This window comes from Mauremys mutica, chromosome 5 (assembly GCF_020497125.1).
Source record: "Mauremys mutica isolate MM-2020 ecotype Southern chromosome 5, ASM2049712v1, whole genome shotgun sequence".
Taxonomy (NCBI): Eukaryota; Metazoa; Chordata; order Testudines; family Geoemydidae; genus Mauremys; species Mauremys mutica.
Genome location: NC_059076.1, coordinates 139387738 through 139459826, shown reverse-complemented (window position 1 = coordinate 139459826; position 72089 = coordinate 139387738). Strand labels below are relative to the sequence as shown.

Here is a 72089-nt window from a genome sequence, read left to right as displayed (position 1 = left end):
TTGTGATGATACTTATACAAAAAAGAAACCCACTCACACTTTCATAAATACAGAAGTGTGCTGGTGTCGCGACTGCCAACTTCTGACTCAACAGTTACACAGGCATATTTCTGGGAATGGAGGATTTTTTTTCCCCAGTAAATTAAGTGTCTGAAAGAGTTTACCTGAAAACACTGAGCAAGTCTTAACACTCAGCTCTGTGCCCTGTGCTCACTTGACTTTTCTCTTCACTTCACACACTGCTCATCGCACTGTCTGTTCCTTCCTTTGTGGATGTTAGTTCCTGGAAAGAACGTAAATTCTCCTCTCTACCACAATCGTTTAAAAAAAATACCAAAACAACACAACATTTAGATGGATGAAAACAGGGAGATTTCAGATACCCTGAGAGAAGTTCCCGGAAGACCAGGACATGGTGTATATAAATAAAGGACTGTCTCAGGAAAATTGAGACTCATAGATTTTAAGGCCAGAAGGGATTATTACAGTCATCTTATCTGACCTCCTGAACACAGCCCAGAGAACCTCTTTAAGGGTTTTTCTACACCAAACATTTAGTTTGCAGCAAGCTGGGATGTGAATCTGCCCCACGCTAACTATCCATGTAGACCCTGGCTTCCATGCATTAACTGTTCCCTAGTGTGCTTTGATCTACCCCACTTTGAAACAGGACTAGATCAAAGTGCACTGGGGAATTGTTAGTGAGCATCAGCAGGGTCCACACAGACAGTGCACGGCAGGCTAGTGCGGGCAGATTCATACCCCAACTTGCTGCAAACTAAATGTTGGTGTAGACAAGCCCCAAGTCATTTCTGCACTAAGCCCTCACTTTCTCTTTAAGCTATAGTATATCTTTTAGAAAGACATCCAGTCTTGAGTGTATAGATTTAAAGTGAAGGGGAATCCCCTTGTTCCTAGGAGAGTCATTCCAGTTACCCTCATCGTTAAAAAAACTGCACCTTATTTCCACTCTGAATTTGTCTAGTTTCATCATCCAGCCACTGGAACTTGTTATACACCTCTGCCTCGATAGAACGCTGTCCTCAGGAGCCAAAAAATAATACCGCGTTATAGATGAAACCGTGTTATATTGAACTTGCTTTGATCGACCAGAGTGCGCAGCTCCCCCCCACCCCCCGGAGCACTGCTTTACCGCGTTATATCCAAATTCGTGTTATATCGGGTGGCGTTATATCGAGGAAGCGGTGTACCTTCATCTGCTAGATTAAGGACCCTCTACTATCAGAAGTGGTTTCCACATATATGTACTTGTAGACCAGTGGCTCTCAATCTTTCCAGACTATTGTACTCCTTTCAGGAGTCCGATTTGTCTTGTGTACCCCCAAGTTTCAACTCATTTAAAACCTAGTTGCTTACAAAAGCAGACATAAAAATACGAACGTGTCATAGAACACTATCTCTGAAAAATTGCAGCCTTTTCTATTTTTACCATAGAATTATAAAATAAATTGGCATATAAATATTCTACTTACATTTCAATGTATAATATATAGAGCAGTGTAAACAAGTCATTGTCTGTATGAAATTTTAGTTTGTACTGACTTCGCTAGTGCTTTTTATGTAGCCTGTTGTAAAACTAGGCAAATATCTACATGAGTTGATGTACTCCCTGGAATAGCTCTGCCACTCTGTATACCCTCAGGGGCACACGTACCCTGGTTGAGATTCACTGTTGCAGACCACAATCAAATCACCCCTTAACCGTCTCTTGAATAAATTAAATAGACTGAGCTTAAGCCTCTCTCTATAAAGTGGGTTTTCCAGAGTAGCTCTTTTCCGAACCACTTCCAATTTTTTTCCACATCCTTTTGGACGTGTGGACATCAGAACTGAACAGAGTGTTCTAATAAAGTCTGATTAATGTCCTGTACAGGAAGCAATACCACCTCCTACTCCTATTTGATTTACCCCAGCTTATGCATCCAGGGATCATGTTTGCCCCCTTAGCAATGGCATGGCACTGGGAGTATGTTCAATTGCAAGTTATCTGTTATTAGCCCTAAGACCTTTTCACATTGACTGTATTCCAGGATATTGTCTCATTTTGTAAGCATGAACAACCTTCTCTGTTCGTAGAGGTAGGACCTTGGATTTGGCAGTATTAAAGTGTACATTGTTCAAATGAGCCCACCTGACCAAGCCATCAGGATCAGTCTGTACAAGTGTATGCCGACAGCGTTATTTACCACTCCACCAATTTACATGTCATTTGCAAATTTTACCAAAAGTGACTTTAGATTTCCTTCCAGCTCATGGACAGAGATGCGGAATAGCGCTGGATCAAGAAGAGCTCCCTGTGAGACTTTACCCAATGATCACTCTAGCTGCTGGAAATGTTTCTGAATTGTCTCAACAGGGAGATGTATAGCGTCCATGCCGGGGAAGTAGTGCCTTGCAAATATGGAAAGGAAGAAGTAGACATCTCTACACCACCATCCATGCAGAGACCTCTATTATGAATATTTATATCACCCTAGCGCCCAGAGGCTTTGAATCAGGACTGCAGCCCCATTGGGCTCAGCATGCTATGAGCACTCCCTGTCCTGAATATCTTACCTCCATCTTAGGGCACATAGAAGCTAGAGGCAGAAGAGATCTGTTGAAAACATCTTGCTTATTTCCAAGTTCAAATAGGCAGGCCCATCTTTGCTAGGATGAGGACAAAATGTCAGACAAAGTAAATGCTTCACATGGTTTTTACAAAATCCACATCCTGAATGAAAGGGGCCAAAATGCTGAAATCAGAGTAAGGATGTTAGGGCTTGGCTACACTTACAAGTTGCAGCGCTGGGAGTTACAGCGCTGGTCATGCAGCTGTGTAGGGCCAGCGCTGGAGTGTGGCCACACTGACAGCTACCAGCGCTGCAGTGTGGCCACACTTGCAGCATTTCCAGCGCTGTATTGAGAGGTGCATTGTGGGCAGCTATCCCACAGAGCACCTCGTCCCATTTTGGCGCTGAGTATTGTGGGAAGGGGACGGAAGGGTGCGGGTCATTCCGCTTCCTGTGCCAACGCCCCGTGGTGCATCGCTTCACATCCCAGCATTCACAGTCTTTCCGGCCACGTTTGGCGTCATTGTGAGTCTCTTTCTGTTTTTTACTCTCTGTCTGTGAATCGCGATTTCTGTGGGAAATGGAGCCCGAGCTGCTGAGGACTGTGATGATGAGTGTCGTCAGCACAACACGTTTGGCAGTGGAGCTATTCCTTCAGCTCCAAAGTGACAGTGAGGAGTCCGACGATGATATCGATGATATCGAGTCGCCTGCCGCGTGTGACACTACAGTGCTTGTGGCATTCACGGAAATGCTCAGCACCGTTGAACGCCGCTTTTGGGCTCGGAAAACAAGCACTGAGTGTGGGATCACATTGTCATGGAAGTCCGGGATGACGAGCAGTGGCTGCAGAACTTTCGTATGAGAAAAGCCACTTTCATGGGACTGTGTGCTGAGCTCGCCCCCACCCTGCGGCACAAGGACACAAGATTGAGAGCTGCCCTGACGGTGGAAAGCGGGTGGCTATTGCAATCTGGAAGCTGGCAACTCCAGACAGCTACCGGTCGGTCGGGAACCAGTTTGGAGTGGGAAAGTCAACCGTTGGAATCGTGTTGATGCAAGTTTGCAGGGCAATTAATCGCATCCTGCTAAGAAGGACCGTGACTCTGGGGAACATGCAGGACATTGTGGATGGCTTTGCACAAATGGGTTTCCCTAACTGTGGAGGGGCGACAGATGGGACGCATATTCCTATTCTGGCACCCCCCCACCTAGCATCAGAGTACGTTAATCGTAAGGGGTATTTCTCTATGGTTCTCCAGGCGCTTGTGGATCACCGTGGGCGTTTCATTGACATTTACACAGGCTGGCCTGGAAAGGTGCATGATGCACGCATCTTTCGGAACAGTGGCCTGTTCAGGAAGATGCAGGCAGGGACTTATTTCCCAGACAGGAAGATCACAGTAGGGGACGTCGAAATGCCCATTGTGATCCTTGGAGACCCCGCTTACCCGTTACTGCCTTGGCTCATGAAACCCTATACAGGGACGCTTGACAGGAGCAAGGACCGGTTCAACTACAGGCTGAGCCGGTGCCGAATGACTGTGGAGTGTGCTTTTGGGCGTTTAAAAGCCCGCTGGCCGTCCTTGTATGGGAAGCTAGACTTGGGGGAAAGCAGCATCCCCACGGTTATATCCGCATGCTGTACCCTCCATAATATTTGTGAAGGGAAGGGTGAAACATTCAGTCAGGCATGGACCACTGAGGTTCAAGTCCTGGAGGCTGAATTTGCACAGCCAGAGAGCAGGGCTATTAGAGAAGCCCAGCACAGGGCTACAAGGATTAGGGATGCCTTGAGGGAAGAATTTGAGGCTGAAAGCCAACAGTAATGTTTGCTGCCTTGCATGGGAGTGAAGTGCAGTGGTTACACTGTTAGGATTCTATTATCCCTAACATGATTTCCAGTGACTGTTTCTTTACTGGGATAAGGTATCTTTCACTATGCAATAATAAAGACTGTTTTCAAAGCCAAGATTTATTTTATTGAATAGAAAAATACTTCATTGACAGACACACAACATTTCAGGAACCTAGGGCAGGGGGGTGGGTGGGTGAACTGTACAGTCACAAGTTTGCATATGTCCTGTCTGCAGTGCTGTGCAATGGCTGCTGCACTTCAGGGTGCATATACTGCATGGTGATGGGGGTTGAGTGCAGAGGGTAAGGGTCGTAGTTCTCAGGGCTGGTTGGTGAACGTACAGGTGTTGGAGGCAGCTGGTGGTGGTAAGAACCTGGATGCTGGGGAAGGGGGTTTGGAGCTAACATTGGGGCAGAAGAGAATAAAATTTGGGATGGGGGGGCTGTGGGGCAGCACGGGACTGCTCTGCCTGCATAGCTACGAGTGCCTGGAGAAAGTCCGCTTGGCGCGCCAGGATGCCTAGCAGCTGGTCTGTGCTTTTCCTCTTTGCCACAGCGTTTCTCCGCCAATGTCTCTGGCGGATCCTGCTGTCCCTCTGGCGGATCCTGCTTTCCCTTTCTCTCCACTCCTGCAGCTGTTTACTCTCTCGAGCAGAGTGATCAATAACTGTTTTCAGCATGTCTTCCCTGGTTTTTCGAGGCTTTTTCCTCAGATTCTGTAGTCTCTGTGCTGTGGTAGATCTGGGCAGTCCAGCAGTCAAGGTCACTTCTTGAAGGCAAAAATGGCAACATTTAACAGGGTAGCATTGTTAATTATCTCATCCAAACAGTAATTCCCACACACTGAAGGAGTTTTCAGTGTTCACTTTAGCATTCTTTTCCCATACCAAATAAGACCACACATAACACAACAGGAGACAGGAAATGGTGAGTAAGGGGTACTGAGATTGCTTCAGGGCTGTGCAGGGGTTTCTGTGCATTGGGGACAGCAAACAGCTACAGGGGGGATCTGCACTAAACAGTCTCCCAACATTTTCCACAGGAGTTACTCCTGGAAGATATCCCCCTGCTGCGGGTCACTAGGGAAGAGCGGGAAGGTCTTCTACAGCAATGCGGATTCCGCCCTGGCCCCTATGCAGCTTGCCTGTGTGCAGCAATGGTCCCCCCACCCCTCACGGCACAGTGGCGCAGACGCGTTAGCCTGACTGGGACAAGGACCACAGTGGCTCTCCCTATAAACCTGCGCAGGCACATTGCCCACGCTCTGGCTGAAACTTTTGAGGAGATTACTGCAGCCGATTACCGCGACGTGATAGACCACATCAATGGGCTATTCCACATCTAGGCATGCATGTATGCAGCCCTAACCCCCCTTCCTCTCCCGAAACATTTCCACCCTGAAAATAAAAGACGCTTACCGGTAACTCGCTCCTCTGTTTGTCCTTCAGCAACTGCTGGCTGCTGCGATTGGCTTCCTTCCTCCTGGCTTGAGAAGAGCTCCTGGCTGCATGCCTCCTGGGACTCTGGGGTGTCTTCCCCCATCCCAGTAGCTTCACTCACGGTTTCCACCCCCCCGCCTCCTCCTCCTCCTCCTCCTCCTCCTCTTCCTCCTCCTGCTGCTCCTGTCCCCCACCCTGCTCAGAAGTGTCCATCGTGGTCCTCGGATTGGCAGTGGGGTCACCCCCAAGTATCGCGTCCATCTCCCTGTAAAAACGGCAGGTCGTGGGGGCAGCGCCGGATCGGCGGTTCCCCTCGCGGGCTTTGTAATAGGCACTCCGCAGCTCCTTTACTTTAACCCTGCATTGCAGTGTGTCCCGATCATGGCCCCTATCCAGCATGGACCTTGATACCTGCTCAAAGATATCATAATTCCTACGGCTGGAGCGCAGCTGGGACTGCACAGCTTCCTCCCCCCAAACACTAATGAGGTCCAGCAACTCGCCATTGCTCCATGCTGGGGCTCGTTTGCCGCGTGGAAGCATGGTCACCTGGAAAGATTCACTGATTGCACTCCACACCTGTCTGCAGCAAACAGGAAGGGGGTTTTTAAAATTCCCGGGGCACTTAAAGGGCGGGTCACCTGAGGCCAGAGCAGTAGAGTGCATACTGATGAGCAGAGTGGCTGAACAGGAATTCTGGGATATCTCCTTATTCCCTGGAGGCCAATTAAAGCGCTGGTGTGTGTCCACACCTGATGAGCAGCGCTGGATCACCAGCGCTGCATTCCTTATACCCCAACCCGAACGGGTGCACAGCCAGCGCTGCAGCCAGGGAGTTGCAGCGCTGGATGTGCCTTGCAAGTGTGGACGGAGAATAATTGCAGCGCTGGAAAGCCTCCACCAGCGCTGCAACTTGCAAGTGTAGCCAAGCCCTTAGTTGGCCCTTATGTAGGCAAAGCTCCCATTGGGCTTCTGGATTTAATCCCAGCAATGCTCTATAGGGATCCTGCAGTTGAAACGTGTCATGGTCAGAGCGGGGAACCCGGGAGTCAGGACTCCTGAGTTCCAAGTGTAGTTCGACAGAGTAAAATGGAGATGGGAGATCAACGCTACCTTCCAGAGATACGGTTGAATTAGTGTGAGTAAAGCGCTTGTGGAATTACTGTCTGCAAACTGCTAAAGTACAGCCGCCGTGCAACTCATCACGCACCACACAACCCATGCTCAGCTGCCCGGTGTATGCTAGAATCTCAAAGGTCTGAGTCCAGAGAAGGGTTAATTGTTTCACTACTTATCTGTAACAGCCGATCACATCCTTTTTCGCAGTTCCAGACTAATCGATGAATGAAATAATGCCAAAGCATGTTGGCTCAGAGAGCTCCCTCTTGGAGTGTATTTCAGTGGCTACATCTTCCCAACAGCAGACGAGCTACCCTTTTCTCTCATTCCTGCCACTCAGACAGCTTAAGGGCGGGGAAAAATAAGTGCGCTTCTAGATTTCAGCTGCAATCTGTCACATAATGCTGCCTTCGCTGCCCCACAAGGTAAATGACCTTTCTGAGTCTCTAATGGGGCCAGCCGGCTGACTCCCAACATTTAATCCTGTGTGCAATCTTGTCAGGAACAAGATGATTAAGGCTCTTGTGATAAGGGCAGACAAAGCTCAAGAAAGTCTTTACAAATCCCTTGAAGTTTATGGTTTGCCTTAGGCAGGTAGTGATCCTATAGCGGGTGGGGAGGCGGGGGAGAGGGGGGATTTCCAAAGCTGTTAACATAACATTGACAGTACAATGCTTGACAAGGAAAAGGATTAATGCTAACAGTTCCTTAACAAATTGGTACAAGTTCCCTTGTTCCAGGGCAGGGCTGTGTGCATTTGGATGAGTGCTGTTGTCTGGATAAATATATTTACCTCTTGATATGGGGTGCTGACTGGGAGATTGGTAAAAGGAAATAAAAGGTGTCACAGTTTTAATTACCCAAATCTTCCAGGGGGGGTGGGTGGGAATTTTCCTTGTCACTTGCTCCGTTTAGAACTTCAAAATAGAACAACAACAACAGAGGGTTTATTTTAATCACAAAACAATAGGGAGTCGTTTTCTTTTCCAGTCTTATTTGCATGGTGAGACGTCCATAAAAACGTAGTGTTGTTCTTTGGCATCATCGGAAAGCCAAAATGTTGCTCCGGCTTTATGTTATGCACTTGCATTACAGTAACACCTAGAGGAAGCAACTGCCACCACAGCCCCATAGGCACTGACTCCGGGGGTGCTTTGGGGCTCAAGCGTCCACGGAAAAAAAAGGGGGGATGCTCAGCACTCACCAGCCCCAGCTGTTCGGCAGGGCCGCAAATCAGCTGTTTGGCAGCTGGCAGGAGGCACTCAGGGAAGGGCGGAGAGCAGCGAGCAGTGGGCAGGCAGCAAGCTTCAAGGGAGGGACAGAGTGGGGGCAGGAAGAGGTGGCGAAAGGGCGGGGCCTCATGGGAAAGGGCGGAGCAGGGGCGGGGCCTTGGGGCAGAGAGGGGTGGAGCACCCCCTGGAAAAAATAAAAGTCAGCTCCTGTGCAGAACCCTGTTGTGCCAGGTATTGTACACACAGAGTAAGACACTTTAAAAGAGATGTGGCTTGGTCTACACTACAGACTTATGTGGGTATAACTACATCACTCAGGGGTATCCCTGTTATACCGACCTAACCCCCAGTGTAGACAGTGCTATGTAGATAGGACAGCTTCTCCTGCCTCTCAGGGAGGTAGAGTATCTGCCTATGTAGCATCTTCACTGGCTAACCTAATTGCCTTCTATGAGGAGATAACTGGGTCTGTGGATGAGGGGAAAGCAGTGGACGTGTTATTCCTTGACTTTAGCAAAGCTTTTGATACAGTCTCCCACAGTATTCTTGCCAGCAAGTTAAAGAAGTATGGGCTGGATGAATGGACTATAAGGTGGATAGAAAGCTGGCTAGATCATCAAGCTCAACGGGTAGTGATCAATGGCTCCATGTCTAGTTGGCAGCTGGTTTCAAGCAGAATGCCCCAAGAGTTGGTCCTGGGGCCAGTTTTGTTCAATGATCTGGAGGCAGGGGCGGCTCTAGGAATTTGGCCACCCCAAGCAGGGCGGCACGCCGTGGGGGGCACGCTGCTGGTCACTGGTCCTGCGGCTCCGGGGGACCTCTTGCAGACGTGCCTGCGGAGGGTGCGCTGGTCCCGTGGCTCCGGTGGAGCATCCGCAGGCATGCCTGCAGGAGGTCCACCCGAGCCGCGGGACCAGTGAACCCTCCGCAGTCATGCCTGTGGGAGGTCCGCTGGTCCCGCGGCTCCGGTGGACCTCCCGCAGGCATGACTGCGGAAGGTCCGCCGGAGCTGCCTGCCGCCCTGCCAGCAAAATGCCGCCCCAAGGACGCGCTTGGCGCGCTGGGGTCTGGAGCCGGCCCTGTCTGGAGGACGGCGTGGACTGCACCCTCAGCAAGTTTGCAGATGACACTAAACTTGGAGGAGTGGTAGATACGCTGGAGGGTAGGGATAGGATACAGAGGAACCTAGACAAATTAGAGGACTGGGCCAAAAGAAACCTGATGAGGTTCAACAAGGACAAGTGAAGAGTCCTGCACTTAGGACGGAAGAATCCCATTCACTGTTACAGACTAGGGACCGAATGGCTAGGCAGCAGTTCTGCAGAAAAGGACCTAGGGGTTACAGTGGACAAGAAGCTGGATATGAGTCAACAGTGTGTCCTTGTTGCCAAGAAGGCTAACGGCATTTTGGGCTGTATAAGTAGGGGCATTGCCAGCAGATCGAGGGATGTGATCATTCCCCTCTATTCGATATCGGTGAGGCCTCATCTGGATTACTGTGTCCAGTTTTGGGCCCCACACTACAAGAAGGATGTGGAAAAATTGGAAAGAGTCCAGTGGAGGGCAACAAAAATGATTAGGGGGCTGGAGCACATGACTTATGAGGAGATGCTGAGGGAACTGGGATAGTTTAGTCTGCAGAAAAGAAGAATGAGGGGGGATTTGATAGCTGCTTTCAACTACCTGAAAGGGGGTTCCAAAGAGGATGGCTCTAGACTGTTCTCAGTGGTGGCAGATGACAGAACAAGGAGTAATGGTCTCAAGTTGCTGTGGGGGAGGTTTAGGTTGGATATTAGGAAAAACTTTTTCACTCAGAGTGGTGAAGCACTGGAATGGGTTACCTCGGGAGGTGGTGGAATCTCCTTCCTTAGAGGTTTTTAAGGTCAGGCTTGACAAAGCCCTGGCTGGGATGATTTAGTTGGGTTTGGTCCTGCTTTGAGCAGGGGGTTGGACTAGATGACCTCCTGAGGTCCCTTCCAACCCTGATATTCTATGATTCTATGAGTAGCACTGGAGGTGTAAACAAGCCTACAGTGAGGCTGGCTGGAAAATGGTTCAGTATTTTCTGTGAAAAATTGAGAAATATTTTTTTTTTATTTTCACCAAAACCAAAAAAATTGAAATTCAATTCAACCTGAAATAAGTTCAAGGTTTTGGGGAGGGGAGTGGGCCCATGCCCCTATTTTTCCACTACTAGAAGAGAATCGGGAGAAACAATATTTTTCGATCTGAATCAAAACAGAGCTCTTTTCATTTTGATGAAAGTCCGGGGAAAAATACAAAAATTCACAGAAAGTTCATATTGATCCAAAGTAATTTTGATTTAAAACACACACACACACACACACACACACACACACACACACACACACCCTTTTTGACCATCTTTACTCACCATCTAAAATAGACAAGACAGACAAATGATAGGAGAGGAAATCATAAAAGTTTAGGGTTGGAAGAGACCTCAGGAGGTCATCTAGTCCAACCCCCTGCTCAAAGCAGGACCAACACCCACTAAATTGCCCAAGGTCACAAATTGCCCAAGGTCAAACAGCAGGTCAGTGCTGGAGCCAGGTCCAGAACTCAGGTCTGCCAAGTCCCATTCCCTACCAGCATGCTTTCAAAAGGGACCACTGTCAAACCAGATTCAAAGCCAGCTGGGATAAGGTTAATGCTCTATTCCATTATTCAGCCACCACTTAGGAAGTCCATCCAAGCTTTAAGACTTCCGTTTGTGGGTCAGAACAGGACAGGAGACACAAAAGATTAAACCAACACAAACAAACAAAAAACTCAGTGGCCAGCTGCTCTCAAGGGTCTGCTGGGAACTGATCTTTTAGTTCTGCTTTACAAGTTACACATGGAGCATTGTTTACACTCTGTTACTGGTTTATGCTCTTCCAGAAAGGAGAAATTCTTCCAGTAGATTTTGATTGCTTTCCTGTATGCCTGCTTGAGTGTCTGGTTTGCTCATTGTGCCCAGAGGTTCCCAGAACAGAGGTTGTTCTTTTGTTGAGGACAAAGAAAAAGTTGGACTTTTCTGCTTTGGATTGGTCCATGGTACTAGACTGTGAATCCATACAGTAAGTGCGTAACCACAGCAGCCAATCATATGGCCAACTCTGAGAGCAAAACAGCTGAGCATATACAATCAGATTCGCTACATGGAAAAGTCCTACAGCATTTAATGGAGAATTACACCTTGTCTATAGAATTTTTATCAGTGCTTGCCTTATGGCATTGCCTAAATTCCCCCAACCAAAATCAGGACCCCTGATCTTACAATAAGAGACAGTCCCTGCCCCAAAAACACACACAGTCTAAATCACCAAGACTGGAAGGTTGGGAGACAGTATTATCTCCATGTTACAGATGGAGAGCAGAGGCAGAAGGTATGTCTACACAGGGATAAAATCTGGCCTGGATCAGTTGGCTTGAGATCACGGGGCTGAAAAACTGTTGTGTAGACGTTCAGGCTTGGGGAAGGTCTCGGAGCTTGGGCTCCAACCTGAGCCTGAATGTCTGCCCAGCAATTTTTAGCCCCACAGCCCAAGCCCACGTGAGCTCGAGTCAGCTGATCTAGCCAGCCACAGTCATGCTGCAGGGCTTTTATGTAGACATACCCAGAGAGATCCACTGATTTGCCCACTGTTCAGACACTGAGTCCATGGCAGAGCTGGGAACTGAACTCAGCTGTCCCGAAACTCTGTTCATGTAGTAGTTTATGCCAGGGATCTTCTCATCAAATTGGTTTAAAGTATCCATAGAAAGGATCTTGCGCTGTTAAATTCTTGGGTTTTTTACAGTAAGTTCCATAGAACCTTCCTGAGTTTCTATCAACCCCTATCATCCGAATCCCTATTATATCCTCAGGGCTTTCCTCTCAGTGCCATGCATGGCCACTTGCTATGAAACATGGCTCCCCACTTCATCTTTCACTGATGCAACAGAACCAGCCACCTCAAGAGTGAAAGTGTCTCCTGGCGGACAGGCTCAGGACACAGGAGATATCAAAAGGACCATGACAGGCAGCATCTTCGGAGCAAAATGCCCATTCTGGTTCTTTGAGCGAGCCTTTCCATCGTACCAACAAGGACAAAAATGTACACACAAAACCCTCAAACACGAAGGTTTGGAAAACCTGTAGAGAATTTGAACACTCACTTCCTATGACTTGTAAATGGGAAGTGTGTGTCCAACTCTCTTAAGCTACTCTGGAAAAAAATAATCTCCAGCTAGAGTGGCTGCAGACTTGAAGGAAGAGAGCAAGGGATATTGTGAGAAACTCCAGAAGGGACTGACCTACAGTAAGTACATGGGCAGCGTGATGGCAGACAAAATTTGCCGCTGGCAATTGCAAGAGAGCTCACATCGAAAGGAAACACCTGAAACATCTGAGTTCCAAGTTAACTGTGAAAAGAAAGACCTGGGTAACACCGTGGACAGCACAATGGGAATCTCTGCTTGATGCGCTGGAATAAGGGAAACCCACCTGCCATAAACAGAGCACTAAGATGGGATGGGAGAATACGATCATGCTAGCGTAGTAATCAGTGGCATACCCTAACCTGGAATACTATGTTCAATCTAGTCACCCCTTCTTTAAAAGGATATAGTAGCAATAGGGAAGGTCCAGAGTCAGGTGACGGAAGTTGTTGGGCTGAAGAGATTAAAATGACTGAATTGGTTTAGAGAAGAGGGAATTATGATTCATTATTTTGTATACGTATGTTATACACAAGCTAACCCCTCTCTCCATATACAAACAAGGGAATATTCAATAAAAATTGAAAGGCAACAAGTTTATAGTTGATAAAAAGAGTTTTTAAAATCAGCACATTGTTAACCTGTGGAAGTCACTGCCACAAGGCAGCATTTCAGAGCACGAGACAACTGGACATTTGTATGGATAATAAGAACACTCACAGGTACATTGGATAGGATAATTTACCCCCTAAACGATACAGAAGTTTCAGAACATAAGTCTAGAAAATTCTGTGATGGGCAGATTGTTCCATAATAGGCTTTTATGGTGTTTCTTGCATCTTCCCCAGCTACGTCCAATATTATGCACGCCTGGAGATTGGAGACCTGGAGTAGATGGACCACAAGGCTGATCCACTATGGCAATTTTTGTATTCTATTTAAAGATAAACATCTAGCCATTTCTGAGGTGCTGGCACCGTATAATGACATTAAATAAACTGGCCCTTTCCAGCTCTGACCCTCCCTCCTTATCTACTTTTGTCTCTTACCATGTTGACCCATTCCTCTCTGCTCTGCCAGTGATGCTAGTCTTGTCTGCTTCTGCCGCAATCATCTTCCCTCTCCCTGCTGAGTCCTCTGAATGGAACAGCCTCCTTGAACTGACCCACAGGCCACCTACCCTATTCTCTTTCAGACCCCTCAAGACCCACTTCTGTGATGCAAACAAAGGGAACAAGGGAGAGGGGTAGCTAATGTGACTATTGGATTACAAGTGCAGAGTTTCTATATAAATATGTACATTATATATTAAAATTACATATAAAAGCTGCAGTAAGAGAACATTACGGTTGCAAAGTCAAGCACTGAAAAGTCAGGAAGTGGAAGAAATAAGACTGTCTGGGCAACCTTAGCATGATAGAGGGAAGACGGCAGAGAAAGATTAATGGTCTTGAAGTCCGTGAAAGTGAAGGGTGAGAATCTCACTTGCTGGGGAGAGGGATCCCAAGTTTTAATAATGATTTTAAAGACACAACGTGGATGTATGTGTGTGCCAGGTCTGTTTTTTATTTATTCCTCCCCCTCTCCTTTGGAAATGCATCAGAGAGCACTAACAGCCCAGAAGGAAAAATTAGTCTGATCAATGGACCATCAAGAGGAATAATTCATCTAGATACAAAAATTAAATAGGAGAAGCCGCTAATCAGCTGCTGTCTGTGCAAAGAGGAGGCTGGGAAAGTAATTTAAAAAAACCCTTTGGAGAGGACTCCATGGCAGAGTGCAAAGTACAAATACAGATGGCCAGAAATTAGCAGAGTATGTCTGCATCCCCAGGAACAGGTGGGATTAGTTAGATTCCTCCTCTCCCTTGCAGTCCCTCTCAAGAGTTTACCTTCTGCTTGGCAGGCCTGTGAGCTGGAAAAACAAAATTCCCTTCAAGCTGGTAGAGCTGTCTCCATCTAAGACACGTTGCACTGGCTACAGCCCCACTTGGTTTTCAGCAGCAGCACAAAATGCCCCCGGGACTGGCAGAGTGGGGCCAAAACGGGAAGTTCTGTGCAGGCCTCATGTATCAGGACAACCTACAGAAGTCAGCTTTGAGGTGCTGAGCATCTCCCGTTTGCACGTAACTCAGCACGCTGTTGATTTTTGCTTTGAACTCAGACTCTCAAAGCAGGAGCCACAACTTTTGCCTGATTTTTGAGTTGAAATGGAGTGAAACCACTCTTGCATCCTGTGCTGGCTTCAAATTCTCCCAGATTCACCTGACACCTTCTTATTAGTACCAACATTAGAGCTTGATGAGTTCAGCAGCTACCCAAACCAGGTACCGAGTGAACAGACTAAGTCACGGGGATTTGTCTATACTAGACTTGCAGCAACAGGAGCTCTAGCTTAGATCTCCCTAGCTTTTTATGATGTCATGATTATCAGGCTATCAAATCATATGCTGCTGCCAGTGTTTTAACCACCACGTCTCCAAACAGGATTAAAATGATATTGTGGCTGGATACCAACAGGCCAGTCTACACTAGTGCAGCCAATGTTACAACTGCATCACTGGGAGTAATAGCAGAAATTTGAAGGGGAAGGTAAGTGTTCGTACACCACCTAGGACTACGATTGTCCTGGTCCAGGATTGCAGCTTCTAAGCACTACAATATGTCGTAGGAGTATAGACGAGGCTTTGGAGCACAAACAAAACATTGCCACTCCAAGAAAGTTGGGGTCTGCAGCTTCCATTCAGTTTGGGAAACTCTAGCTGACTGAAGCCCAGGGCTGAGCAAACTCGTCCCTCCTAGGACGGAATACATTACAGAGCTGGAATGCCTCCAATTACACTAACCCTAACAACATTAGCTACTCAAATATCTGAAAAAGGATAAATTGCGCACATGGTTTTCAGCCCATGGGTTATGACTATAGTGGGGTTGCCAGGAATTGAGGGGGGTGGGGGGGTTAAGAGCAAGGGCACAGCCTGCTCCAATTCTTCACATGACTTTGGGCAAATTCTTCTGCCCCCATTTTGAAAACACTGGCATAAAGTTAGCCAAGTTAGGCACCCAAATAAGCGACCTGAGTTTCAGAAGGGCTCAGCTCCCAAAGAAGTCACGCTGTTTATTTAAAGCGTTTATAAAAGTCAAAGAGCTTTACAGGCATTCTGAATAAACCTCACCCCCCTTCTCAACTCATCAGGGTCTGACTTCCTGTGATCTTGGGATGTCGTCAATCCACTAGTTCCACCAAGTCCTTCCTGGAAGATCTTACACAAGAACTGATTTCCAGTGTTAAAAACAAGCCCAAAAATTATATATTTCATGTCTTTGCCATACATCATAAAGAGAAAAAAGGCCCAAGCTCATATTTTCCCCTTTTGCAGCTCAACTTTAGGTGTTCCTGCAACAGAACTGTACATTCTGGCAGCTTACGGCTCTCCGATACCAGTGATTGGGGTGATTCAAGAACGTATGCAGAAAAGAATTATCATGTCCTATTACAGTGGTTCTCAACCAGGGTTTTGTGCTATATTCATGATCCTTTCCCAAGTCCTTCCACTTGAGGCCCACACCTTCTCACCTTTAGCACTCCTGCATCTCTGTCATGTCACACAGTATCAAGAGTGGCCCCGGGGCGGCTCCAGGCACCAGCACGCCAAGCGCGTGCCTGGGGGGGCAAGCCACGGGGGGCGCTCTGCTGGTCACCGTGAGGGCGGCAGCCAGCTTGCCTTCAGCAGCATGCCTGCGGAGGGTCCGCTGGTCTCGCGGCTTTGGCGGACCTCCTGCAGGCGCGCCGCCGAATCCGCGGGACTGGGGACCTCCAACAGGCAAGCCGCTGAAGGCAGCCTGCCTGCCATGCTTGGGGCAGCAAAATACCTAGAGCCACCGCTGAGTGGCCCCATGGGTTCCAGTCATCTTTGGTGCTATTGGATGACTCCTATTTACTTACCTAGATCTGGTTCTCTTTGGGCAAGTCCCTTTCTGAACATTACAGTTCATTACTGCCATAATATAGCACCACAAACATACTCACAAGGTTCTCACACCAGACATCCCATGATGCACCCTAGCCAGAGACTCCCATGGTGCACTCCTCCCGTCAAGGGAAGAAAGTGGTGCATCACAGGAGATGCCCAGCCACAGAGCCCTGCCCATAAAAAAGAATGGAAGCATAATGCACCCAAACTACTACTCCCATAAGGCACTGTGGTGACATTTTTAATCTAAATATTTCAGCTTTTGGCTGAGGAGTCAAACTTTTTAAGGACAGTTTAGCAAAAAATAAAAAATAAAAAAAATAAAATAAAATAAAATAAAAAAGAGAGAGAGAGAGAGGGAGAGAGACCTATTCTCTGACCATATCTAATTCTCAGCTTTATGGATGGTCCCAAAATACAGCCTCTCAAAAGATTGTTCTAGAACAGGGGGTTCTCAAACTTCATTGCACTGCGACCCCCTTCTGACAACAAAAACTACTTCATGACCCCAGGATGGGGGACTGAAGCCTGAACCCACCTGAGCTCCACTCCCTGCGGGGTGGGCCAAAGCCGAAGCCTAGGGGCAAGGGCCTATAACGTGGGCTCCACCGCCCAGGGCTGAAGTCCTTGGGCTTTGGCATCAGCTCCAGCTCTGGGCAGTGCGGCTTGGGGCCTGGGCCTCGGGCTTTGGAAAATGGAGCTCAGGCTTTGGCCCCTGACCCCAGAAAATCTAAGCCAGCCCTGGTGACCCCCATTAAAATGGGGTTGTGACCCGCTTTGGGGTCCCAACTCACAGTTTGAGAACCGCGGTTCTAGAAGTTCTTAGGTAGAGAGCGGCTTTTTTCATCGATATCAAATTTCCATCGGAAACTTATGATTTTGATACATATTTGGGGTTTTCATTAAAAGTTTGGTTCGGGTTTTTGATTTTTTAATGAAAACCCCAAAACTTTGACTTTCAAAAAATGTACTGTGGGAAGGAAAACCGCTTTTCAAACCAGCTTTAGCCCCCAACACTCAGGGCTGGGGGAGGTCCAGAGAGAATATTTGCACACAGGGCTGTCATTTTTCCTTAGGGGATCTTGCAGGAAAGCCATCTGATCTGGAGAGTGTGCTACTCTTTAAAACAAAGGAGCGTTAAAAGAAGAGCAAGTGGCTAAATAGAGATCTCAGAGGGACTGGGGAGGTTCTGGAAATACAGCACTTCAGACCGAAGAAATCCCACTTGTTTCATATTGTGTGGCATCATTTCTTTAACGGGAAAAAGAGGAGAAAGCCTCTGTCAAGAGACTGGGGCCTCCCAGTGTTACCCCATAGAAATAGAGTAAAACAGTAGGTTGGGTGATAGCAAGGTCACGGTTACAATGTGAGACCCTATTAAAAATCTAGAGGATTTCCAAAGACGCATGCACCACCGACCTACAACTGCTAATATAGCCTACGGAGAGCTGAAGTCCAGCTGTTCGTACTCTCAGCAGGCGCAAGTCACGGGGAAGATTAGTATGAGTCAGTCTGATCCTCCTTCTAAATCTGCATCTCTATTGAAGCAAAAAGGGGAACTTTTCAAGCATGGTGAAGAGGAGGAAAATCTCTCCTTCACAGCTTAGGGCAGAATTGTTCAACCCTTGTTCACACTGAGGGCTTATTCACACAGATGGTTATACTGAAGTGATCAGATCTCGGCGCTCTCTCGGGTATTGCACAAGGAATACAATACAGGGACCCAATCCAGAGTCCACTGCCAGCAATAGAAACACTGCCCGTGGGATCAGGCCTCAGTGCCTACATGGACAGAGAGTGGAACCTCAACAGAGACTCAGGAACAACTAGTGTCATTTCCCAGAGGTGCTGACTTTCTGATTTCCCGGGGGGTGCTCGACCCCCATTCTGCCCCAGGCTCTGCCCCTACTCCACTCCTTCCCCAAGGCTCCACCGCACACCCCTTCCCCCGAGTGCACTCTGCCCTTTCGCTGCCTTTTTCTGCCCCCTTCCGCCCCCCAGCCCCTCCTGCCCTCCGTTGAACAGCTGATCCTTGGCGGGCAGGAGGCACTGGGGGGCAGGAAGGAGCTGATTGGTGGGGTCCACCGGTGGATGCTGAGCACCCATGGAGTCGGCGCCTATGTCATTTCCCAGAGCCCAGATGAGGAGCAAGAGGGAACAAAAATTAATCCCAAGTAGCAGAGGCTGAAGCAAGTGTTGGGGAGAGCAACCTGTCTTTTACGATACAAGTCTTGAATGGGTATATATGATGCCTCGATGCTATGCTAATGGGTGCCTTGACAGTTTGATGGCATGGGATGAATTTGGGTCCAACCCAGCTGTACCTCTGCCGAAGCCCATGGACTCACAGCCAGGAGGACCTTGGCCCATACAATAGATGCAGAGGGAGCGTAACCCCATGCCACAGACAATAAGAACAAGTTTTACCGTCCCCTTAACTTGAGGTCTCCCATACTTGTCTGCTGTATTCACGGTCCTTTCTGACGCTGTTTCAGGAGGCGGACGGGCTGAATTCTGATGGACAACTTGCAGCGTTCAGATCCGAGGCTGGATGCTCGGCCCTGCTCCAGCACCGCAGACAGCAGTGGACTAGGGGAGTGTCCCCAACACAGGAAGAGCGGAGGGCCAGCATAAGTGATCCCATGCACTTCTTCAGCCCACTCGCTAACCACAGCCTGGGGCCGCACTCAGCACTAGAGGCCTGGGGGCCGCTGTAGATTAAAGCAGCCCTCTAGGCCTCCCCCACCTTCTCTCAGGGGCCATTTCAGGCTCCTCAGCACCCATGAATCTGAAGGTTTGCTCCCGCACCAACCACTCCTGGGCTGTCTCCTCTCAGGAGAGGCAGCACAGAATCTAGCCCTCGAGATGGAGTAGGCCCCTCAGGTGTAGCCCACACCAGGCTGCCAAGAGGATTCCCCTGGGTGCTTTGTCCAGTTCAGTTAAATGACTCACGTGGCTGGACTTACCAGCTGCCTTAGGAGCAGAGCTGCTGGGAAATTTTTCAATGAAGTGTCTGTTGGAAAATGCCAGTCTCAGGGAAGCTTGCTCTGGTCCAGGGTGAAATGTCTGCCTAGACACCCAAACTGGCTAGCCCTGGGCTACTAGCTATTCTGGGGTAGGGTGCCTCATTTTTTCCCATGAAAAAATTCATGTGGTCTCACGTTTGTCCCAACAGAACAAACAGATTCTGAAACCTGGAAGGTTGGGGTTTCTTTTTCCTTTTTTAGAAATAAGAGGTTTGTTCCAGTCCAAGTTGGGAAACTGACCTAGAGAACCAGTAGATAAGAAAGATCTAACAAGGGATCCGATGTGCAGACTAAGTTTACCTCGACTTTCATCCCATTATTTTTAGTTACATCACCCTTACCACTCCCCTTAAATGTTTCCTCCCTGTCCTGGGTGTTGACACTGTAATGAACTGGCCAGTGTGTGTGTGTGTGTGTGTATGCACATGCCCATACCATCCCCCTCTACCGGGTGGAATTGGAAGGGCTCAGCTGTGTTGCATGGGCCTTACACAGCCCATAAAGATGCTCCTGTAACTCATATACTGGGGAACCTGTGATCTGGGAAGACATGGATCTAGGATCTACCCCCAGGAGCACCATGGGTTCCAATGGTCACTGGCTCAAGAATAGCAACAATTCAAGCTGGTAAAAATCTTTTAAACCAAAAGGAATGGTTGTTTTCATTGGAAAAAATGTTACATTCAAAAACAAACTTGTGATCCTTTGTTAACAGAGTTTTCCATTCCCTCCAGTGAAACCTGAAACCAAGATTCCACTTGTTTCTTCTCCACTTTTAGGGAGGAGAAGACAGCAACAAATGAAAACTCTAAAAGTTTTCAAAACCAGGAGTTTTGATCAAAGTTTCACAAAACCTTTTGAATCCCTTCCCCCTCACCTGGCAATTTTCTCCAAAACCTGCCGAACAATGACCACTTTTGGAGACAACCGGTGTCCTTACATGGCTGAAATTGTCTTCAAATGCTTCTCACTCAGATGGCTATCAGCAGCCACAGCTGCAGAGGAAAGAGCCATGAAGGCATCACTCACAGATTCTGGGAAATTTTACACTACTCCTCAGACCACGCAATAAAGGCTACTCACCTTACTTTGAACTTCTCATCTGTGGTGCAACTGAAGAAAGAAAAAAACATCAGACTTGGCTGGGGTAGACTGGTGCGTCAACCTGTAGAAGATGCATGACATATTCCCCCACCCCACTCTAAATGGAAGTTTATTTCCCTCTGCCAAGGTGACTCCCAGACCTCAAGAGCTACAAGCGTGTACGTGTGTGCTACGTGAAAGGCAGGAGAGCATCGCCCGATGGAAAGCTCACTGGATGAGTCAGTTTAACAGACATTTGTTAGACTGGATATTACAGCAGGCAGGCTCTCGCCTCTGTTGTGAGGCTGCGCCTTAGCGACCAAAACTAAGGTAAGTACACAAGGGGAAACAGCTGCCAACGGGGGCATAACCCACTGATCAGTTCTTAACCACTTTTTCTGCACTGCGTGTATGCCATGCTCAAAGGGGGTTGCTCCCCGTTCTCACAGACGTGACCCCACTATGATCACAGAAATGAGATAGAAGAGTGCTGTTAAGGACATCAAGCCCATCCCCACTTGCCAGTTTTAAATGACCCCAAGTAACAGAGCTTCCAGCATATCCCTTGGGGAGACGGCTCCCCAGTCTAAGAGTCTGGCAGAAGCAGCTTGCTGATATTCACCACAGATTTTCCCCTTTGCTCCCTTTCAGCCCCTTACTCCTAGTTATGTCATCATCAGTAGTATTACAATAGTCCCTAGATGCCCAAACCAAGGTCTCTTTCAATAGAACCTTTCCTTGACTCACGACCACACTGAGCAGTAGTCCAGGCCTTGACAATCTTATAGACAAGACAAACAGAGGATGTGAGGAGAAAGCGGCACAGAGAGGTGAAGTGACTTGACCAAGGTGACAAAGCAAGACAATGGCAGAAGCAGGAATAGAATCCGGGTCTTCCTAGTCCCTTGCCATATCAACTAGCCCACATGGGCTCCACACATGATATGATGAGTGACAAAGTTCCTCCTCTACCTTGGTGGGTCCTGAGCTTATTGGCAGATTTTCTCACCTCAGAGATCTTCCTCTCTGGTGGAACCCACAGCCTGGGTCAACTCCTCCTGTGTCTGACCAGGAGTTGGGAGGTTTGGGGGGAACCCGGGCCAGCCCTCTACTCCGGGTTCCAGCCCAGGGCCCTGTGGACTGCAGCTGTTTATAGTGCCTCCTGAAACAGCTGCATGACAGCTACCACTCCCTGGGCTACTTCCCCATGGCCTCCTCCCAACACCTTCTTTATCCTCACCACAGGACCTTCCTCCTGGTGTCTGATAACGCTTGTACTCCTCAGTCCTCCAGCAGCTCACCCTCTCACTCTCAGCTCCTTGCGCCTCTTGCTCCCAGCTCCTCACACACACACCACAAACTGAAGTGAGCTCCTTTTTAAACCCAGGTGCCCTGATTAGCCTGCCTTGATTGGCTGCAGGTGATCTAATCAGCCTGTCTGCCTTAATTGATTCTAGCAGGTTCCTAATTACTCTAGTGCAGCCCCTGCTCTGGTCACTCAGGGATCAGAAAACTGCTCATCCAGTGACCAGTATATTTGCCCTCGACCAGACTCCTGTACCCCACTGGTCTGGGTCTGTCACAGATGATACAGGAAGATACCCCTCTCACTCCAGGCAGCTGCCTCATTCACTACAAGCCATGCATCCTGTGTGCAGAGGGACCAGTACCACCCTCAGTTACACCAATGTAAGTTTGAAGAAACTTTTAGATTTACACTGTTACAACTGCAAAATAGAAGCCGTTCCAGAAGGAGTCACAGGTCTGCCAGAACCTGCGCAATGAGTAAGAGATATCCGGTGGAAATAATGGTGTTTATGTAATTAGCAGCAAAGAGTCCTGTGGCATCTTATAGACTAACAGATGTATTGGAGCATGAGCTTTTGTGAGTGAATACATGCATGACATGCATCCAACAAAGTGGGTATTCACCCACGAAAGCTCATGCTACAATACGTCCATTAGACTATAAGGTGCCACAGGACTCTTTGCTGCTTTTACAGATCCAGACTAATATGGCTACCCCTCTAATTACTTTATGTAATTAGAGACTGTATTGTAATGATAAATCAACAGGGGGCAGAGTTAAGGTTACAAATGCAACCCCATGTTTGACAGCTCCTTCCTTTTGAGTTTTATCTTTGTAATCTTAATGTTCTCAAAGGTGTTTTATAACTGAATGTAAGAATGTCTTCAGATCACTTAACTAGCTATCTGCAATATATTTAGCCAGCATCAATATCTCCATGGCCAATGAACACTTCAAGGGCTGGCATGTGATGAATTGGAGAAATCTGTCTATGCACAGTTTATTAATTCTGCTTGATACTGGGGTCTCTATACATCTGTCAGATGGCAGACTTGAATGTGGGACTTGTCATCCTTCCTTATTGTCTTTTTACCTCCATGTTGGAGTGAAATCCCAAGAGGTGGCAACACAGGGCTAACAATGGAAAGTCACTAAACCTTGGTGGTCTTCTATTCACATGGAAGCACCCTTAGACAGAGTTGGCTAGTGTCCAGAAGAACCAGGTGGTATAGTAACTAAGCAACTGATCACCTGATGGGGGGAATTTTGATCACCTGATGAGACCATTTGGGGGGAGGGGCCACTTGACAAAGGGTACTGGAGATTATTTTTAAAAAGGGGGGGGAGATTAACCAGCCATTTTGAGAGCAAGAGAGAAGAGACCAGAAGCAGAGAGCAGGTTCAGGGAGTGAGAGGAGACTCCAGGTTCCAGAGGAGACGCCATCTCTAGCAAAGAAGGGGGAAGAGAAACAACCTGGACGCCTTAGGAGAATCTGACCAAATCCTACAGAACACTCAAGAGTGGTGAGGAGACCAAGGAAGGGGGTGGTGCACAGATGTTTTATTTATTTTAAACCACAGATCTGTGTCTGTCACGGGCTAGATAAAGAAAAGAGTAATTGTGCCAGAACCTGTGTGTTGTGTGCTTCAACTCCCACATCTCCCTGAAGAGACAAAATGTAAACCCAGAGTGCCTGCAAGGCTGAAGATCTGGGAAAAGGTGCATCAAAGCAACAAGGGTGTCAGTACCAGGACTGGGGGACCACACAGTCCCACTTCTATGAAGGGGATAACAGTCTATGCCCAGGAAGTGTGCCAGAGGCCAAACCAGAGCCTATCACAGTGTCCTAGAAGTGTCAGGCTAGAAGGGACCTTGAGAAGTCATCTAGTCCAGCCCCCCGCACGGAGGTAGGACCAAGTAAACTTAGGCCATCCCTGGCAGGAGTTTGTCCAACCTGTTCTTAAAGGCCATTGATACTTTGAGTACAGTCTTTCAATCAGTTGTGCACCCACCTTACAGTAATTTCATCTAGAACCCATCTGCCCAGTTTGCTTAGGCCAAAAGAATCTTACAAACACACAGATTCAACATGGTGGGACCCAAACACAACACAATGGTGAGAGTCCAGCAGAGGGAGCTAGACTATGGCTATGACATGAGAGGATGGAATTTTGTCAAGCATCAAGAAAAACTGAACTAAATATCAACTTGACAAGCTTTGGATTTTAAAAATTCCTGTATGTAGAAGGTAGTTGGGGCAACCTCTTTAGTTCTTCAGCACTGCCTCCACCACTTCAAATTCTAAATACATGAAGCAATGCCGGAGAGAAGGCAAATGTCTACACATCAGAGCTTAACACAAAGAAATGAGGGTAGCTAATAATGATATTATAAAGGGGCCTTTTGCTCCCATACCCTTGGAGACTGGCCCTTCAGAAGTGGGGCCAGCCCAAGATCTGTGCCCCTTATAAGCCTCAATTTTACACAGGGTTAAGTTTCACCCTCTGAAAATAAGAATTTTTTTGTAAAATACAAAGTTACCAGTGTTGCTTTGAACCAAGTATAAAAAAAAAAAAATCCAGACTCAGACAAGAGAGATTTAAAGATTAACCAATGTTAAGAGCCCAGAGCTGACGCACAAGAGGAGCTGGAATTCCTGAACTGGAAAAAGCACAACCTGCAAAGGGTTGTGATTTTTAAGAGGTGCGGCCCAGAGGCGCATACAGCTGATCTGAAAGCCACTTGGAGAGTGAACAAAAGGAACAGAGCTGTTCAGTGAGGAAGTGGCAGTAAGTTGGTTAGAATGAAAGAAAGGGAGAGGATTAAGATTTGGGTAACCTGCCTAGAAAGCACAGGTCTTTCCTACCGCTGGATTCCTGAGTGCTTAGTAAGGCACTTCAACAACTGCACGCTTGTTATGGGGTTTCTGCAGACAGCTCAGACACTCACATGAAGGGAAGAGTCAAGGAAGTTCATGCTGCCACGGGATGAAACCACTAGAGATCTCTGCATTTAAGGGTTATGGCTGCTTATGACATTCAAACACCCATTGAGTGAATATCGGGACTAGGATTGTTTGGAGTGCCAGACTGGGTTCAAACCTAATCCAGGCTCATGAGGAGTTATCAGGCAAAGCATTAAAGCCGTGCCCCTGGGATTTTCTCAGCTCTGTCTGGGAGGAGGAAGCTGGCTCAAGGCACCATTCGGTAGGGTTTAACCCCTTTACAACAGGAGGCTGTGGATTCAGCGTGGACTGCAGTTGCGGGCCTGCTGGCTTAGTGCTGGAGCCCCAGCCAGCCTCTTGGTGTGACTGCGGCTGGAGAGCCAGCTCAGCACTTATCCAGGAAGGAGCAGCGTGTGATCTAGAGCAACCAGGGGCATGCAAAGGAAGTGGCTGGCAGGGGTGGAGTGAACTGGTGGGGGAAGAGACAGAAGAAGGCAGCAGACTGGGAACCAAGCAGCAGGACAAGCAGAGCCGAGGCCAGGAGCAGCAGCCAGCGGCTAGCCTAAAGCTCAGCCGAAAAGGCAAGAGCAGCCCAGCTGTGCAGCCATGTGGCTGTGAGGGAAGAATCTGCTGCAGCCAGCAAGAGAATGTGCTTGGGGAAGGAGTCCACCGGCTGCAAGGGGCCACCGGAGAAGCAGAGCCCAGGGAGCCGAGACAGCAGCAGCAGGTGCTGAGGGTGTGCAAGCGACAGAAGGATGCCCTGACGACAAGGGAAAGTGGGGTCAGTGCTCCAGGCTCCTTGAAGCACCATCAGCAGGGAAGATTCTTGAGACCGACAGACATTGGAGGGACCAGGGATGCTGAGAGAACGGTTCCTACCCACCAATATAGCTACTGCAGGCACCAGGGAGATGCTCAGGGATCCGGCTGCTCTGACCAGCAGCAGAGTGCCCACTGGTAGCTGCAAGAGGGATGTGTGGGGGAGAGGGGAAACTACAGGAAATATGAACAACCTCAGATACTGCAAGACACCCAGGCAGCAGCGAGGTTAGCAGCACCCTTCCCACATACCTATGGTCCTAAGCAATTTCTCAGGGTTGGTACTGGGCTTGGTAAATAAGCCAAGCATCCATACTCTTCCTGCCCCTCATCCCACCCAATCCTCCCTACAGGCCCCTGCTACAGCAGGATTTGCCATGGCTCAGTCTTACACCTAGTTCTCCTTCTCACACGCAGGAAGGAATGGGAAATCCACTGGACAGGAGCCAGCGTTTTTGTTCTCGGAGGACCATGTTCTTGCCTGTGGCTTATCTTAACGTTCCTGGGGTTTGTTGGAAGCAATCTGATCTCAGATCGGGAAGTTCAAGAATGTAGGCGTTCGCCACAGAGATATTTTGGACATGTGCAAATGCAAGCGCATGCACACATACACACACGCTTCAATTCCTTGACTGTCCAGTCACAGAGGGGAGAACCAGGGCTTCACCCCATAAATCAGTGCTCGGTACGTTGGGCGGCTCGGTCTGCCAAGAAGAAAGCGCAGTGAATCTTGCAGTAGGATGCAGGAAGTTCAGAGGCTGGGAACGGCGGCGATACTGGAGCCCAGGCAATTGGCAAGGAAACCGCAACAACAACAACAAAAGGTTTTTAAGCTATTGCGCCGAAATGGATACTGCTGGAATTTCTGTCATGAATATTCCACTCAAAAAGGGGGGGGGAAGATGGCTTGGAGTAACAGTCCAGTTAGTTGGGGCCATGTTTTGGAGTAGGCACTTTAACTCTTGAGCTCCAGCAATCAACTTTGGCAACATGTCGGGAGCTGGAGCCCTTTGGGAGCATTTCAGGAGATGGTCAGAACAATGAAATCCTTTGGAAGAAGAGGGATGGTCCTGCAGCACCTACCACACCCACTCCCAGCAAGACTTTACGCTCTCCAATCCCCCACGGCAGGCAGACGCTACCTTCCCAGGGCGTGCTTCGGATCTGCAGCTGCCACTCTGTTCAGGTAACAGCATATCACTAGCCAGCAGGTCAGATCTTCCCAACCCCTTCCACAGCATTTCCCTCCCCATCTCGCCAGCTCCTACTTCCTCCCCTCAGCGCCCACACATTCCCCTCCTAAACAAACGTGCGGGGCTGTAACCGAGACAGCTCAGCATAATGATTTGCATTGCGTTGTTGCACCTAGGACCTCAGTCCTGGACCAGGACTGTACAAACACTGACCAGACAGTCCCCGTCCCAAAGCGCTGACAGTCCAGGGAAACAACCTCACTCCTGTCACAGGGCCTCTGCCAACCGGAGAGATCCTGGAAGTTCTTGTTCAGCAACCAGGGCAACAACAGGCTGCTAACAAAGCATGCTGGGTAGAAGAGGTCTGCTTGGCTCCATCTGAGGGAGATGGCAGGCCCTGCGCCCAGGGCCGTCCTTCGGATTTACGGGGCCCTGCACAGTATTATTAAACTGGTGCCCCTTTGCCCAATGGCAGCCCAGGCTCGCAGCCTGGGGTGGGGGAGGGATGAGGCAGCAAAGGATACGGAGCTGCCCGGCCCACCTCACAGTGGTGGAGAGTCACAGTTCCCCGCAGAGACCCCCCCTACCCTCTCCCTCACGCAGAACATGCGGCGCCGGCGCATTCGGCTCTGTGAATATGGAAGGAGACTGCAGCGCGCGCTGGGTGTGCGGGAGCCGACCCGCTCTTAACTGCTGTCATGGGCAGCGGGTGAAGCTGCCGCTTGCGGAGGCAGCTCCCCAGCCCACCTCTTCTGCCTGGGGCCCTGCCCATACTCCACCCCTGCTCTGCCCCAGGCCCTGCCCCCACTCTGCCCAGGCTCTGCCCCCTCTCCACTGTCTCCCTCCTCTCTTCCCTCCCCGTCCCTGCTCACCCCCTTCCGGCCATATCACTGAACCCAAATGAAGTAAATGACATTTGAAAAAAAACACTCTTCTGCAATTTCTAAAGAAAATGGAGCATGTTTTCCATTGCATGCCAGATGGTGAAGACTGGACATGCAGAAGGTACCTAATTAAAAGCACAAAATTTGGGAATAAAAAATGTCAGTCACAGGTTTTTGGATATACCCTGAAGTTTGTCAGAGATTTATTTGCAAAAACTTGGTAGTAAAGGCAAGTCAGCTGTCCTGCTGAATACAATTTTAAATATTACAGAATACATGATGCAGCTCTTCTCTCTTTTACATTTTCTTAATTAGTATTTCTAACCTGATTTTATATTTTAAATGTACTCTTAAGCCTTCATAAAGTAATCATTCCAGATTACTACATATTTAACTCACTGAAACAAAGACATTATTTTAAATTAAATTTAAACCAGTCACAAAGGTTTAGAATATTCATAACAATGTTCACTGCTTTTAGTGTTCCCGTTTTCTAATTTACTTTGTGTGATCTCCCTAACAAGACACATGCTTATGAAATTTCACCAACTTTAAAAAATATGTTTCCAAAGATTTTAGCCATAACAAACGATTTTATATCTTACTAAGGTACTGATTTTGCTGGAGGGTTCGCTTAAAACTAGTTCATCAAATAGTCAGAAGTAAAGAAAGGAAAACTCGTTTGTCCAGCTATCTGGGAGGAAAGGGGTGTTGTCCCTTTAAGGGCTCTCTTCAATGGGCAATGGGGGAGGAGGGTGGAGGGAGAAAGGGGTGGACAGGAAGGACAGGAAGACTTTGGAGACACGTTTTTTGTACTATAGTAATTAAAATTAAAATGTGTATTTTAGATAAGGGGGGGTCTTTTGAAGGATTTATTTAAAAAACTATGTCTGAAGATCCAGGCCTTTAAGGCTAAAGATGAATACTCAGATTGTGCATCTAAAAATCTATGCAAGGATTTTTTTTAGATGTGATTTTATAATCGTCAGCAACACATTCATGAAATATTTTAAAGCAAATTTCCTGTAGACTAACCCATTCTGAGTAAAGATTACAGTCATGCACAACTGTTTCTGTCAGTACATTCAGAAACTGACAGTGCATAACTCAGGACTGGCAAATGCCTGTTAAATGGTTTCATTACCCCTTGAATGGCTCTTTAACCGTTTCAATGTTGTGCTAACAGGTCTGGCAGGCTGGAGGCTCACCAGGCTGCAGCAGCCAGCTGTGGGGGTCTGCAGGAAGGGTCAGAACAGGGATAGGAAAAGGAGGGATGGTGGACACTAAGACCCAGGGGTGCCCCAAATTTTCGGGTGCCCTACGCAGCATATACCTAAGGACGTCCCTGCCTGCACCACACCCTCGCAGCAGGATGGAAAGCACAACTAAGGTCTCTGAAAGCATACGGTTCTGCAGTGTTTATCCCAGTGCAAGCTAGCTCTGCCCTGTAATTTAGCCAGGGCAGTCACCCCCAATGTACGGGTGCATGCTGCTGATGACCCATGGAGGGTGGGGCTGTTATTACACAAACAGGTTTAATTTTTCCGGGGTTTCCCCACCCCATCCTTCAGGTGGCCGCATTTCAACAGGGTTGCTTGTGCCCAGCCCTTGCGTTTGCGAGGAAGGGAGAAGCTGCTCAGAGGAGGCGACGGCCTTGAACAATCACCAAGAACTTTTATCTCTCTGGAAAAGCAACCAAGCCCTCAGAGTAAGAATCCCTTCCTGAAGGGTTCCTCCTTCCCACTGAAAGCAGCTGGCCATGGATCCCATTCTGCCTTTGCTCTCGATGCCGACAAGGCCACAATGGGTGGAACTAAGAGCAGGAATCTACCAGTGTCTGTTGAAAAGCAGCATCTCGATTGCGCTGTTTGTTTACACTGGCAGTCCTGGCAGCTGGCACCAAAAGCTGAAGCTGGAAGTCAAGTTCAGCTCATCGTGTCCCACCAAAGCGGATGCTGTACAGTTCACGTTGTTCTCCCCCTAGTTCAGATGCAGACTTGGTTCCAAGCCTGTTTAACTTTGGGGCATCCCCACGTCGTTTGGCAGAACCTGCCCACTCCATTGTATCCTTTCCAGCATTTTCCTGCTGGCAAGATTCCCTCTTGAGGCGGTTTATGTGGGCTGAGATAAGATCTGGGGGAAGATCTGGTAATGAGTCATTGTGAGGTACAAATAGACACTTCACTGACAGGCCTACAGCCAGCCAGCCAGCCAAGATACGTGGCTCTCTCTCTCTCAACAATCAATGTGGTTCATATACACAGATGCGCATACAAATATGTGCCGGAGGGTATTTGCTAGAGACCAGTTTAACAGAGAACAAGACATTCCTAGGGAAACTCATGGGACTCCTATAAATTGCCCTACTCAATCAGACCAAGCCCATACCAGCTGCTTCAGAGGAAAGTGCAAGAAACCCTGCAATGGAAAAGTTACGCCATATGCATGTTTTGCATAAACTTCTTTCTAACCATAGGCGGTTACTGGTTGTCTTACGTGCTGAAGCACATGAGCTGATAGCTCTTACTACATTTTTATCTCAAGTAACATTCAACAGAAGATATTATTCCTATAAATTCCCAGTATTTACCGACATCCTACTAAACTCTTGGTCTGAATAATATAGTAGCAGCGAGTTGGCTAAGTTAATTCTGCATTATATAGAAGAGCATCTTCTCGTACTGTTCAGCTTGTAGCTTTTTGAATTTCATTGGATGTTTTAATGAGAAGAGGATAGATGGGATCTTGACTCTGTACCACTCATTGATTCGCATAACTCTTATGTCCCCTCTTAAACAAAGTAATCCTAGTTAATCCTTCCAGACTCCTCTTAGCAATCTCATTGCTCTTCTAACCTAGCATTCGTGTGGGATTTTTAACTAGCCCCACGCCTCTTGGAAAACAAATATTTATATTTCACCTGTGCACCCAAATGTTGGGCATAGTTAAATTCCATTTATGAGACTTTATTGGCGTAACACATTAGGCATATGTTGCCAGAGTGCAGGAAAGAGAGAGATCCCTCAGGAGGTCCAACCCTCCCCACATGGGGTCACACACTATGTCCTCTGCGTCCATTCCTGATCTGGTGGCAGGTCACTAACAGCCATCTCTCCCCATGTCCCCAAGGCCGTTTACAGTCCTTGCCCTAGAGAGAGGCTACAGTGTAAGAGACAGCCAAACTTGCAACTGTCCTCACGCTATTGCATCTATTTCAAGTGCACTCAGGCCTGATCCAAAGCCCATCGACGTCAGAGGAAAGACGCCCAACGACTTGGAAGGGCTTTGGCTCAGTTGCCTAGATACCATGGGGATGGGCACACTGGGGGGTAGATTAGACCATTCAAAGTTCCTAAATTATGCAGAGGTAGGAGCACCACCCAAGATCTCTTTCTTGGCAGTAAAGAGGAGCTGATTCAGTCTGAGAGAATAAAGAAACTTGGAACCAGTGGCCATAAGCTACTTGAATTCAGCAAATTATTATTTGTATCACAGCAGCGCACGGACGCGCCAACTGAGCAGAGGGTCCCGCTGTGCTAGGTGTCACTGCCCCAAAAAGCTTGCAGTCTCGATGGAAAAGACAGACAAAGGGGAGGGGAAACAGGGGTGAAGTGACTTGCCTAAGCACAAACAGCAAGTCAATGGCCAAGGCACAAGCAGAAGTCAAGTCTAACTCCCAGTCCAATGCGTTATCCACTAGACCACGCAGCCGCCACAGCAATGGCAGAGTTCACAGAGGGCCACCGTACAAGGGTATTAGAGAACAGCTGTTGAGGGACCAAGATATTAACTGAGCCTGATGCAATAAGAGCAGGACTTCAGTGACTCAGCCAGAGGTTCGGGGTCTATTTCAGGAGTGGGTGGGTGAGGTTCTGTGGCCTGTGATGTGCAGGAGCTCAGACTAGATGATCAAGATGAACCCCTCTGGCCTTAAAGTCTATGAGGCTGGTGAATCCTAAAAGACATCACCACTAAGACTTAATAGCATCCAAATGCTCTGAAAGAGAAAAGTGCAATGAATGTGAAGCAGACAGGCTGGCTCCCTCTGACACTGCTCAAAGATCTCTAGCTTCCACTAAAGAGCCACTTTGCCTTGTAAACAGAAAAGGAAACCGGAATACAAACCATAAAGCTTGAAGGGAAGAGGCTAACTCATGCTGCCTTGCTGTTAAAAAGCAAAGGAACACAGTGGAATAAGACGGGACTTTCTACGTTTATCAGGAAGGTAATGATGGACAGAAATAGGTTCATTAAGGATGGAGCCAATGAATAAAATTAATGCCAGTCCCAAAATAGGGGAGATTGTGAGCTCCTTTTTACAAATGTTCTTCCCCCTGGCTAAAAGGTTGTACAGTTGGTAAGTGAAGAAGTTATGTAACAATCAGTGATACAGAGCAGGTAAGGAGAGCGTAGATATCAGTCAACTAGATTGACATTTGCCTCCTATGTTATTAGAGAAGCTATCAAACAGATTTATTGCACCACTGATTGAGAAGTTAGAGAACTTGAGAGGTACCAAGAAACCAAAGGAAATTAGTATTGATCTTCAGAGTAAGAGAAGCGTGTATATTTACACACACACACACACACACACACACACACACACACACACACACACACACACACACACCTCTACCTAGCTAACCCAGGATACTGACATACAGGACAGAGAAGGAAGGAGCTGCAGACACTGCACTGAATTGGCAACCTATGCTAAACGAAGCCAGTTCTCTTTGCATGGACAGGAGGCTGTTTTAACCTGCTCACTCACATAGCAGGTGCCCAGTTCTCCACCGCCTTGGACTGTATGGAGTCACATACGCCTGATTATCATTCCAATACAGGAGAGTTCTAACTCCACATTGTGCAGGTGGAAGCGACAACCTGGGGCAAGGAGATGGTGCATCAGACGCTGTGGTAACCTCATGCACTGAGGCGGGTTGTGAGTTACACCCTTATCCACACAGTGCTTGTGCTTTCACTCACCACTGCACCCTGCAGTGTGACACTTGTGTACCCTCTTTGCAAGAGGACTCAGAGTTGCACGGAAGAGCTAGCCTGCATCAACACCCAGAGAGAGCCCAGTAGTAGCTCCATTCTGAGATGCACAAAAAGCTCCTCAAGATCTAACAGCAGTGATCCAAGCTGCAAAGTTAAGCTGAAGCCTACGGTTTTGGGAGCTGGCTTCTCCCAAAGTCCATGGGAGTTGTTCACATTCTGCTGTGGGAGCCACAAGTTCTTGGCTCAGTAAGAATATGTGGCTGAGTCTTATTCAAAGCACTGTCATCCCCCCTCGGCATGCTTGGTAACTCACTCAGAGGGAAACACATCCTGTTCTTTGTGAAACTGAGGAGAGCTTAAGACATTACGTCACCTGCCTTTCCCTTCTTTCAGAGCTGGTGAACCGGAAAGCCGTGCAGGTTGCCAGTGTCGGATTCTGGCCAGGAAGCCCAGAAGAGCCTGTCTCTCCTGGTGCACACCTCTAAGGAGCATTTCTGCCTTTGGAACAGCCACTGTGCTTAACCACCACAGGGGAGCGTAGGTGGCAAACAAGGAAACCCTTCAACTTTTGACCCTATGATAGTTTACAGGTTTCAGGGAACATGTCATGCTGATTAAGCCTGTTGGTATCTTGTACAGCTCCTGCCTGCACTGGGCACTGGCATGTGCCAACGGTCGCCTTCTGGGAACATTAGCAGTGTTAATCCCAACCAGGAAGAGCAGGGCAGGTGGTACTGTGAAATCGAGCCTTTGCTTTACATTGCACGGGACCCGTGTTCAAACCAAGCAGGAGGGAGAGGGGTTCTCACAGCCTACCTCTACATAAGGGACAACAGAAGCTACAAAATACACACACGCCCATACAATCCAGCATATTTCTCAGCTCCAATATTAAAGTAAATGCTGAATTGTTTTCTGATAAACTCTGCCAGCGTGCACACCCCATCGCTCTAACATTTGAGCACCTGACTCACTTGTAAGAGCAGGGCTGTCACCCCCATTTTGCAGATGGGGGAAACTGAGGCCAAGAAAGATGAAGTGACTTGCCCAAGATCACCCACGCAGGCTGGGACAGAGCCAGGAACTGACCGCAGATGGCCCCATTCCCAATCCAACGCCTTAAACTCCAAAGCCATCCTTGCTCCTGCTTTCTGTTGATTAGCTCTTAACTATGTCAACAGGAAGCCTGGACCAGTTACTGTAGAATGCAGAAAGAAACTAACATTACTACAGTTTATAGGGGCTCAGACCTGAGGGCCATCTGGTTACTCTCCTGCTTCTGGTATGGTCCAGAACTTGAGTGTTTCAAACAGAAAGTGCTAGTTAGTGCCTAGGGTTCTCCGACTTGTGTTGTGCAGGAAATCAGGGTAGATGATCACAGTGACACCTTATGGCCTTGGAAATTATTCGCTTGCATGGCTAGTATTGCTGTACTGCTGTATGGCAAGATTATTCCTTCCCAACCCTCTTGGGTAAATCACAGCTTAGACTCAGCCATCGACACTCCTTACGCCTTCCAAAGTCACCCAGGAATCCTGCCGTTTCCAATCCTGCTCCCCTTCCAGAGCACCGTGGATTTCGGAGTCTTTTTACGCATCTTAACAAATTAACCTCACAGCCCTCGGGGAGGCAGGCATTGCTTTCCTTGTGTTACATGGGATGGGAAGGCAGAGGGAAAGTGACTTGGATAAGGACACTCACGGTTGCAGAATCAGTAGCTCCCAAAGAACAGGGCTAGGAGTCATAGAAACCAGCTCTGACTCCCATAGGGTGGTGCTCCAAGCACTGGACCCTGCTTCTCTGCCATACACCTATCTGCTGGACACCTGCCTCTCCCCGGCTCGGTCTGTCTAGCCTTCTTGCGCCTCGACCTCCCATTGCCAGCACATTAACTAAGCACACGTGAGTCAAGAGGAAAGAAATGTATCAAATACAACTTCTCTTTTTTTCATTGTTTATTAATAATTGCTGTAAAGAGCCAACGCGTCCAACATAGCAGAGGACGTAACAGAGCAATAAACGTCTCCCGCAGCCATAAACACCTCTGCCTGCTATGGCCCCCGTGTTTATGAGCCCTGCAGGCATTTATGGTTGCATGCACCGCTCTGCTACCGGTGGTTATCACTGAAATGGCCACTGCCAGGAAAGAGTAGTCACCTCTGCGCAGAGGCAAAGCACAAGACCCGAGCATCAGCAGGGACTTACTCTGCAGAGGAGAGAGTTTCACCCAAATACAGCCAGGCTACAGTGTTGTTCCCTGCCTCAGTCAAAACACCTGTCTCATTACCACCAAGCACTGAGAGGCTCCTGCTCAGATCAGGACCATATAGTACTAGACGCTGTACAGACAGAGAGCTCATAATCAAGGGTGGGAAGAGAAAAGAGGCCTGTGGAGGGGAATTGATGTACTCAAGGATCGGGGCAGAGCAGAATAGAACTCAGGTCTTCCTAGTACTAGTCCAGTGCACCAGATTGCCTAGCACCTACGAAGCCACCCTGAGGCTGCCAATGCTGCCTTGAGTAGCCGCACACAAGCCAGACATCCAGAAGACACAGAGGTAATAGGTAATAATTGGAGATATACCAATCTCCTAGAACTGGAAGGGACCTTGAAAGGTCATCTAGTCCAGCCCCCTGCCTTCACTAGCAGGACCAATTTTTGCCCCAGATCCCTAAGTGGCCTCCTCAAGGATTGAACTCACAACCCTGGGTTTAGCAGGCCAATGCTCAAACCACTGAGCTATCCCTCCCCCCAGAGGAGGGATACAGAGGCAGCTCCTCATGTAGGAGGAAAACAAAGTAAGCTCTAGACCAAATAGTGTTTCTCTTCTCAGGGGGCACCTCTGCCTCTCCAGTCAGCTGCCCCACTGCAGCTGTCCCCGTGGTGCTAAACCCTTGGCCACCTTCTCAACAGAGAGGAGGAACACTTCCTGCCAAGGCTGGTGAGCTCCCACACCCTGGAGTCCTGGAACTAGTTATATAGGCCTTGGGTCCAACTACCATCACCAGTGAAGCAGTCCCCTCACCTCCCATGTGCCACCTTTTCCTTAACATCCGTGAAGGAGCCACGCTCCTTCTCCCAGTCGCTTGGAGCTAGCATGGCCACTGCGGCAGTATCTCAGCATGACACCGGCCTGGCCTGACCCACAGACCATGGGGTTATTGGACAGTCAATGCCTTTAAGGGGCAGGAGGCCCAGTGCAACTTTCTCCATCTGATAGTCTCCCACTCCAAACAGATCCAGCCTTCCAATGTTCATAAATCCATTGCATGATCTTCCCCATCCCCCCCCAAATCTACCTCCCATCTCAGCCCAGCGTGCTTCCAACATCCCCCAGCAACTCCCGGGGCTTCCTTCCCTGGCAGCTGCTCCTCACAGCAGCAGCGATGCAGGATTGTGTCTAGGTAGGGTGGGCAGGGCAGTGGGTTGGATTCCCTAGTGACAATCAGTTGGGGAGCAAGTCCTCTTTAGCTCTTGAGGTGGCTGGATCTAGCAGGCTGCTGGGGGTCTCCCTTGCCTATTTCCAGGGGGCCTCGGGGGTGGATGGGTCTCCTGGGCCAGCCAGAGGGGTAGGAGATTTCCCTGTGAGGTGGTGGAGGGTGAGGAAGAATAGGGTTGCAGGCTGCCTTCCATTACCACCTCTTCAAACACTGGGCTGAGGAGCATTTCTGGGGGACCGGTGAAACAATGTGTTTCTACCCCCAACATACCCAACTCCTTCCTGTGCACAAGGCCAGCCTCGGGGTTTGAGAAAGGGGCAGCGATGCGATTCCTTGAGATGTGCATTGCAGGGACTCACATCAGCATGGCTGGAATCTTACGAGCTGCATGCCCTCCTGTGGGGGAAGAGGACCCCACCCGTTCGGGCCTTTCAGCCTCGGCCAGACATTCCCAATGCTACCTTTGCAAGGGACAGAGCTGCAAGGCTTGATTCACCTCCCTATGTCCCCAGGCCTCTCCCCCACACACTCCTCTGCACCTTAGCAGGTGCCAAGTCAGAAAGCTGAACCTCGGCTTTTGCCCAGACTAACGTGGCCTTGGGTACCTACCATGGTTTTAGTTTGAACCCAGGCCAAATGCTGGATGATTCAGAGACAAGCAGCTTGGTGAGCAAGAAGGGAGATAAAGGGTTAAGCTGAGCTGGGTTCTTAGCAAGATTTCGCTTAGCTTCAAGATGCCTTTGAGCCATGCAAGTAATGACCAACCAGATCCTAATCCCAGTGTCTTGATAAAGCTGGAGCAACTGTGGACATCAGTGAGTTACTCCAGGTTCACACCATGTCAAAAGCAGGCCAGCATGTCAATTAATAACATAGGTGCTCCCACCCATTAGGGAAAGAATAAAGGCCACTAATTTATCCAGCCCCTCTCCAACGTAGGGAAAAAGAACAGAATAAAACACATACCTTAGTGTGTCTCCAAGACCTTAGTGTGATCCCGAGCCGGCTCTCAGACCTCCTCTTGATAGTTTCTTGTTGATCTGACAGGTTAACTCTCTGCACCTGAGACACTCCCAGTTGTTAGCAGCCGTTGTAGGCGCAGGTATTTGGCTTTGATCACGCAGACCTGTACGGAGAACCTGGGGGGGGGGGAAGGAAGCCCATAAAGCCCACTCAGCATCTTACAGCACTGGACCTCCTGTCCCACCCCACCATAAGTAGGACAATCAGTCCCAGAGACTCTAAGCCTGGAAAGAAACAGAGCCAAAGGACCATAGTTAAACCACACTAATCACCACAGTGGCTTACTGAACTGAACAAGAGCTGGCTAAGGTTCGAGTCAGTGGCTTGTGTGATTCCCCACCAGACCCCTGCAGCGTGAAATGGAAGGACAGCTACCATGAGCCGCTATGCAAATGCCAAGCCGGCACGTCATGGGCGGCTGTGTTATGTTTCTGGCACACACACACACACAGAAAATAGAGTATTATATTTTTGTATCCTTCTGGAAGGTTGAAATCTAACACAACTTTATTTCTTCAAATCCAGAACCTTAACATACAAGAACCCAAAAACAGAGAGAGACAAAGCAGGCTTCTGCCTAAGGCCATGAGGCACAACTCACCCAATCTTATTCTAGGCTGCCTGGCTGGTGAACTGACTCTGATCACATGCTTCCCTACAGAGCCCCCTAGCCTGCAAGCAGGACCAGGAAACACCTGTGCATTTAGAGAAAGAGCTTACGATTTTAATACAGTTTTCCATATACCACAGCCTTGGTACCCAGATTATCAAACTTTGCGCCATCTCTCGCTCCCGTTCCCTCCTCCGTCTGCACGCTCTCACTAAGTCCTGCTGCTGATTCCTCCATGTCCCTGAAATCCATGCCTGCCACTGAAGCCGTGGATGATGCGCCTTTGTCACTTCCCATCGGGCTGGGACAGGCTCCTCCTCCAGGGCCCCCCAACTTCTCCGTGCTGCCCCCTTATAGCACCTAGAAGGCTGCTACGGTTGTCTTCCATTTCCATCACTCCAACCACACCACATTCCAAAAGAGGCCCATAAGCTCCATGTTAAGTGCAGTGGGACCAACCAGGCTAATTCCTGAGGACGGCAGACCATGAGTACCCACGGCACACTGCCGGATGAGTCCTCCTCCATGGCCAGCCAGCTGCCTACATCCCCACCATGCCATGGAAAAGCCAGGGATGGGGGGAATTCAAACTGCTCATGGCAGCAGTAGCTGACAATGCCAACAGTCAACTAACTTAGGCTGCCCTAATGGGAACATGCCCTATCGTGCAGGGACGGCCCCCACCCCACCAACATCAGCTGTGGAGTGCTGAGCTTTGTCCCAAGTGGGATACAACCTAAATACGCTGGAGTTTGAGCCACTTGGTCAAACCCGTGACACCCGAGAGGGTTAGAAATGAGGGAAAACGGGCATGTGCCTTGCCCCAGTTTCTTCTAAACTCCCACCTCAGTTCTTCAGCTTGCCGGTATTTCCGCTATTTACCATTTGTATTGCAGTGGCAACTAGAGGCCCCAATCTGGGATCAGGGCCCGATAGTACTGGCTGAAATCCGCACCCAGCCCGTGTGGGTCTATACTCCAAATTCCATTGCTTCTGGCTGCATTTGATTTCGTAGCTTCATCTCCAGTTTAGCCTACACCAAACCACAGAAGAACAAACACTAACTACCCTTCCCCTCCCCCCTCCACCCACCCACCCAGGAGCACTAGCTTCTATTTATGGGTACCCGGGGGAGAAAACATATTTGTTTAAGGGTTTTCTGTAATTTCCTTGGGTTTGACCACAGCCTCTGAGGTTAACCACAGCCAGCTATTGTGGCTGAAGACATCCTTCTCCATTGTTCTGGGCTAGGTGGCTCTGCCTTGTTTTCTTGGAAGGTGGAAAGATTGTTTGTCATTTCTGGCTCGCTGTTCAACAGAGACAGGGTGGCCAGCGAGGCAGGGGAAAGAGCTGCTCGTTCTTTTTTAGGACTGCGGGTTTCTGAGAAAGACCAGTGTCACTGACCGACTCGGGTCAAGCCGGGGTTGCTTAGATGGCATTCACACCACCAAGAGGCTGTGTCCGGCTTTCCCTTTGATTAGGATTCCCTGAAGGGTTTTCTGGAGATATTTTAACAATCCCCAGTTCTGGCCTCTTCCACTGGGTCGGGAGGAAAGTTCTTTCTCCTGAGAAAAGGAGGAAAGGGACACCCCCGGCCCCAGCCGTTCTTGGAGGAACTGCCCCCTGACCTTGTGCTACTGTAACTCGGAGCCTGTCCGACGCTGCCAAAGAGCAATCCGCTTTCTGGCTGCCAGTTCGGCTCCCTGGTGGGAGGCTGCAGCCATTCCTTGGCCACACGGAGACAAAGTCTTCCCAGCTCGGCCCTGTAAGAATCTAAGGCTGGAAACTTACCTCATCGTCATGGGTTATTTTCATCTCTGGTGAATGCAGGCCGGAGCCAAAGACTTGGAGACTGATTCATGCCTGGGATGACTTCACTGGAGCTATACAAAGAATTAAATGACAGTGGCCGTGTGATCGACTGACCTGAGCATTAGGAGACCTGGGTTCTAGTCCTGGCCCTGCCATGAGGCCTTGGGCAAGCCTACGTGCCTCTGTTTCTCCTCCCATCCTTTGTCTATTTAGACTGAGCTGTTTGAGGGGTGGATTGTCTCTCACTAGGTGCCTGGCACATGGGGGCCTTTCAGGTGCTACTGCACTATAAATAACAATACATCTGGCTCCTGGGGCCAAATCCTCAGCTGGTGTAAATGCGTGCAATGCCATCAATTTCACTGCCCTTTCACACTGGCTGAAGTCTGGCCCATGAGGATGAACTCATCGGTTGAAGAAATGGACGGGGGGAAATAAGCACTTTTTTGTATTGATGGTAAAGTCAAGTGGGCAGGGACCATCTTTTACTCTCTCTGTGCAGTACCTAGCACAACTGGGCCTGGAGCCACCGGGTGCAACTGCAACATAGTGGTAAGCAAGGTGAGAGAGTTACTTCCAGGCATCAGATTGCTCCGGTTTGCCCAGGAAAACGAGATGAGCAAATAAGATGGAGCTCTTGGGAGGGGAGAGACGGCCATTGGGTTGGGTGGGGACTGGGAATATGCCCTTTTACTGAGGAGCAGGTATAACCCAGCCATTGCAGAAAGAGGGCTGTCAGTTTCAGTGACATGTTAATTCCCTGGGCTCCTGGGAGCTCAGCGGGAGGCACGGACTGTATGGAACCTGGAGATTAAGTTATTAATGATGTATTGTTAGTGTTGATACCACCCAAAATTGTGCTAGTTGCTTTACAGAGCAAGAAGGGGTTCGTTTTTACCCTTGTTGCATTCTCCTAACAATCTCCTCTTTGAGTCCTAACTCTGCAAGGTAAATCCTCACTGTTCTTAGAACGAAAAGAGAAATGGTGCATCAACGAGGAAGCATCGTGTGCTCCTGACAGAGGCTGGCTCCTCAGCTGGCATGGACAGGCAATGCTCCACCAAACCCAGAGCTGCATGACTTACGCTGGCTGAGGAACTGGCCCAGAAAGTCTCCAGAAAAAAAAATCAGTCATTCCTTCCCAGCTGAAGTTGCCAAAGTGATGGTAAAAACACTGTAGTGGAATACAAAGGCTTTCACTGCTAGCTCATGGGTAGTTGAATTTGAGCCTAGGTACAGCAGGGACCAAAGCCCAGGACCCTCTGAGGGCTGCCTGTGAAAAAGCGTTTGTTGGTTTTCCACATCATACACAACAGGCACCCAGAGCCAGATTTTCAAACAAGTTTGGCTTGTATTTAGGCATCAAAATGACTGGCCCGATTTCCAAACTCACACAGATTCCACAGTCAGGGGCAGCAACATCAAACTCTAAAATAGCTCAGCGGATTGGGAACACATTGGGTGCTGAGCATTTGATAATCAGCATCTAAGCATTTGGGCCCTACTAATAGAGCTGGGCAGGAGATGGTTTGCCAGTCCCATGAAAAATGTCCCATCCTGCATTGGGATGAAACTTAGACGTTTCAATATTTCTGAGAGCGAGTGAGCACACATCCATAATAGCCCAGGTGGGGGCAGGAGACATGGAAGAACCGCTTCAGGTCCCTCCTCTGCCTGATGCAGACCAGAGACTTGAACGTGGGTCTCCTCCATCCCTACTGAGTACACCAACCTCCAGGATATTGGCTATTCTGTTGACAAATTCACAACCAACTCTGCTAGGTAGCTCCATTGCTAGTCGTCTCAGCAGGGGAGGCCAAAGCTACCCTGAGGATTAAAAGGGGAGTTGACTAAGAAAATGTCGAGCACCCCAGGGACGAGAAGCATGGATAATTTGGCACCTCTGGGCCCACCCGACAGGATAAATGGAAACCCTGAAGAACAGCCAAGAGCTCAGAATATACATCACACAAGAAACAGCCAGAAAAGAAGGGCCATCTGTAATTTAAATTGACTTGGTCTCTCCCTGTCTTCCCCACTGTTGATGTGTGCTACCCCTGGGAAGCAGGGCAGATTCATGCCGATCATTCAAACCACTGCACAATGCTGCTAAATAAAAGATGGATACTAAAGCAAAGCCGATGAGTCACCCCTCTCGGTTTTCAAGACTCATCAGTCCTGGCTGTGCAACAGGCTGTTGACATCCCATTGGGAAATGAATGTTAGCAACAACAGCCTCTTGTCTCTGCCTCAAGCACCCTTGACCTCGCTTTGAGATCTAGAAGTGGCCTATAGGACATATGAAGTCAATTACCTTCCACTAATATTGCCTTTCAAGGGCCTCATTCCATCAGATGGGGTTTTTTTCCCCCTCTTCCGTGGAGCTTCCGACTGTCATTCAAGAAAAATCCAGTGCAAAAAGTCCATGTTGATAGCCTGGGCTCCGACTAATGATAGCAAAGCAGCTAATTACCTGTGGAAACACAGCTACTGGCCAGAACTACTTCAGACGAGGGAAACAAAAAATAAAACAAAAAAGGACAGGTATCACAGTGGGTTAAGCACACACACCTGGCTTGGGGCACAAATGAATACAAGGTGTGCTGGGCTTCATCTTAGTCTTCACATGGTTGCTTTCCTTTCCATGCATGCCCAAGACTGGAATAACACAGGGTGTTGCAAATCTGGGAGGGGGACAAGGCTGGTATAGCAGGGCTTGCAGCAGGTTGGGATGTGATGAATCATTATCAGTTGGTGAGGATCCAGGATGGAGTGCGGTAGGTGAGAATAAGGGTGCATTGGCAGAGATGGGGAGAAGGAGGCGTAGGGTTGGACTATCTGGGCTTTTGGAGATCTGGACACAGGCTCATGAGCAGGGCTCTTGACTGCACTATCCCTGAGTCTGAAGGTCTCTATACTTAGGAAATGGAGCTGTGATTGCAGCATGGGCTGGCATAATCTAGCTAGCATGGCTGAAAAAGCAGAGAAGACACAGCAGCACAGAACCCTGGCTACCTACTCTCATTGCTAGTCCATGCCAAGGTCCAGGCTGCCACATCTTCACAGCTATTTTTAGATATGCTACCCAGAGCTAGTGCAGGCATGCCAACCGGTGTTGCTGTCACACCTCTGACTGAAGTGTAGCTCTATCCTCAGTGTTCTCAATCCCTTTGTTTCGTGATCCCTACTGTCCCTTGCAAATCTTTGAAGATAAATATTTGGGGGGGGGGGGAATTTAGTGCTGAGCAGTCCTGAAGTCTAGAGGCTCAATTCTGCTCTCGCCTACGTGAATCTTAACCCAGCAGAGCTTCATTGACCTTTGTGGAGTTACTCCAGGCCAAGCGAGAGGGAGATCAGGCCCCAAGGCTCTTGGTCTAGTCACATGCTCACGACCAGTACATGGGCAGTCTGACCTACTGGTCACAGCATAAGCTGGGAGCCAGGAGGCAGGACAGGTCGGATACCAGGAGATCAGAGTCCAAGACAGGGCAGACCAAAAGTCACATGAGAGGAGGCCGGCTCAGGAGACCAGAGTCAGACAGTAGGAGCAGGTAGTGCAGGGGAAACGCAGTTGCACTGATAAACCTCCTGTTCCTCTGCTTGTTTTAATTGGAAGCAGGGAACCAATTGGGACCCCCCCCCAAGAGTTCTGCCAATCAGATCCCAGGACTGGCATCCTCTGTTAGTGTTGATTAGAACTTACGGGTACCTAAGAGCCCTCTGGACCAGGGTTTGAGACCTGCAGTCCCTGATATGCACACAGCAGTGGCACAAGCTCCTCCTACACAGTTTGCATGCCAGACGAGTGGCAAAGTCATGCCCCAGCTCTGTGGGCAGAAGGGCGGCTGTTACCGGTCAGAAACAAGTGCCGTTGGCAGAGCTGAGCATTTCCCCCACCTTGCAGGATATCTGTTGCCAGCCTTTGGAACCCCTGACTTCCCAACATGCCATTTCCACACCAGCGGTGCCAGAAACAGTCACCCCCTCCCAGCCTTTCCGAAGAGCCAGTTATTCCTGTGTCGCCCGCCCTGCTTCCATTCTCGCAGAAAGGGGAAAAGAAAAAAATCTTGTGTGAACTGACAATGACCCGTTAGAAATATGTTGCATTAAAACTTTCCCATAGAGTGCTGGAAATTTGTTCCTTATTAAAGGGGGGGGCAGCGTAACCAGTTCAAAGGAGAAGCTGGAGCAGAGAAGAATTTTGTGGCTACTAGTGTGGTGTATTTTTTTCCATTCACCCCCACACACCACACACCCCAGCTCCTTCACAGCTGCCCTGAATCGAATGATTCCTGTCCAGTGCAAAGAGGAGGAAAATCTCCGATTTGTGGGAACGGCTGGCCCGTGAATGGGAATGAAGAGAGGAGTTTGGACTTTCCCATGCTTCTCGCTCTAAACTCTATTTTTACAATTGCCGTTTAGCACACAGGGAAAATAATTAAATCCGTGTTAAAAGAAAGCTCAAGCGTCATCGCTCGTGTGTTTGGGGAGGGTGGTTATTATTACTGTTTGTTATTTATTATTTGTCACGGATGTGCGTCTAGGAATGCCAGCCGGGGACTAAGGCCCCATTGTGCCACGCGCTGTACAAACACAACAAAAAAGACAGGCCCTGCCCCCAAAGAGTTTTCAATCGAAGGAGTTGTTGTCGATGGCGTTTGTTGTTATCTAGATAAGACGGCGCAGGGTGTATAGAGAGCAGGGAGTAGTGGGCGCAAACACCCTAACTCGTTTGAAGACGGATTATATCACAGGATTTCTTGTGATAGCAGGGGAGCAGACACGGTGAGCCAGATATCCCCTCTAGTCCCTGTGATGAGGGAAGTGCAAAGGCGCCCCTACGGGCAACCCTTATAAGAAAAACCATTGCAGCAATTGTCCTACATGCTGAACTCTCACTGTGGTGAGAGACTGCAAGTAACTGGAGTTCGTTAGTGCTTGGAACTTGCTTTAGTGTGTGGCAAGTACCTGGCATGTGGCGGGCACCACTGCCGATAAACAATAATAATGGTCCTAGGCCGTGTTTTGTACCATTGCTGTGGAAGGTTACTTACAGGGCCGGCCCTAGACCAAATGGCACCCCAGTCGAGGAGCATCTTGGGGCCCCCCTTCCCCCTTTGTTAAACTTTTGAATACCTTGTTTTTATTGCATTTCTAGCCCATTTCACGACTTTGATGCACAAGTGCACTTCCACAATTACACAATAAAACAAGGTTCACACTATCACAGCCGGGCTCCCCCTTCTCTTCACTTCGTTCTTATATCCCATGGACTGACTGGCGAAGCACAAGACCGATGTGTCACTTAAATATCACTTAAGAACTGAGGTCTAGATCCTGAAGCGACTACCACCTCTGAGTAAGGGCATGTTTCCCCAGGCCCTGAGGCCGGACAGAGGGAGTTGAAAGCTCGTCCCTGGTTTCCAGGTGGGAGGTGAGAGCAGGGAGGGAGTGCAGATTTCTTCCCTCGCCGCCCTGGCTGGCCCATTGGGGCAGGGGGGCTCAAGGTTCTGCCCACTCCTCAGCCATATATGTATGCGGGGGGAGCTGCTCTCCCTTGCTACGCCAATCTGCTGTAGGACCTCAGATGAGTCACTTCCCCTCTGAATCCCCTCCTTCCCTGTGTCTGTCCAGTCTATTTAGATTGTAAGTTCTTGGGGCAGGGACTGTCTCTTACCGTGTGTTTGTACTGGAGCCAGTGCATGGGGCCCCGAGCTCAACTGGGGCCCTACCATAATACAAACAGTCTCACATGATATTCTTATCAATAAACTAGGCAAATACAACTTAGATGGGGCTACTATAAGGTGGGTGCATAACTGGCTGGATAACCGTACTCAGAGAGTAGTTATTAATGGTTCCCAATCCTGCTGGAAAGGTATAACAAGTGGGGTTCCGCAGGGGTCTGTTTTGGGACTGGCTCTGTTCAATATCTTCATCAATGACTTAGATACTGGCATAGAAAGTACGCTTATTAAATTTGCAGACGATACCAAACTGGAAGGGATTGCAACTGCTTTGGAGGATAGGGTCATAATTCAAAATGATCTGGACAAATTGGAGAAATGGTCTGAGGTAAACCGGATGAAGTTTAATAAAGACAAATGCAACGTGCTCCACTTAGGAAGGAACAATCAGTTTCACACATACAGAATGGGAAGAGACTGTCTAGGAAGGAGTACGGCAGAAAGGGATCTAGGGGTTATAGTGGACCACAAGCTAAATATGAGTCAACAGTGTGATGCTGTTGCAAAAAAAGCAAACGTGATTCTAGGATGCATTAACAGGTGTGCTGTGAGCAAGACACGAGAAGTCATTCTTCCGCTCTACTCTGCGCTGGTTAGGCCTCAGCTGGAGTATTGTGTCCAGTTCTGGGCACCGCATTTCAAGAAAGATGTGGAGAAATTGGAGAGGGTCCAGAGAAGAGCAACAAGAATGATTAAAGGTCTAGAGAACATGACCTATGAAGGAAGGCTGAAAGAATTGGGTTTGTTTAGTTTGGAAAAGAGAAGACGGAGAGGGGACATGATGGCAGTTTTCAGGTATCTAAAATGCGTGTCATGAGGAGGAGGGAGAAAACTTGTTCACCTTAGCCTCTAAGGATAGAACAAGAAGCAATGGGCTTAAACTGCAGCAAGGGAGGTTTAGGTTGGACATTAGGAAAAAGTTCCTAACTGTCAGGGTGGTTAAATACTGGAATAAATTGCCTAGGGAGGTTGTGGAATCTCCATCTCTGGAGATATCTAAGAGTAGGTTAGATAAATGTCTATCAGGGATGCTCTAGACAGTATTTGGTCCTGCCATGAGGGCAGGAGTCTGGACTCGATGACCTCTCGAGGTCCCTTCCAGTCCTAGAATCTATGAATAATAATAAAAATAATTACATGGAGAGAGAGCTACACATTGGTGAGGCAAAGTGTGTGAGACGCTGGCAGGACCACTGACCATGCTCTACCCTGTTCTCTGGCTACAGAGAAGGGCAGGACTGTTGGCTGAGTATCTTTCACCAGTGCTAAATGCACAGCCACAGCTTTTTAAATAAATGGTTAAAAACTAAAGGCTCCAGAAGAAAATAAAGAATTCCTGTAGTCCCTGAAATGTTTGAGTAGTATGAACTGACGCCCGTCCCACACACGGCCCAATGAGCCCTCAGCTGGATGGTTTTCAGGTTAGATCATTGGTCCAAACCGAGAGGCATTTGAGGTTATTACAGTTGGGTGCCAGCAGATTTGTGCAAATCAGAGCCATCACAGCAGGCTCATTACACAACCAGCTTTACTGGCTTCCTCCTTGTAGTGACCCAGAGAATGTCTCACACTGATTGGTCATGCTGGGCAACGACTGTCAGCGAGGCCCCAATCCAGCAAATTATTTTGGCATGACTTCACGCAGGTGAGCGATCTCCCTGAAGTCCAGAGAACTAGTCTCCTTGTGCTTCAGTACCTATCTATGGGACTTACCAGGGGTGAGCTGCAGCGGGTTCGCACGGGTTCGCGGGAACCCGTTGTTAAATTTAGGAGCCATTTTAGAACCGCTTGTTAAGGGCTGCTAAATTTAACAAAAGTTCCCGCCCACTCCTCTCCTGCTCCGCCCCCTTCTCCTCCCCCTCCCCTGCTTCCCGCGAATCAGATGTTCGCGGGAAGCCTGAACAAGCAGCATGGAGGCAGCCAGCAGGTAAGCTGGGGCGCAGAGGGGGAGGGGAGGTGCAGCTGGCTCAGCTCCCTCCAGCCCAGCGCCGGCCCGGGGAGTCGGGCCCCACGGCTGCCGCCGAGAGGCCGGGCCCCGGTGCCGGCCCGGCCCGGGGAGTCGGGCCGAGCGGCCCAGCGAGTCGGGCCCTGGTGCCGGCCCGGCCCGGGGAGTCGGGCCGAGCGGCCCGGCGAGTCGGGCCCCGGTGCCGGCCCGGCCCGGGGAGTCGGGCCGAGCGGCCCGGCGAGTCGGGCCCCGGTGCCGACCCGGCCCGGGGAGTCGGGCCCCGGTGCCGACCCGGCCCGGCGAGTCGGGCCCCGGTGCCGACCCGGCCCGGCGAGTCGGGCCCCGTGGCTGGGCCCCGGTGCCGGCCCGGCCCGGGGAGTCGGGCCCCGCGGCGCCGGTCGTGGTCCTGGCAGAGTGGACCCGGTCCCCAGGCAGTGTGGTAAGGGGGCAGGGAGGGGGTGGGTTGTGGGGGGGTGGATAGGGGTCAGGGCAGTCAGAGGGCAGGGAACAGGGGGATTGAATGGGGGCAAGGGTCCTGGGGAGCAGTCAGGAAAGAGCAGGGTTGGATGAGGTGGTGGGGGCACTCAGGGACAGAGAGAAGGGGTAGTTGTATGGGGTAGGGGTTCTGGGGGGCCATTGAGAATGAGAGGAGGGGTTGGGTGGGGCGGCAAGGGGCAGTCAGGGGACAGGGAAGGGGGGGATGGGTCAGGAGTCTCGGAGTGTGTGTGTTAAGGAACATGAGGGGTTGGATGGGGCACGACCCCCCCCACGGAGGGGGGGGAAGGAGGGAACCCGTTGTTAAAATTTTGGAGGGAGGAGGGAACCCGTTGTTAAAAATTTGGCAGCTCATCACTGGGACTTACCACCACCATTGTCTCTTCCACATAAGATACACGGGCAACAGCAAATTCTCCAGTGGACTTCATGGAATCTCAGGCTCTTCTCCCTTTTAAGAGGGTACAAGCTGCGCTTGTGGTTGATTTGGTAGGTAGGGGTTGCATTTGGGGGGATGAAGAGGACAGGCAGAAGAGGGGATCTCGATGTTGTGACCGCCTTTCTTGTGACGGTGGAAAAGTTCTGCCAAAGGGGAGAGTTTGGAGCATTCCCCAAAGATGGCCAGGCTCTGGTTCCCCCAATCTCCTCTAGAGGTTGATTCTGGAGCTGGGTCCTCTTGAAAGAAAATATTTTGCCCCCAAATCTCACTTGCTCTATCCCCGGCTTGGCAATCTAAGGAGCACAGCCATCACAGCACATCATAGACTGAAACTCAGCCTTTAATGTAGTTGGGGCTTGATCCATTGATTGCTTTGACGCTTGCAAACAAGGCCTTAACCTGGCATCGGAAGCTGACTGGGGGCCAGTGGAGGCATTTGAGCATGAGCCTAATATGCTCTCAGCGGCTTAGATCATAGAGGAAATACCCAGCCACAATTTGTACCAGCTAAACTTAGTACATTATCTTCCTTGGAGTCATCATTAGGCATATAATATATGGAGATATACCTATCTCGTAGAACTGGAAGAGACCCTGAAAGGTCATCAAGTCCAGCCCCCTGCCTTCACTAGCAGGACCAAGTACTGATTTTTTGCCCCAGATCCCCAAATGGCCCCCTCAAGGATTGAGCTCACAACCCTGGGTTTAGCAGGCCAATGCTCAAACCACTGAGCTATCCCTCCCCCTGCATATACAGCTGTGTAGGGCCCCCAAAAATTTGGGGCACCATTGGGACCATAGATGCCAACTTCTCATCTTGCCAAGAAGTGCTCGACCCCGGCCCTGCCCCCACTCCACCCCTTCCCCCAATGCGCCTCTTCCTGCCCCAGCGTCACCCCCGCCTCCTCTCCAAAGCGCGCTCCATCCCTGCTCCTGCCCCGCCCTCCCGGAGCTTGAACGCTGCAAATCAGCTGTTTGTTGCGCTCCAGAAGCGCTGGGAGGGAGGGGGAGGAGTTGGTAAGCACACAGCGTCTACATCTATCACCAGGACAGCAGATAAGAGCAGGTTGGCTCCTGCACACCCAGCATGTGCTGCAGTCTCCTTACTAGGCAGAAGGCGGGGCCGTATTCACAGAGCCAAATACGCCAGCAAAGGGGCACCAATTGCGCCGGCATAGGGGCACCCGTAGAGGAGCAGTAAAGGGGTACCAGTATTCACAGAGCCGAATGCGCCGGCATAGAGGCACCAGTTTAATAACACTGGACGGCCCTGATCTTCATGTTCAGCTTCAGATGCGGTGAGTTCCAGTGATCCAGCCTGGAAGTGACAAATGCTGGAATCACTGTGGCCAGGTCCTTGTCCAGGAGGAAGGGGCAGAGCTCCCTAGCAAGCTGGAGGAGAAAGAAGGCATTTGTTACATACCAACGCTACCTGGTCATCCAAGCTTAGTGCGGAGTCGGACAGGACTCGGATGCTTTGCCCTACTTTAATTAATGGGGGCTGTGCACCTTCCGTGGACAAAAGGGGCAGAGTCCTGGGTAATTCATCAAGGTGTATCCCCCTTCCAACCAGCATCGCTTCAGTCTTGCCGGGCTGAGTCCAAGCCAGCTGCTCTTCATCCAGGAGCTGATCTCTCGAAGGCATCCTGAGATCTTAGTAGTGGTGGTGGCTACATCTGTGGAGAATGAGATAGACCTGGAGCATGAGGAGCACATTGTGGAATTCAGTCCTTTTGGAACTGAAAAGGAAACATTTTTAACCACTTGCTTGGACAGCTGTTTGGAAAGAGACCCAGGTGAATGGACGAGTGGCCTGTCTTTTTTTAAGCTAGAAGAGCAATTGGCCCATGTGTTGTATGGCTGTGTTCTCCAGGGATGGTTGGTCCAAGTCACACTATAGTTTTCAATAGTGTCATGGTGATTTTGGACCAATACAGCAGGATGCTTGCAAGAGGGTAGTAAGAAATGATTCCTCCAGGAAAATGTGCTTTCCGCTGGGCCCTGTCACCATACCTCAGAATCTGTCTCTGCCAGTACCAGGCTAGCATGGCATGGAAGGATGGTCTTGTGGTTATGGGCTGGGCCTGACTCTCAGGTAGGTGGAGTTCAGAGCCTTGCTCTACCACTGACTTCCTTGGGCAGAACCCACCCAGCTGGCAGGGTGCTGAGCTCTTCTGAAACTTTTGGTCCCTGAAGTGAGTGCTGAGCTCTTGCGTAAATCTGGCCCTGACTGTGGGAGCGGAGGCCATTTTAAAATCTAGCCCCAGAGCTCTCTGTGCTGCAGCCCCCTGGGTGTAAAATGGGGGTTTGCCTGTCTTATCTATTTAGATTGGAAGGTCTTTGCAGCAGGGACGGGGGTCTCGCTACGTGTACCTTCAGCCACTACCGCTGTGGGAGCCTGACCTTGGTGGGGTCCACTGGGCACTGCTCCCCTACCCATAATAAACAGTAATACTCAGCCAAACACTGCCAGGGGATTTTGAATGAGCATAAGTGGTCCAGACCTTGCTGTTTTTATGTCTCACTCAAAAGGCAGTGGCTGCAGCAGCAGAGCGCCCCCTCCCCCTGTACTGGTGGTGCACTCACTCCAAGAGAAGAGTGAGCCACCATTTCATGCAGCACCCAGAGGTCTCCCATTTGAGCACTGATCCAGCCCAAACCAGCTTATTTTATGAGCCCTAACCAAACCACAGCTCATGGTTGCTTCTTCCCCCACCCACCGAGATGGGGATGGGGAGCGAAGGTGGAGGAAGCGTGGGCCAGGGGAGAGTCCTGGTTTGACAGGGAGTTTTTAAAATAACAATAAAAACAAAGGGGCCAGATTCTCGATCATCCATCACTCCACTGAGTTTAACAGAGCTGCGCTGATTTACACCAGTGGAGGAGTTGGCTCCCACACGGTTTCCAATGATTTGGCCCCATTGAATTAAATATGTTGTCATCCTATGTCACTGCATGGTCTTCTTCTTGCTGCCCTCCACTTCCCTGCCCACTGCCGTTTGTCAGCTTGGCCTCATCTAGACTTGAGAAAAGATGTGTTTGGACATGCGTTTGCGAGCACGTGTCCCAGTCCCAACACAGACGAGACACATTGTAGCTTTAACAAATTGTAGTTTGCGTCCTCCCCTGTCTCTATCACCTCAAACATAGGCTGCTTGTCTTCCCTTCAAGGCCTGCCACAGTCATTCTGTACCCTCTCTCCCATCTCATATCAAGATGTCAACTCCTGCTTCCAACTGGCCTGTGATACCGCCTCCATTGCCCCCTTGTTGAATTTTCAAACAGCACCGTCTTGTGCTTTCTCCCCTGCTGCCCCTCCTGCCTGGGAGGCGCTCCCGGTGACCATCCATAAAACGGCCCCATTATCCATCTTCAAATCCCTCCTCAAAACTCCATTGCCAGGATACCGACAAAAAAAAAAATGACCGTGGTTAGGCTACCAGTGTGCAGAGACCCCTGCCTCTCACCAATATTGTCACATTGTTTCCTCGTACTCTGCTGCTTGTATCCAACTGTTGTCTTGTCTAAGGGCTTGTCTACACATTGCATTAGTCCACACGAGAGGGGGGTAAGTTCTAGTCCGCACCAGCGTGTTCACACGCTAACTGGTGCATTAATGTAGTCCCATTTCAAACAGTACAACGTTAACCAGCACTAGGGAACTCTGAGTGGGTGTCAGAAGCACTCACACAGGCCCGACACACTGGTGTGGACTCAAATTTACACCCCCACTGGTGTGGACTAACACACCATGTAAACCAGTGGCTCTCAATCTTTCTAGATGACTGTACCCCTTTCAGGAGTCTGATTTGTGTTGCGTACCCCCAACTTTCACCTCACTTAAAAATGACTTCCTTACAAAATCAGACATAAAGAACCAAAGTGTCGCAGCCACACTAGTACTGAAAAATTGCTGACTTTCTCATTTTTACCATATAATTATAAAATAAATCAACTGGAATATAAATATTGTACTTACATTTTGGTGTATAGTCTATAGAGCAGTATAAACAAGTCATTGTCTGTATGAAATTTTAGTTTGTACTGACTTAGCTAGTGCTTTTTATGTAGCTGGTGGTAAAACTAAGCAAACATCTAGATGAGTTGATGTACCCCTGGAAGACCTCTGCGTACTCCTAGGGGTACAGGTACCCTGGTTGAGAACCACAGCTGGAGACAAGCCCTCATACTTCAACTGTAAGCTTTTTGGGGGAAGGACTGTCTTTTTGTTTTGTGCTTGTACAGTGCCTAACACAACGGGGGCTTAGTCCATGACAGGCACTTTTGTAATACAAGTAATAACAACTCCTCATGTTAGCCGGTAAAGGAAAAACCTAGTGGAGAGAACAACTCCACTTTTATGGCTGGATGTGAGAGGGTTCCTGGAACTTCTGCAAAAGGAATCCTGAAACTTTTTCCTGTTAAACACAGGGTTGTAGTGTGGAGAACCCCTGAAATTTCATTGTAAGCTCTTCAGGCAAGGGGCCATGTCTACCTATGTATTTATATTGTGCCTAGCACAACAGGCCATCTTGACAGAGTCCTTCCATGATAGATGTTAATACTATTCATGATTATAATACAGTCTGAGTGGTAGAAGGACCTCACTTCTGAGCTGTTCCCAGAGCCTGGATCCAATGGAATATTTGAAAGAGAAGAACGTGTGTTGGCAGCATTGTTCCATCCATGTCTCAGGGGTAGCACTGAGACCATATTTCCACCCCACTGCAGACATAGATGGCTGCAGGGATTTTCTCATAAACAAAGTGCTGGCGGCTAAGTCACCCTCCTCATTTTGCTTCTGCGCCTTCTCTTCCTCTGGGAACGTTGGGGACTGTGTTTGCTTCAGGGTACCTCAATAGCATTAGGATGTTGTCAAGCTGGAGATGAGTCAAAGCAGGACAGAGGGGATGATTAAGTGGCTGGAAGGATTGACTTATGAGGGAAAAAACGAAGGAAATAAATATGTATAGCTTGGCTAGATGACAACAAAGGGGGCTAGGACAACTGTCTGTGGTTACTTGAGGGGTGTAAATACCCAGGAGGGAGAGGATTTGTTTAGGTTAGTCCAATGGGGGAATATCCAGGAATCACAAGCCGAAATTAAGAAATGGAAAATGTAGGCTGAATATCAGGGGAAACATTCCGAACACTGAGATCTACCATAGCAGGCGGTGGAAAGCTCTCCCCCAGGGAAGCATGGAAGCTTCGTTAGTCAGGACTTTTCAAACTGGATTGAAGAATAGTTTGCAGAGAACAATCCAACACTGACAGAAGGGATAGACACTGGCAGGGGTTTCTCTGGGAGGACCCCATGGCTTTGGGGTTTATTCCCCATCTTAGTCCCAAATAGCCCATCTCTGAGGACCTTCAGGGCATCTGAAAATGGGGGAATGGGAAGGAACAGCAGTTGTAAGGGGGTGGGGGTTGTTCTGGGGGATGAGAGGGATCTGTGGTGGGTTATCATCAATTGTTGCATTTAGGATCTATTTTTAAGTTATGTCAAGGGTACCTAGAGAATATGGTGAGGTGCCTCTTTCAGCATTATTTTAAATCTGAATTAAATAATTACACAGATCATCTTTCCTGGGTGAGTTCCCCGGCTTGTGCTATGCAGGAGGTCAGACAATCATAAGGGTCCCGTCTGGTCTTGAAAGTTTATGCACTAGATCTCTTCAACCTCCAAACTATTAGAAGGGACTGGCGGAAAAGTAAAACACACATTGACACAATGAAAACTAGAAGCAAAAATCTTTTAGGTTCCCTCTAGTCATCTCTGAGCCTGGACAAATACACGGGTAACCTCAAGTGTTTCCTTATCATCCTTGAATAGGGTAGGAGTATCCAGGCAGACACATTTTGCTGCTTCGTACAGAGCTTATAATGTCCTGACAGTATATCATGCTCTTTCTTCTCTCCTTTGGCAGGTACATACTCACAGCACATCCTCAGTGCTTCTGGCAGCATTGGGATAAAAGGAGTTCACCCATGAAACTTGGAAACATCTCCTGGTGATATACCTGCTCTCTCCAATTTACTCCTCAAAGACTGAGAAGGATGAAGGTGACTCAAGACATGGTAAAGGGTTTGTGGTCAATGATTGGCATATTCTGTCTTCCCCCCATCTCTCTGCACAGATCTCCCTCCCTCCCTCCAGGTGACTCCAGCAAAACAAACTTCCAGCTGATGACCAGTGCAAGACAAAGCACCTGTTTATAACTACATCTCATAGACTCATAGACGATAAGGCCAGAAGGGACCATCATGATCATCCAGTCTGATCCCCTGCACATCGCAGACCACAGAAATTCCCCTTGCACATATCTGCAATTCTGCATGGCTATGTAAGTGCTGTTAGTATTTTTGCTATACCTGAAAGACTGTATCAATGGTGATGCCAATCCACTCACTTATAGTATAAAATTAGTATGGAAAATCACCTACTAAGTCACGCAGTCCACTTCCATGCCCCACAGGCCAGCCCGGGATTGTTCCCTACAGTACGTCCTCCAGTTCTCTGTCCAGTTCAATGTGAAATTATTCAAGCAATGGAGCTTCAACTCTTCCCAGAGGTGAATTTCTCTCCTTCCTTAATTTGCAGATTTTAAGGCCAGAAGGTAAATCATTATGATCACCTCATCTGACTTCCTGCATAACACACACCTGAGAATTTCACTCAGTGCTTCCCGCATCGAGCCCATAACTTCTGAACTAGAATGATTTAAAGACTTCAAGTGATGAAGAACCCACTATCTCCCCATGTAAGTTGTTCCGACGGTTAATTACCCACACTGTTAAAAAATTGCACTTTATTCCTAGCCTAGAATTATCTGGCTTCAGCTTCCAGCCAATGTCTCCCCTTATGTCTTCGTCTGCTAAATTAAAGAGCTCACTACTATCAAAAATCTTCTCCCTGCGTAGGTACCTTGTAGTGGTCCGTCCATCTCAGGCTCAGCGGGAGGCCACTCTGATCACCGTCTGACTCCTTGAGTGGGGCAGAGCAATAAGGACTCTTTAGCCTAAGCTAAGGCAGACAGAAAACACAGTCTAGGGGCTTACAACCTTCTGTCTGGGGCAAGCCACAAACAAGGCACAGACCTTCTGGCCAAGGGTGAGCAGGCTGCCACCCCAGGTTTGGGGTTGGCAGCAGTAGGATAGGGGGACCCGGGCTCAACCTACTCCCTCGGGTTCCAGCACAGAGCCCTAACAGTGGCAGGGAATCCCGCCACTGAGTCAGTGGTGATCCTGCTGAAACACACTGACTCATATGGTGACAGTACAACCTGACTTGTGTCTGGTTCCCCTGGGCTACTTCCTACCCCAGTCCATTGGTGTGGCTCTGTAGCCTGCAGGTTCTCTGTCTCCTTCGGGTAAGTGGTGGATGGCAGTCCCTGCAGCTGTCCTCCACTCTCGGCCTCCTCCGGGGGCAGGGCGTCGCACAGCTCAGGCTCTGGTCTGGAGTTCTGCAGTGATCTAGAGACGTCTGCCTCCTTCGCTGGCTCTGGGCCAGCTGCGCTGAAGGGCCTGCCTCTTATACTTCCTGTCCCTCCCCTTGGTTTCCAGCATGGGGGGCAGAGCTGGCTTGGCTCTACCCTCACAGGGTGAGCCACTCCGCCTCACTACATACCTCCAGACCGTGATCGAGTCTTCTCTTAACCTTCTCTTGGATAAGCTAAATAGATTGAATTTGTTAAGTCTCTCATGAAAGGCAGGGCCTCCAGACCTCAAATTTGAATCTTGTAGGTGTTAGGCCTGAATAAAGATGTAGCACAAAACCAGTTGTGCCAACCTGACTGGAGTCAAGCATCTAGAGGTTTCTGGGTAATCTCAGAGTGGAAAATACTGAGAAGCAGCATTGTCTCACAAAGCCCTGGGAAACAGTGAGATCAGTGAAGGGGCTGGGACCAGCTGTGTTATATTGAGAAACAAACTGTCTGAGGAACTGATAAGACATACAAGCATCTCACAGTTCTGACTCTAACTCCTTGGTTTAGTGTTCGGTGTGTTTTAACTCCCTCGTGTGGAGGCCAAGAATTAATTAATAAAGGTTTGAAGGGATCTTAATGTATGTTAGCTAATTAGCAGAGGTTAAGCTGTTACCCTGTATCTGGTGCAGAGTGAATTGTGTGAAAAGTCGTTACGACCTTGTGAATTGCAGTCTTGTTTTCTGTTCTGGTATTGCAGACAAATAAGATAACGAATAGGCTTATGTATAAACAAATGCAAATGTTTACTTTTACTGTCTCCAGGTTTGCTAGCCACTGTCTGTTAAGAAGGTATAAAATTATTATGATTGTTTACTAATTGAGAGAGATCTGTCCAGGACAAGGGGCAACCCAGTTCCTGACACTCTCTCCCTCTTGTGTTCACTAGAGTATTATAATAAAGTATTTGTTTTTGCTGCACCCAAACATAAAAGCGAGAACTGAGTTTTTCTTCGACAATTTGGGGGCTCGTCCGGGATGGCAACGCCCACGGACACACAGACGGCTGCTACGGATCGTTCCCCTTCGAACCCCATGGCGCCACAATAGAGGTAAGAGACCTTTTGAAATCTCTATTGGGGTATCGGAGGAGGACTGTCTGTGGGGGACGTCTGTTTCTGTTGGGCTCACGCCATCTGAACTTTTTGACTGTGCAGCAGGATCAAATGCAGAGTGGTATTGGGGAGAGGCCCCAATAAGGTTAGTTATAGCAGTACTGGGAACTGCTGAGTTGGCCAACAGGTAATGCATAAGGTAATGCATTAGAATGCACCGGTGCTGAGGGGTTTTTACCGCCTCAAGAGGGGTTGTCATACCGCCTCATGGTATTGGTCCGGACCAGGTAACGATGCATCTTGGTTAAAAAAAGATAAAAAAAAAAAAAAAAAAAGAGAAAATTTTTTAAAAAGGTTAAAAAAGGGTTAAATAGAGGAAAAGAGGCCTTGGTGTGTGTGTGTGTGTGTGTATACCTGTGTGAGTGTTCGTTACTGGAAGACGCCCAGATTGCCCTGTGAAGCGATTGCTAATGATCAGGAGTAGTCTAACGCAAGCCCAGTAACTAGTGGATCTTTAGGAGATCCGACCCACGGTGGGCTGACTCAGCTTGGCATAGTCCGGCGAGGAAGCTGCCTGGGTCTAGGAGTGTGTGAACCCATCTTCCCTCCCTTTCCCTTCTGTGTGGGCTACTGACAATCTGATCGTCTCCCTGGAAGCAATTAGAGTATGTGGCTTTATCTCCCAGAGATTAGCCGACGCTCTTTGCTGAAAGGGGGTGTAAGAGGGTCATAGTCTTTCTTGTGAGTCTCTCCTGTACGTGAGTGCCCTGTAGGGAGGGATTCTTAGATTCTGGTCCGCTAGCGCGGACAGGGACCCCCTCGGTTGGTGTGACTGGAAAATGGGGGGGGGAACAGTCTAAACTTTCCACTTTACCCCCTAAGGGTAAACTCGCATTCCTAACCTTTGGCGCTTGTTGAGATATTAACAATTCAATATTGTAGAGACTAGGCATGCGTATATATTAAAAGGTGTCTAATTTCTAGTTGTTAGACAAAGGGGGTGGATTGCTCTAGTGAATGATCTATGACGTAATAAAACTGTCTATATAAGCTAATACTAAGCTGTAAAGAGGGGGCTGGTTCTCTTCGGATACGAGCTGTTCTTTTACTGACACGTGCACTTGTCAATAAAGAACTTTTGATTGGACCTTGCTGGTGTTGCCTGTCTCTCTGCGGTCAGACAACGAACTTCGCTGTTGGGGTTCGAGTCCCCGACATAGGGCTTCCAGGAACCCTTTCCAATCCAACAGATACTTGGGAACTGACTCTCTACTGCCTCGCACCATGTGTTCCAGTCAAGTCAGTATAAAACATCAGCAGACTATTCATGATGAGGGTTATTGTTTGTGGCAGCACCTGTGATGTGTGAGGTTTGCACTGGCTTGGCTCACCTTTAGTTAACCCAGTGCAACTCGTAATATAAACAAGGCCTAACGATAGACAAAGCCCCCAGGAAAGGGGAACAGCAAACAGGGATTTTTTATACCAGTCAATTCAATCCATGAGGGGGGAGCACAGTTACGAGGGACTTCTCAATATGGGCAGCAGGGGGCCCCGGGGATGGGCTCACAGAGGTGGACCATGCACAGCGTAGAGCCGTGAGGATGAATGCAAAGAGGCAAATGTGCAAGGAGCTGACAACGAGACCGGCTTCTTGTTCGACTCGGTCACACCACTGGCAGTGCTTTGCGCCCAACTTTGCAGCAGTGTAAACGATGACACCTGCTGCAGGGCTGGGGAGAAGCAGGCCCTTTATCTGCTTCTTCAAAAGCACTGCAGATTTGTCAGGCCAGGTTCCCCCGTTCGCCAGTCTGAACTGATGTGGCTTTATCCAGTCAAATCCCCCACCACCACCACTTTCCTCACAGACAGCAGCACATCTCCTCCCCATCCCTGGCACAGCTCTGCCTCAGGAGTCATAGCACCAGATCCTGAGCTGGGATCCCCTTTTCTGCAATGGGGCTGGAATGCAGCCGGTTCTCTCCATCAGGGGATTCTCTCAGCGTCCAGGAGTCCAAAGCTGGCACAGAGGCAGGCTGGCCAATTCCTGCATCTCTCCCACAGGAATCATATCTAGTGTGACAGGCAGGGGCAGAATCAGGCCAAGTGACCCTTTCCAATGTCATGATTCTTTCTTTTTGCCACTTACTTCAGAACTGCCCTGGTCCCGGACTTCTGTCAATCTGTCCCCAGAGGGGTTCACGTCTGCTTTTCTTCAGCCTTTCTAAGCAAGAGATCATACTGGACTAACAGATCAGACTTACTGATACGGCACTTGCCCTGTCTCATGTGCTGCATTCTTCCGCTCTGAGAAAGTGTGTCTACCTCTTGCTTATCCCTGACGACCCACAACCAAAGCAAACAGCAGCAACACCTGCTTCTTCTGGATCCTCTGTGACAGCGCTTAGGGTACAGCTGCACAGCAACTGAACACCCGTGGCTGGCCTCGGGCAGCTGACTCAGGCAGGGGCGGCTCTAGGAATTGCGCCGCCCCAAGCAGGGCGGCACTCCGCAGGGGGCGCTCTGGTGGTCGCCGGTCCCGCGGCTCCGGTGGACTTCCTGCAGACGTGCCTGCAGAGGGTCCGCTGGTCCCACGGCTCCGGTGGACCTCCCGCAGGCACGCCTGCAGATACTCCACCGGAGCCACGGGACCAGCGGACCCTCCACAGGCATGCCTGCGGGAGGTCCACCAGAGCCGCCTGCTGCCCTCCCGCGGCACGCCGCCCCAAGCGTGCGCTCGGCGCGCTGGGGTCTGGAGCCGGCCCTGGACTCAGGCTCATGGGGCTGTCAAATTGCTGTTAGACATTCGGGCTTGGGCTGGAGTCCAAACTCTGAGACCCTGTGATGGGGGAGGGACCCACAGCCCAGGCTCCAGCCCCAGCCTGAACCCAAATATCTACACAGCATTTTTTAGCCCCACAGCCTGAGCCGCATGAGCCTGAGTCAGCTGATCCAGGCCAGTTGCAGCCATGCTGTGAGTCTTTTATTCCAGTGTAAATGTACCCTTCGAGGCTTTATGGCCTAGTGATCTGACATTCACCTACTTTTCCTTACGTACTCTGGGGTGGAGGGGAACGTGTTCACATTTAGCTTGATCTCTCCCTTCCATTCTCCATCTTCCCCAAAAAAACATTTCAGAAATGTGTCAGAATCAGAACTTTTTGACTTCATTGAAAGTAAACATTTCGATTAAACCAGAACAACACTTTTTCAACAAAAATTATTTGTGGGAAAATTTGAATTTTTATTTTGATTAGGAATGAAAACAAATTTTGAAATTGCAAAATTTCCCACCAAATGGGAATTCCAATTTCCTCACAGTCTGCCTTTAAATCATGTATGTGTGAGAAGACTGATCTGGGCAGCTCACTCCAGGATTGCTTTGTATGACCCATCTAGCAAACTGATTACCTGCCTATAGAGATGAGAAGGTTACAACCTGAAGGCTGAAGGACTTGGGAATATGGTTTTCTCTGGTGGTCACAAATTCCACAGCTGATACCTTCAAGCTTGAATACTGGGATCTCTGAGAGGCATTATTTTAGATAGCGCAGTGCTATCTCATTTAGGGCTCTGACAGAGCAAGACCCTTAAATTCTGCTCTGGATTGAGCTGTTAGCCAACAAAGAACCCAGAGTGCTCTTCTACTCTTCTCCCACCGCTTATGTTTCCTTGCAGTATGATTCTCATCTTCTTGAGACATATTGTCCAGCCACTCGTTCTTCTCCCCTGGACAAACAGCATTGCCCAACTGCCATGTCCCCTTCTCCCTGGCACTTTGCACACACTTCTCCTGCAAGTGGCTGGCAGCCCCAATCCCACTGATGAATCCAGATCCTGTTTCCCCTTCTCCCTTTAATTAACAGCGGCCCCTAGCACCAGCAGCTTGCCTGGCTCCTCCTCCTCATTTGCAACTGGTTGTACAAGCCTCCAGACTCCTCTTTGGAATGAAAGGCTTGGAAACCTGCAGAAGAAGCTGGAAACTGTTATGTTCACAGCATACACCCAGGGAGTTAAAACCAAACCATAAATGCTCTTCCTGAAACACTGCAAGGTAACACAACTTTACTTCTAAAAATCCAGAAATCTAACATACAATAACCCAACGCAGTGAGAGAGATAGCAGACTAGTCACTTAGGCAGACCAGGCACAATGGGTCTTAATCTGAAGCAAGGGAGATTTCAGTTAGATATTAGGTAAAATCTTTCTAGCTACAAGGGGATTTAAGCTCTGGAACAGGCTTCCAGGGGAAGTTGTGGAATCCCATAACTGGAGGATTTTAAGGACAGGCTGGACAAACGCTTGCCAGGGATGGTCTAGGTTTACTTGGCCCTGCCTCGGTTCAGGGGGCTGGACTTGATGACCTCTCGATGTCCCTTCCAGCCCCAAAGCTCTATGATTTGTGGATAGTTTAGACACAGCAAATCCTGCACCTTGGCAGGGGGTTAGACTAGATGACCCTTGAAATCCCTTCTAACCCTGTGGTTCTATGATTCTAACTCACCCCACCTTGCTCCAGAGCGGTTCTTATGCAGAGGACACAGATCACACGCTTCCCTCAGAGCCCCTTTGCCTGCAAGGAGGACCAGGAACCCCTTAAAATGTAAAGTTATAGCTGTAATTTTGACACCGTTTTCCATACACCACAGAAACAAGGAGGAGCAGCCAGCCTCACATGACCCAGCAGCCCTTAGTAGAACACAGACGAGTGTCCCATGGGCCGCGAGCGGACTGTGGACCACAGTTTGGGAACCCCCCGACCTCACAGGCAGTCTGCTGTATTTGGAACCCTCTTTATTCTGTGGGTGGCCATCTGGGTCAGACAGAGGTAGAATCCCTGTTGCAGCCAAGCAGCCTCAAGGTGACAAAAGCATGTCTGGTTGAAGTCAGACGCACTGCTGAGAGGGATGGGGCCAGCCTCCTAGCCAGACAAAGCTGAGAAAAGACTTTTCTGACTGGGTACTGCTGCTGCACATCCGTGAGCAGGACCCGAAGGTTTCAAACCACCTTGGCAGTTGGAGGGCAGCTGGGCTTAACAGTTTCTGCGAATCCCTCTAAATGCTGCCCCTGTCCCACAAGCATCACAGAATCATAGAATATCAGGGTTGGGTTCTTGTTCTGTCATCTGCCCTAGGGTAACCAGACAGCAAATGTGAAAAATCGGGACGGGGGTGGGGGTTAATAGGAGCCTACATAAAAAAAAGACCCAAAAATCAGGACTGTCCCTATAAAATTGGGACATCTGGTCACCCTAGCCACCACTGAGAACAGCCGAGCTCCATACTCCTTGGAACCCCCCCTTCAGGTAGTTGAAGGCTGCTATCAAATCCACCCTCACTCTTTTCTTTTGCAGGCTAAATAACCCCAGTTCCCTCAGCCTCTCCTCGTAAGTCATGTGCCCCAGCCCCCTGATCATTTTTGTTGCCCTCTGCTGGACTCTCTCCAATTTGTCCACATCCCTTCTGTAGTGGGGGCAGGGCTGTCCCCACTTGTACGCAGATGCGTAGGGCACCAGGAAATTTGGGGCACCACATTTCCTGGTGCCCTGTGCAGCTGCGTGCTGCTCCGCCCCAGCCCCTTCCTCACTCCCCCGAGGACTGCAGCAGGGCCGGGCCTGCACTCACTGGCGGCAGGAAGTGCAGCAACCTGGCCCCAGCCGCACGCCGGTGAGTGCTGGGAGGCGGTTCGCTCCCCAAGCCAGCCCCGCCCTGCCTGGAGCCAGCTCCCCTCCACGGAGGCCTGTCCCCCCCATGGGAGGGGGGCTGCATAGGGCCCCAGAATAGCTAGGGATGGCCCTGAGTGGGGGGCCCAAAACTGGACACAATACTCCAGGTGTGGCCTCACCAGTGCCGAATATCTTGTGTCTTATCTGATCTGAGATGAAGGCAAATCTCTCTGTCACATCCCTATTCCTTTCAGACCCTGGTTAGCACAGAGGATAGCACAGCCCATGCTAGACCAGCATACTGGGGCCTGTGCAAAGCAATGCACATTGGAAAACATAATCCCAACTATCCATATACAATGATGGGACTAAATGAGCTGTTATCACTTAAGAAAGAGACCTTGGAGTCTTTGTGATAGTTCTCTGAAAACATCCACTCAATGTGCAGCGGCAGTCAAAAAAAAGCGAACAGAATGTTGGGAATCATTAAGACAGGGAGAGATAATAGGACAGAAAATGTTATATTGCCTCTATATAAATCCATGATACGCCCACATCTTGAATACTGCGTGCAGATGTGGTCGCCCCATCTCAAAAAAGATATATTGGAATTGGAAAAGGTTCAGAAAAGGGCAACAGAAATTATTAGGGGTATGGAACGGCTTCCGTATGAGAAGAGATTAATAAGATTGGGACTTTTCAGCTTGGAAAAGAGATGACTAGGGGGGGATATGATTGAGGTCTATAAAATCATGACTGGTATGGAGAAAGTAGATAAGGAAGTGTTATTGACTCCTTCTCATAACACAAGAACTAGGGGTCTCCAAAGGAAATCAATAGGCAGCAGGTTTAAAACAAACAAAGGGAAGTATTACTTCACATAACACAGTCAACCTGTGGAACTCCTTGCCAGAGGCTGATGTGAAGGCCAAGACTATAACAGAGTTCAAAAAAGAACTAGATAAGTTCATGAAGGATAGGTCCATCAATGGCTATTAGCCAGAATGGATAGGGATGGTGTCCCTAGCCTCTGTTTGCCAGAAGCTGGGAATGGATGACATGGAATGGATCACTTGATGATTCCCTGTTCTGTTCGTTCCCTCTGGGGCACCAGGCACTGGCCACTGTCGGAAGACAGGAGACTGGGCTAGATGGACCTTTGGTCTGACCCAGTGTGGCAGCTCTTATGTTCTTATGTGGCAGTGGAGAGGGCACTACTAGCTCACCCTGAGAGCTGGCCATTCGACAGCAAGGTAGGCACAGCCACGGGGGAGGAGTTTTCACAGCTGCTGATGTCCTTCCACCTGCAGGGCAAGAGGGCCATTCCCATCACTATGACCCATTCCACCCTCGGCTGCTCTGCCCAGCCTGTCAACACGAGGCTCCATGTTCATTTCAAAGGGGAAACACCATACAGCTGTCAGATGCGAAGGGCTTCTGGTCTCTATTGGCTAGGCTGATTTCTAAGCAGCAGTCGAGAGGGGGAAGGCTTGATAGCCCATCACCAGTCCCCACCCCTTAACCCCATTGTATACTGTCGGGGTTGACATAAGCAGGCATGCAAACAACCATAGGACACAAACACTTCCCACCTACGTCTACACCACACAAACCACCGCTGGCACCATTTACACACAGCGGGGCCGGGGCCAGGGCCAGTTTCTTGGCCATTTGAGTTGAACTGGGAGGTTTTGCTCCTCCCTTTCATTTCTTTTCCCCCTCGGCTGCGCTGACAAGTTTTTCACCCTGAATTCATTCTGCGGGGGCAAGAGGATGAGGCTGTTAGATGTGGTATCAATAGGTAGGTGGTAGAAAGCCCTTTATTGCCAAGGAACACCACCACTAAGAGCGTGGAACATGTCTTCGTGAGCAATTATAGTTTTTAAAAAAAAAACCACTCATTAAAGATGAGAAACATAAAAAAATCATTGGCCTTTTCCTTCCCTCCCCCCCCTCTAGGTCGGGATTAGAAACAGATTGAAGTAGCCTGAGAAAACAGATTCATGTGTCCTAATTCTCCCATTAAACAGTAGGTGGTATGTCTTGCCATGTGTTTGATATCATCAGGGTTTGTTTCCCCATCCCCACCCCCTCTCTTTTGCTGTGTGACTCCCCCCACCCCATATGAACAGAATTCCCCAGTGAACCTTATGCCTGTACTGTACGTACTTTCTTCCTCCCTCAGGTTTGAAATGGTAGGAAGCTACCATTAGCGATCTTAGGGTAGCTTTTAGAGGCCCCCAGCTGGAATCAGGGCCGCCTTTGTGCAATGTGCTGTGTACATACTCAGTAAGAGACGGCAGCATTAGCCATCCTTCTTCTGCTAGAAAGAGTTGTTGGCTAGTACAGACTATCTACAAGCATCTTTTATAGCAGGGGGGTGTCCCATGCCTAGCACACTTTAACCGTACAATTTATTTATAATTATAGGCAGTTAAAAGTTTTTTAAGTAAAAGAGAGAGAGTGTGTCTAAAAATTGCCTTTTCTCAAAATCGTAAGTGTTCATGAAAAATCTTTGGGGGGTTTTCCATTTTTTTCCAGTGTTCCAAACAAACTGGAAAATGAAAATTTTAGGGGGGGGTTCAGTGGAAAAAGAAATAAATTGGTCCAAAAGGGTGGAGGTCTGAGGGGGGCAATAGGAAAGTTAAAACAAACAAACAAATGAAAAAATGTTAATCCAAACATTGTCTAAAATGAACATTTTTATAGATGTTTTTTGCAAAACTGTTTGAACACAAATCGTTCCTTTCCAAAACCTACAGAATGAAAATCACCTTAACGTTTTCTAACTTATTTGGTTTTGTTTTTTTACAAAAACTGTTTTCCATTTTTGACCAACTCTATTCACAATATTTTCCATTCATCCCAAAGAACTTTACAGCCTACATACAGCCAGCCCTGCCTTCACCCATCCCTCCCTTGTGTTAATCATAGAATCACAGAAGATTAGGCTTGGAAGGGACCTCAGGAGGTATCTAGTCCAACCCTCTGCTCAAAACAGGACCAACCCCAACTAAATCATCCCAGCCAGGGCTTTGTCAAGCCTGACCTTAAAAACCTCTAAGGAAGGAGATTCCACCACCTCCCTAGGGAACCCATTCCAGTGCTTCACCACCCTCCTAGGGAAATAGTGTTTCCTAATATCCAACCTAGACCTCCCCCACTGCAACTTGAGACCATTGCTCCTTGTTCTGTCATCTGCCACCACTGAGAACAGCCGAGCTCCATCCTCTTTGGACCCCCTCCCTTCAGGTAGCTGGAGGCTGCTATCAAATCCCCCCTCACTCTTTTCTTCTGCAGACTAAATAAGCCCAGTTCCCTCAGCCTCATCTCATAAGTCATGTATCCCAACCCCCTAATCATTTTCATTGCCCTCCACTGGACTCTCTCCAATTTGTCCACATTCCTTCTGTAGAGGGGGACCAAAACTGGACACAATACTCCAGATGTGGCCTCACCAGTGCCAAATAGAGGGGAATAATCACTTCCCTCGATCTGGTGGCAACGCTCCTACTAATACAACCCAATATGCCATTGGCCTTCTTGGCAACAAGGGCACACTGCTGACTCATCTCCAGCTTCTTGTTCACTATAATCCCCAAGTCCTTTTCTGTAGAACTGCTACTTAGCCAGTCAGTTTCCAGCCCATAGCAGTGCATGGGATTCTTCCATCCTAAGTGCAGGACTCTGCACTTGTCCTTGTTGAACCTCATCAGATTTCTTTTGGCCCAATCCTCCAATTTGTCTAGGTCACTCTGGACCCTATCCCTACCCTCCAGCATATCTACCCGTCCCCCCAGCTTAGTGTCATCTGCGAACTTGCTGAGGGTGCAATTCATCCCACCATCCAGATCATTAATAAAGATGTTGAGCAAAACCAGCCCCAGGACCGACCCGTGGCACTCCGCTTGATACTTGCTGCCAACTAGGCACCAAGCCGTTGATCACTAGTCCACAGAGGGTGAGATTTTAACTCCCCGCCCCCCAGGGCAGGCTTGCAGAAGAGCAAAGGGACGTAAGATGTATCACAGGTAGCACTGCAAGGAGGACAGCAGGATCCAAGAGCCTCCACAGGTGGGGGGTCTGGTTCCCACAATGCACCAGCCTGCACCACTGAGCTCCCTCAGAGGGAAAAGCAGTGTGTGCCAGATATAGGTCTGATGCCAAATACTTCCCTACTGGAGCAAGGCAGAAACCAGGCACCAGATTGCGAGTCAGCATCACCGCCTAGTTTCTGGTCTACCCCTTGCACAGTTCAGCGACATGCTTCCCTTTGCTCAGGGCTTGTGGGAAAGCCAATTGAACCCCTAGGCTGTAGGCTCCTTGGGGCAGCGACCTGCGTTCTCATGTTAATTTATTCATGCAGTGAAATGCAGTCACCTCTGGGGTGGAGGGCAGCAGCCAAGCAGGCTTCATGCATTATACCGCGTACATGAGTTCACAGGAGGGGAAGTTTTGACCAAAGATATTAGGCTTAACACCCTTCTTTTCTGAAAAACTTCAAGGGAGCCACAAACAGCGGATAAAACCTCAGGCTTACATTTTTTTAAATGGCTAGTGATTTTCTGTGCCCAACTTGAGATGCTTTAGAAAGGGGGCCCAATTCTCAGTAATTGCCAAGCACCCAGCCTCTGAAAATCAGGCCTCTTTAAGGAGTCTGAAGCCAGGCTCCAAAAATCACTAACCTTTTATTAAATTTAGGCCACATGTCAGTCTTTAATGTCTCATCTGAAAGATCCCCACAGAGGATGAAGGTCCAGGGGACTGCCCGTGTGATAATTAGACCACTGGGCAATCAAGCCCCTTCCCTGGCATCCGAACAGCTCCCCACGCTCCGTCACGCTGCATTTTAGCTGTGTGCTGGCCGTGACAGCATAGAGCATGTCCACAGCTATGTAATGTTTTGCAAAGCCAACCTGGCATGAGGGGAAGCGGAATCCCCATGGAGCTCATTTAAGCATGACAGAGTCCATCTCTTTAAATCTGATTTGGGAAAGTGGAGTCAAATGAACGGCTCCTCTTCCTGTTCTGGCCAAGCCTGTGGTTTTCCGAGGCACGGGGAGGAGGGGACACATACCTTCGGAATTGTCTTTATGGATGGGAATTCATCGGGATTTATTTTCTCAAGGCTCATGGCTTGTCACAAGGCCTTTTAAAGTCATAAGGCTGAGGAGGGTAGGGGGAGAGAGAGTTTTTTTGGTGTTATTTTTGTTAACATAAGAAATGTTGAGTTAGTCATTCCTATCTCGTAAGCGAATGATTATAAAGCCACTTAGATGTTCTCATTCGCTGAGGTCTGGAACAAGTGTGGTACCGAGGATAGCCTTGACCCATGTCTGTGTGTCCTTGTAGAGCCTGCAGCTCTCTGGAGAACCTGGGTGGTTTTTATAGCATGCCTGCTTCCTGTCCTTTATTCTATGCATGGATCTGATCAGCCACCGCCATCTCTTGGCCCACTTCACCACTGCTCTGCCAGTGTGAAGAGGATGAGACGTCCCCGCTTGTTCTTCCCTGAGGGCAGTGTTTTACACTCGCTCTGCACAGCTGTAAATGGCTGCACAAGGGGCAAAGCAAGGGAGAATCAGGCCCATAAGCCTGCCGTCCAGCCACCCGTGAACATTCAGCTGTCTACATGCCACATTATGGGAGAGAATTTGCCCGCTCTCCAGTGGTATAACAGCACAGAGAGCTGTCTAATAGCTATGTCTCTGGAAAGCATGGCAACATGTTATGGCGTATTGAGGGCTGTGTTGAAATAGCTATCAGTTTAAGAGTAGAGTTCCTGGTTCTGATTGCAGGCTCCAGAGTGTGATCTGGGCCCAGCAGCGTTCAGGCTGGAAAGAGCCAGCTTAAAGCAAGATGGGATGCGTTGTGCCGCTGTTTTAGGGAGCAGCCTGTTTTCTCGCTCTCTGGTTTTGGGTTCCTGTGTGACAATGTTCTGAATTCTAAGAAATAAAGTAGTATTACACTACAGCATTCCAGCAAATGTATTTATGCTTTTATTTAACTTTTCTGTGTGTACGCCGAGAACAAATGTCATTCAGGGTCAAATCCTGCAGCCCTTACTCATGCGAAACTCTCATTGACTTCAATGGGAATTCTAACCAAAAAAGGATCTCCTACTACAAGGTCACAAATAACGTAATGTGATTTCATACCATTCCTTCCACTATAGTGTGACATGGAGCAAAATATAGTACCCCTTGATAGGATGTTACCAATAACATTTGTGGGTAGTATTGTGCTTCCTGAAAGAATAGCATTGTATAATCATAAATATCAAAATAACCACCAATGGTGTTGGAAGGCATATTAACCCTTGAGCGCCAGGTCATAAATCAACATCTAACTATTAGGGGTCAGGAGAAAACCTTTCCTGGGGGCAGACTATCCCATAACTGCCTATTACAGGATTTTCTTCTTTGAAGTATCAGGGCCTGTGCACTGTGCGACAGGCTACTAGGCTATATGGGCCAGTCTGGCAATTCCCATGCTTCCAATGTTACCACCAATGTCACAGCTCCACATAGTATCACAGCCCCTAGTGTGATGTGAATCGTAATGTGTACTATGAGCCCAGTCCTGCACCCACTGAAGATCCTTTCCCACAGAGCTTGAACCAAAGCCCATTGAAGTAAATGGAATAATTCCCATGGACTTAAAAGGGGTTTGGAATAGGACCGTAATGTCTCTGAGTAATACGGTTATTCCTCCTTATAAGTTGCCCTCTCTATTACAGAGCAACATGGTAGCACCCCTCCTAACAGAGGGCCCAATTCTGCAACCCTTACTGACGTTGCATAGGACATGCTTCTGCAAGCAATCTCGCTTACTTCAATGGGGCTGTTCACCGGAGTGAACACTCCACCGTGTGAGAGAGGGGTGCAGAATAGGGCCCCGAATGTTACTCTATGGTTATTTGCTTTTGCTCGACATTTTATTTTGGGGGTTTAATTTTTACAGTGTTGTCACAACCCCAAAAAATCAACAGTTCTGAGCCAGTCCCATATCTCCCCTGCTGCCATCGTGAGACTGGCTTAAAAGATCGGGGGGGGGGTTAAAAAAACATTGGGAGTGGAGGGTACTTGGCTTTCTGGGTTTTGAACCTTTAGGGTTCACATTTGCAAGCTTTTCTCCACAACCATGAGGGCGAGAAAAAGTGAAAGCCGAGAGTCTCACAAAACCCCATGACTCCAGCAGGTGGGGCTTGAAGGAAAACACCAGTATTGTGAGACTCGTGATACATTCAGGAGAGTTGGTGACACCGGTTTTTATCTTTTTTGATCCCTGACTACTTCACAACAGGGACCCCAGCATTTCTGGGAGCCACCGCAGCTCATGGTGAGGTTATTTTAATTTAGGAAACAGACACTTAAGCTGCTCCCACCATAACATAAAAACGGCTAGATTGAGACTCTAGATCTTTGCCCTGAATAAGGAGCAACGGAGTCACTGTGGCACTCCAGGAACAGCCCTGCAGGTGACTCAGAGAGATACAGTTTCCTCAATTGTTCCCCTCTAATTCCTGACGGGGGAATAATTTACTGAAGCATTTCATAGGGTGCAACATTCTTCCCACCTTGTCCCAGCTCAGCTGCGCTGACCAAACCTGCGCCCAACCCTCACCAATCTCCTCTCACCAAGGCATGCTCCTCCCCCCACACATACCCCTCCACCACACACAGAGAGGTGATCTGGGTGGGCTGCATGACAGCAAAGGAAAGGCAACTGCCAATGGCATTGCACTTAATTACCCTACCCAACAATATAAGGGACCGTTACAGTCTGGCCTGGAAGAGAGTAGGAGAGGCTACCAAGCTGTGAAGCCCGCAGCTTCCAACTGAGCTTTGACATTGCATCCCAAGGGAGAATGACTCCTACAAGTCAGCTCCTGGTTGGATGCTGCCCAGTGAGTTAACTCACAGTATCCTGACCCCTAACAGGCCACGCAGCACGCTGAGCTGCATCTACTATTCACAGCACCGGAGGAGTACAGTTGCCAAAGAGTCTGCAAGGGGTTCAGGGAAGTCCTGCTTCAGTATGTGGTCTGCATGTGGATTAAGGCTCCGGGGTCTGGCCAGGACCCCCCTCTGTCTTGCCACCATGTCATGCTGTCCCAGGCCACTGATGAAATGGACTGCCTGTGTTCCAAGCCAGCCTTTGGTACCAAGTTCTCTATCATCGTGTCTGTAACGGCGGTGAGACTCACCACTGCGGCGCCTCCTGCTGTCGTCCTGGGAATTATCTCTTTCACAGCCTTGGAGCGCCCTCTGCAGGCCCCTGTCTTGCCCTGCCAGGCCCCCGTGTCCCTCCCGGACCCCGGTGCCCCTTTCCACTGGGGTTCTGCCCCTTGCAGTACCCCCACAGTCTTGGTGGGTCTCCCCTCCCCAGGGAACCCCCATCCCCACTTCACCTCAGTCTTGGCTACTGCCAGTCCCCATCTAGCCCACGCTCACTGGGGCAGACTGCAGTGTATGCCACTCATCACTGGCAAGGAGGCTTTGGGCCTGCTGCCTCTGCCTACCCATGGGCTGCCCTCTGCAACCCCAGTACCTTTTGGCCTTGCACTAGGCCAGTAGCCTGGGGGGTTTCCAGGCCAGAGCTCCCCAGCTCCTCTTGCCTTCCTCCAGCCCTGCTCCACCTTAGGTACCCAGGTACACTCCCCAGCAGCCAGGCCCTTCTCCCTTTAAAAACAGGGAGAGCGTCTCAGAGTGCCTGGCTCACAGCCCTTTTATAAGGGCCAGCTGTGTTCTGTTTGGGGCGTGGCCCCAGCTGAGGCTGCTTCCCCAATCACAGCCCTCTCCTGGGCTGTTCTAAGCCCTTTAAGGCAAGAGCCGGGTGAGCACCCTGCTACAATGTCCCAGAATCCATCTCCCTGCTAGCATGTGGCAGCAACAGTGTAATCAGAAGCAAAGCACTCAGAGGCCAGAGTACAGGAAGGCTCCTCTGCAGATGGTCCATACATGTTAGCACTTCTCCAGGAACAGAAGGGCTGTCCGTATCCCTGTGTCTCTCACCCATATTGATCAGAGATGAGAAAACCTCAAGGGTTGAATAATCCAATGTCTGGGTGTTTATTTCACCCCTTTGTGTCTGTGAAACTAGGATTTAGGTCTCCCAGCTGTCACCTCTCTGCTGATACTCCCAGTCTTTCCTGCTTCCAGATGAGCCAAAAACCACCATCAGGATAAACCTCTCTCATGGCTTGCTGGGTTCCCAAGCCCGCTGGGCCCAAGGGAGCAGAAGTAGTGTGAAAATGGAAAATAATGAACAATGTTAAGCCAACTTTTTCCTATCTCAGAAATGCTTCAGCTCAGGTTTGGTTTGAGTTTCAGGAGTGAGGGCTAACAGGGAGGTTTTCTTTCAGCCAGCCTGGCTCACTCATCCCGTGTGTGGTGCAGGGAAGAGGGTATGAATAGGAGGAATAGGATGGAGCTAAGAAAGGAAAAATTTAGGGTTTCATAAATTCAGTGATCTTAAGGCCAGAAGAAACTATTAGGATCATTGATTCCACAGCCTTGGGAGGTTGGGTCCCTTCTAACCCTATGATTCTGATCCCCCGGCATAACACAGGCTGCAGAATGTCACCAAGTGATTCCTGCATCAAGCCCCTAACTTCTGGATGAGCTAGAGTATGTCTTTCAGAATGTCTCCAGAACATGATTTAAAAATTTCAAGTGATGGAGGCTCTACCATATCCCCATGCTAACCTG

General features: G+C 49.1%; 1 long non-coding RNA gene across 1 annotated transcript; it reads left to right on the top strand.

The window, feature by feature from the left end:
* Positions 1-26253: 26253 nt before the first annotated feature.
* LOC123371528 lies at positions 26254-55783 on the top strand. Its single transcript, XR_006579823.1, has 3 exons — positions 26254-26767; positions 54099-54515; positions 54773-55783. It is a non-coding gene; the product is annotated as an uncharacterized LOC123371528 (long non-coding RNA).
* The last annotated feature ends 16306 nt before the right edge of the window (positions 55784-72089 follow it).